At 42.5% G+C, this 72,089-nt stretch overlaps 1 protein-coding gene across 2 annotated transcripts; it reads left to right on the forward strand.

The window, feature by feature from the left end:
* The first annotated feature begins 234 nt into the window (after window positions 1–234).
* DLL1 (delta like canonical Notch ligand 1) lies at window positions 235–20,454 on the forward strand. 2 transcript variants are annotated; one of them, XR_003941417.1, is made up of 12 exons: window positions 235–1,000; window positions 1,479–1,799; window positions 2,830–2,890; window positions 3,081–3,338; window positions 4,566–4,626; window positions 5,819–5,949; window positions 6,068–6,237; window positions 7,304–7,520; window positions 8,679–9,477; window positions 9,896–10,010; window positions 10,672–10,871; window positions 20,375–20,454. XR_003941417.1 is itself a non-coding variant. In XM_030195957.1 (11 exons), the coding sequence occupies exons 1-11, from the start codon at window positions 947–949 to the stop codon at window positions 10,675–10,677; spliced, it is 2,193 nt and encodes a 730-aa protein (XP_030051817.1). In that variant the 5' UTR covers window positions 235–946; the 3' UTR covers window positions 10,678–11,301. The 2 variants fall into 2 exon arrangements, 1 of the variants encoding a protein (XP_030051817.1); XM_030195957.1 differs by lacking the exon at window positions 20,375–20,454 and having other exon boundaries at window positions 10,672–11,301.
* The last annotated feature ends 51,635 nt before the right edge of the window (window positions 20,455–72,089 follow it).

A 72,089-nucleotide genomic window follows, 5' to 3' on the forward strand; every position in this document is an offset into this window, starting at 1 on the left:
GAGAGGGAGGGGGCTTGGAGGAAGAGGAGGAGGAGGAGGAGGAGGATTGCACATTTTACAGCTCACTGACCATTTGGCGATTCATTGAGAGGAGGGTTTTGAAAAGTGGCTCTTTGTGACAGCTCCGGCCAGATTGGGGGGCTGTACATTTGCATCTCATTAGCCATGCAGGCTGCAGGCTGGATATAAGGACTGCAGGCGACCAAAGAGAGAAAGTACTCGCTGCTTCACGCCCGGAGAGAGCAGAGATCAAAAACGCAAGACGGAGGAAGAGAGAGAAAAAAAGATCACGGACAATTTCCGAGGGGTTTTTTGATTCCTTTATTTTTCTTCCTTGGATTCCTAATAAACGCAATTTCCCTTGGCAAGAGAGAGAAAGAGAGAGACAGGGACATATCCATCGTGATAGTCTTCTGGTCTTACTGATGCTCGTTTTCATCTGCTCTGCCCTGGTTGGCACCTATCAGTCAGCAAGAAAAATAAGTTCGGGTCGAGCTGCATAACTTATTTTTATTTTTTATAAGTCTGGGATTACGGCAGCGACGAGGGAATTTCGACATCGTTTTTTTTCTTGAGATCGTGGAAAAAAAGCACAGCAACTGTCTTTATGGGGAGCTAAGCTGAATATAACGCGTATTTCTGATGGGGCAGAAGTTTAGATAAAGACAACGTTTGAAAAAGAAGCTGTTTGGCAGCAGGAAAATAGTTGCTGGTTAGAATCTCTCTGCCTAAAACAATCTCCTCCTTTTTTTTTTGCCATCCGCAAGAGCTGTCATTCACTGAAAGGGCGTCTCTAAACCTAAAACACGATTTTACCAGTCGAGTTCAGACAAGTGGCTTCTACCAGGTTCTCATAGAGACTGTTTAATTTATTATTATTTTTTAATTTCTATTCTTTTTTTGCAAGATATTCATCTTGTTAAGAAAATCTGCACCAAAAACAAAAATGCGACGTCAGTCCGTGTTTATTCTTGCCATCTTCTCTGCCCTGCTTTGCCAGGTAGGATTGCTGAGTTTAATTTTATATACTTTCTAACTATAGGTCTCCAGATATATTAAGATCAGTCGCTGAAATTAAACAAACAAACCAAAAAAGTATGTTAAGCCTATTCCTGATTTAAGCAACAGGAAAGAAATCTGTCGAATTTTCACTAATTTCCCCAACTATTAACGCAAAGTCATTGCTGACCCTTGTTAAGTACTGCTGCAGTGCACGTCTATTTACTCGTTCTAATTCATTAACTTTGGATTTACGCCCCCAGACTATTCAAAGTGCGCTCTCCACAAGTGCTGCACAAAATTCAGCAACAGTTCCCAATGTACGTCCACTGTATATCTATGCATTATAGTCCTGAAAGCTTGCCCGAGACTAATTAGCTGCTAGTAAAGATATAGAAGAAGCAGGCGTGCTGTCGCTGACTGTCTTTCTTTTGTTACTTTCTCTCCTGACTCATGTTATGGCTGTTTTCTTTTGCCAGGTTTCCTGCTCGGGGATGTTCGAGCTCAAGCTGCAAGAGTTTGTCAATAGGAAAGGGCTGATCGGCAATTTGAACTGTTGCAGGGGTGCCGGTGGAAGCGCCCCTGGCGGCGCGTCGGGGTTACAGCAGTGCGAGTGTAAAACCTTTTTCCGAGTCTGCTTGAAGCACTACCTAGCCAGCGTCTCCCCGGATCCCCCTTGTACCTACGGCAGCGTCATCACCCCCGTGCTGGGCTCCAACTCCTTCCCGGTGCCCGAGAGCAGCAGCACGGACCCGGCGTTCACCAATCCCATCCGCTTCCCTTTCGCCTTCACATGGCCTGTAAGTCTTTCTGTCCACTGTACTCATTGCCGAACAGGCAAATAACCCGATCAAAAATGTTATTAAAAAAAATAATGATCGTAGTCATTCTGGTGATAGTCATGAGCTGCGAGTGGTTAGAACAAAATCTGTAAGCAGTGATGCCCTCTTGCTCCCTTCAACCTCCTCCCAACAAAATCTGTTGACTGGCTCAGTTTTAGCATTCTGGCAGTCTCTAGGGGAGTTGAAAGCTGCGAGTCACCACTACAGCTTACAAATTCTGAGAGAAAAGAATGTTTTAGGAAGCGGTCCAGGTACGTTTTCCAGTAAACATGTGCGTTTTCCCTTTCCCTAATCTAGAAATAAAACTGTATATATATATAGTATGCTACAAACTTGGGGAAACCTCTAGGTACCTGGCACTACTGCTTCTGTTGTTTGAATTCTCACTAGTGTTTTTGTTGCAGCCACTAAATATTCTGGGGCTCTAGGACATACCTCAGCTGCAGCTTATTTTTATTAGGTGATCTTGCAGAGTGCTGTGGAAAGACAGGGGGAAGCTGGTGACTGGAAAGGGTTTATCTTTAAAGGGTGCTTCCTTGTCTGATCTCCCCCTCCTCCCAAGCAAATGTTAGTATTTATGTGGGAAAAGAGGGTTGGCCTCCTTCCCTCCTGTGTCTTTAGAGCTGGTTGTGTAATTGTCAGCCCAGCGTGAAATTCCCAAAGGCTTCATTTTACAACCCTCCCAATGTGTGAAACTGGGGAAATTAAGCGTGAAGATTAATGACAACTGCCCTCACATCCCATGCCTTTCTCTCTCTCTCTCTCTTTCTTTTAAAGAATGAAATGTATATCAAAGCAATATCCCCGCATTAACACACAGAAAACATTATTTTACAAGAACTAGTGCCCTCTCCTTTTTCCTTTAGGGAAAGTGGAATCGTACCCTAATCAGACTGATAATTCAGGCTGTGTAGATAAAGTAGTTAGGGATATCAGCTCAGTTTTCATAATTCATAGATTCAGTTTCTTTCTCTTTTCCCCCCCCCAGGGTACATTCTCCCTAATCATTGAAGCTTTGCATGCAGACTCCCTCGAGGATCTAACCACAGGTAGGTAATTGCACATATTGATGGCTTAGAAAATGTAAAATGATTCCCTATAAGTCATGCACATGTTCAGTAACAGTCGATGCAGCTGCAAAGGGTTTATGCAGACCTAATGCAGGCTGGTCCTCTTCGAGATTGCCGCTGGGAAGATCATTCTTACATTGGCAACTGTATCCTCCTTTCCTGGCTCTAGATAACCCGGAGCGCCTGATCAGCCGACTGGCGACCCAGCGGCACCTCACCGTGGGTGAGGAGTGGTCCCAGGATGTGCACAGCAGCGGCAACACGGAGCTGAAGTATTCCTATCGCTACGTCTGCGACGAGCACTACTACGGCGAGGGTTGCTCGGTTTTCTGTCGCCCCAGGGATGATGCCTTTGGCCACTTCACTTGTGGTGAACGCGGGGAGAAGGTCTGCAATCCTGGCTGGAAGGGCCAGTACTGCACGGAACGTGAGTATCATGCCGAGCCCCCAGTCCCATCTTACACGCAAACACTCTCTCACACACACTATACTCCACGTAGGTAATTTGCTGACATGAGTAATTCCCCCCACCCCCCCATCAACAGAGAGATGCTGCTACGTAAATACAGACAAAACTGTAGTAGTTGGTGTCTTGGGCATCATTGGGCAGGCCCCCTCCCATTGCCAGTTATGTTTGGGGATTTCTTATGTTGCAAACATAACACAGTCTTTGAGTTTCCTTTGGAAGCTTTATTTCAGCTCTAGATTGTTTAAGATGAGTGTTTCCAGGCAGACTGCCCTCATAGGTATGAGGTTGCACTTTTTCCCACTAGCCACAATTCCTGTATCTCAGATGCTTTAAAATAATTATAACATGTTGGTTAAAGTGAAGGAGGATAGCGTTCCAATGCAGTTTGTCTCCCACCTCCTCCCCATTCACTTTTGCAGAATGTTTTTTTCTTTTTTTGTGTGCGCTGATCAGCTTAGTATTGTTGAAGTAAGAGACCTGAAATGCCTGTTTAACTAGTTGATCTTTAGCAAGTGAAGTAATGAAAAGGGACAAAGCACTACTTCCCTAATTTTTTTGCAACACCCAAGCTTCTTTTTTTCATCCTTAAAACTTTCTCCTGCTTGTTCAAATGATTTAAAAGGGGAGGGGGAAGGAAAGTTTGCAAAGAAATCACGCGTGCCATGGATTAGATCTTGGCTGGGATAGGCTATTGGGGCAGCAGCTCTGCACCTGATTGGCTGCAAGGGGTGGGATATTGTTGTAGTGGGGCATTGTTGCAGTGGGGCAGCTGCTGGGAGAGAATAGACAATGGAGCAGCTGTCCTGCCCTGGCACCCTGTACACCAGCTGTCCACTCTTATCTCCACACACTGTCTGGGATATTCAGGGGTGGAGCTGGAAAAAAAAAGGACTTCTGACCCTCACTGGAGAAAAAAAAGAGTGTGTGGAGGAAAAGAGAGGCTGGATTGTCAGCCTTTTGTATGTGTCCAACTGTATTAAGAGGAATGGTCACCCCCTAGTGATCAGTAAAGCATCAGTTACTAGGGGAAAAGAATACTTCCCTAAGTTGTAAGGAATTCATTCAAATGTTTAAAGCGATACACATTTGCCTTAACTCACAGGCAGGACAGTTACAAGCTTGCATACTGTGTTTTTTTTGGCACGATGTTTACGGGTAGTCTCTTTCTCTTCGATTTTCTTGCAGCAATTTGTCTACCTGGTTGTGATGAACAGCATGGATTCTGTGAAAGACCCGGAGAGTGCAAGTAAGCTTTCAATAATGTTTATTTTGCTTTAGAACTTACTCCCTAAAATTCTATAAATGGTGCTTAAAATTGAGTGCACAATTAATGCTGATAATTGGATGCTAATATTCAATTATCAGCACTAATTGGCATTAATTAAAATTTAGATGCACATTTTTAGTTGTGGCAATCTGTGCATAAGTTTGAAGTGTGGCTCCAAAAAGGGGATGCAGCCATGGGAGGGTCATGTATGTTGTTATAGAATAAGGGGGATCGGCATCTAATTTAGATGCCAGGATTTACACCAGGGTTTATTTAGTGTAAATCCTTGCATTTAAAGTTATGCACCGATCCTGATTCTAAGTGTATTCTATAAATGACACCTAACTTTCAACACCATTTATAGAGTAGTGCTTAGCATAGGTTTAAAAAAGGTTTGGGCAAGTGCCTGGAAGAAAAGTTCATAGTCCGCTTTTGAAATGCACAATGGGAGAACCCGCTGCTTCCCCTGGGATTGGTAGTGGAATGTTGAGTTTGAGTTTCTGCCACTCCTGGAATCAGGATACTGGGCTAGATGGACCATTGGTCTGCCCATTATGGCTATTCTTATGTTCTAAAATTTTATTAAAAAAAAAAAAAAATTTTCTGGACAGCTTATTCAAATGCTATCATTATACTGGACAATACCTGGAAATATTTCTAGTTCTAAATCATAGTTGAGAAATCAGGTAGCAGTGTCATTAAATGCTAGGTTAAAAAACTAAGGGGGTGTTTTACTAAGGCGCACTCACGTTTTTAGCATGCGCTGAAATTGGGCGCGCGCTAAATGTTAGAGACACCCATAGGAATGCATTGGCGTCTCTAACATTTAGCGTGTGCTAAAAACGTGAGCGCGCCTTAGTAAAAGGGGGTCTAAAAGTACGGTACTGTACTAGAAAATTTACTGTTAAAGCAATATATTCTGTAGCTACTCAGAACAATACATCTAGCAAACTATATGTTTTAAAAAAAATAAGCATAAATGGATGCTACAAGTAAGAATCTAAATTTTCCACATGTTGGAAAGCTTTTGTGGGAACCCTAAAGCCAGAGGAAGAGAAAAGAAAGGGGTGGGGGAAGGAGGTGAGGAAGGGTGTCCAGTTTGTTTGCCCAGTTCAAGGTAGAATTTCAAAGTGCTGACACTGTAATGGTGACAACCCTTTTTGTTATTTAGATGCAGGGTTGGTTGGCAAGGACGCTATTGTGATGAATGCATCCGCTATCCAGGCTGCCTACATGGGACCTGTCAACAACCATGGCAGTGCAACTGCCAGGAAGGCTGGGGTGGCCTTTTTTGTAACCAGGGTAAGAGTTTGTCTAGTATCTGTCCGTTATATTCACTGCAGCTTCTGTCTGTGGATAGTTTAGCTAAACAGATCAGTGGAAGTGTAACGGTTTGTAATCTTGTTCTCTCTCTGTTCAGACCTGAACTATTGCACCCACCACAAGCCTTGTGAAAATGGAGCGACTTGCACCAACACAGGTCAAGGAAGCTACACTTGTGCTTGTCGTCCTGGGTTCACCGGCTCCAACTGTGAGATAGAAATTAATGAATGTGATGCCGGCCCCTGCAAGAATGGAGGAAGCTGTGCTGTAAGTTGCATAGATGTCTGCAAGTATTAACAGTGTGTGCAGAAACTTATGTATTGAAGGATGACGTCAAATTTTGGATCCCTTTTACTAAGCCACTCTTTACTGCAATGGAACCCCCCCCCCCCCCCCCACTATTTTTAAATTGAGGTCCTTAATGGCCGTGTGTTAATTTTCCAATTGGCGCGCGCCCATTTACTGCCTGAGCCCTTACTGCCACCTATTTAGTAGGCACTTAGGGCTCATGCGCTACTCCCGTGGTAATCAGGCGGCGAGCGGCAATGGCCGTGCACTGCCTGATTACCACCGGGAACACCTACTCCCTGTCCCCCATGCTAGAAGATAAAAATTATTTTCTAGCGCGGGAAATGGCGTGCACCAAAAACAGAGCTACTGCAGGGCGCCCATGCCCGACAGTAGTGCTTTTTTCCCACGCGGTAGCCCTACTGCCCTTTCGTGAGAGGCCCCCCTTTGTTTTGTTTTATTTCTGTGTATCTATTTGTTCGGATATAGTTCACACTTTTTTCAGTATCAACGCAAGGTCCGTTACATTCAGGTACACTAGTTATTTCTCTGTGGAGAGTGAAGTGACTTGCCCGAGATCACAAAGAGCAGCAGCGGAAATTGAACCCTGGCTTCCCTGGTGGTCAGCTGGGTGCTCTAACTACTGAAATTCTGGACTGACCATTGGGACAATAGGGCAGTGCCCAAGGACCAACAGCAGCAGGGGGCCCACTCTCCCCTAGCCTCTATTTAGTTTAATCACTTTTGATAGGTGTTTAGGAACCCATGCCCCATATTGCCCAGGGGCCTATACCATCGTGAGTCCGCCCTTATCTGAAGGGCTGATAGGTTTGCTGTAAACTGCCTGTCGCTGCAGCGGTCCAGACTTCTCCATAAGAAGGGCAGAATCCATCAGTTTTGTATTAAACCGTGTTACCTGGATGTTTTAAACTTTGATCCTGGCTTTGAGACATGCAGTTTTAGAGGACCAGGCAGCCGCTCAATTTTCGTGTTTGGTCTTGTATGGTTTTTCAGTTTTATAAGATGTATTGTGGTCTGTTAACAGGATCTTGAAAATAGTTATTCCTGTACCTGCCCACCTGGCTTCTATGGCAAGAATTGTGAGCTGAGTGCCATGACTTGTGCTGATGGCCCCTGCTTCAATGGAGGTCGATGTACGGACAACCCAGATGGAGGATACAGCTGCCGTTGCCCAGTGGGCTACTCTGGCTTTAACTGTGAAAAGAAAATTGACTACTGCAGCTCCAGTCCATGTGCTAATGGTAAGAGGAGCACATAATGTTGATACAGTGAACATGGAACCTATTCAACTCTGCATTCTCTATTGGTATAATATAATCAAGGAAAAAAATACTTAAGAATGCACCCAGGGCAAAACATTTTGGCTCGTTTTTAGTTTTTTCAATATTTTTCTTCATATTTGGACTTTTTATTGGCTGATTTCACTAATTAATTTTAATAAACTTTTTTTTAACATGCACTAATTGACTTAGGGCTCCTTTTACTAAGCTGCAGTAAAAGGTGTGCTTTCGATGTGCACCGAGGCCCCCTTTTACCGTAGTGGGTAAAAGGTTGTCATTTTTTTTCCTAAGAAACGGTCATGCGGTAAGTGAACCACTTGCCCTGTGGCCATTTCAGGGGGGTGGGGAAGCGCTTACTACCACCCATTAAGTTGGCGATAAGGGCTCCCGTACTAACCCAGCGGTAACCGGGTAGTGTGCAGCATTGCCCGGTTACTGCCAGGTAAACACCGGTACTACAAAAACACATTTTTTTGTAGCGCCGGAAATGGCACATGCTGGGGGTGGGAATACCACTGGGTTGTTGTGGTAGTTCCGAATTAGCGAGCAGTAAGCCCGCATTGCGCTTAACGCCGCTTAGTAAAAGACCCTCTTAATGCATATTAAAATTGTAGGTTAATGCACATTAAATCGATGTAGCATACGCTAACTTTTTTTAAAGCATTCTGATAAACCCAATGCATACTAATACATGACATCTCTGATACAAGTGAAACCCCAATATAACGCTATGATTGAGACCCATAAAATATTATCGTGTTAAATGCGGGTTGCGTTATAGCGAGGTCAATAGAGCATGAACACAATTGAATCAAAAATTAATTTGTTGCAAGAGGAGCAGCAGTATGTTAAAAAAAAAGGGGAGCCAAGACATGATCGCATCATATGTGGATTCATGTTTTTGCGGGGCGCGTTATATCAGGGTTCCACTGTACTTCTTTTCACATATTGTCATTGAGCACTAGTGCTAATAACAAGTAACCCTTGTTCAGTGCAACTCGGCATTATTAAAGTTAATATATATTTCTAACAGTTTTTGTTGTGGAAGTGTGAATCTGTTAGCCTGTAATCCACATGAGTATCTGGTTCTATCGATGAGTTATTTTTGATGTATTTCAGGAGCCCAGTGTGTTGACCTTGGAAATGCTTACATCTGCCAGTGTCAGGATGGCTTCACTGGAAGACACTGTGATGACAATGTGGATGATTGTGCTACCTTGCCTTGCCAGAATGGTGGAACCTGCCAAGATGGGATTAACGATTATTCCTGCACCTGCCCTCCAGGATACAATGGAAAGAACTGCAGCACCCCGGTCAGCAAATGTGAGCACAACCCGTGTCACAACGGAGCCACCTGCCATGAGAGAAACAACCGATATGTATGTGAGTGCGCTCGGGGCTACGGTGGACTTAATTGCCAGTTTCTGCTTCCTGAGCAGCCTCAGGAGCCAGCCATCATTGTTGACTTCACTGAGAAGTACACTGAAGGTGAGAACGGACAGTTCCCTTGGATAGCAGTTTGTGCTGGGGTTGTCCTTGTCCTGATGCTACTGCTTGGTTGTGCTGCGGCCGTTGCCTACATCAGACTCAAAATGCAAAAGCAGCGCCACCAGCCTGAAGCTTGCAGGGGGAAAAGGGAGACCATGAACAATCTGGCTAATTGCCAGCGTGAGAAGGACATTTCCATCAGCATCATTGGGGCCACCCAGATCAAGAACACGAACAAGAAGGTAGACTTTCATAGCGACAACACGTCAGACAAAAATGACTACAAAGTCCGATACCCATCAGTGGATTACAATTTGGTGCACGAACTAAAGCACGAGGACTCTGTCAAAGAGGAACACAGCAAATGTGAAGTCAAACTTGAAACGTGTGACTCAACAGCAGAGGCAAAGAATACAGTACATTTAAAAAGGTGCATTTCTGATGATATTTAGTCTGTTGTGCTTTTTTTTTTTCAAAGGTTATTTTTCTGAGGGGTCCTTTTACCAAGCTGCTGTAAAAAGAGCCCTGCGGTAGGGTAAAAGAAAACCTAAAAAAAGACATGTTTCCATGTGTGTGTGTTGGGGGGGAGAGAGCTCTTACCGCCACCCATTGTGATGGCAGTAAGGGCTCCCACGGGGTTAGCACCACGCTAGAAATTATGGAATGCTTTTCTGTAGTGCCGTAAATGGCATGCGCTCGAGGTGAAACTACCGCTGGCGGCCACATCGGGCCGGCGGTAGTTCCGGGTTGCCATGCAACAACCCTTTAGTAAAAGGGCCCCCTGAGCGTGTTAATCTGTACAATAGCAGAACAGCGGCCTGATGTTATGTTGCCCTTGCTCCCAACAGTGAGACTTTGGAAAGAAAGCGGCCAGAATCTGTGTACTCCACTTCAAAAGACACAAAATATCAGTCGGTGTATGTCATATCAGAAGAGAAAGATGAGTGCATCATAGCAACCGAGGTTAGTATTTATGATTCCTGCGTATTTTACAGACGATTTTATTAAGGAAAAAGTATATATATACAATCCTTTTCCAAGGTGACCTATTTTCTTCTTAGAAGGTACTTCATGAAATAGAGCAGCGTTTCCAAACCATGTCATGGAGGCACAACTAACTGGTATGGTTTTTGGGATATCTTCAATGAATATGCCCGAGATAAATTTGCATACATTAGAGATTCACTGTGCAATCCCAATGGTAGGTGTGCCTCTGAGATAGGTCTGGGAAACACTGAATTAGAGAACCTGTTGACCTTTTTAAACATACAGAATAGGCCTTGGGAAAATTTCCTTCATTTTATATCTCTATAGGATGTACTGTTCTTTTAAAAGCAACTCAGCTGGTTGAGTTTTTTTTTCTGAGTAGGGAAAGGGGTTCTCGACTCAGTTCTCAGGACACACCTAGCCAGTAGAGTTTTCAGGATATCCACAATGAATATGCATGAGATTTGCATACAATGGAGGCGGTGCATGTAAATGTAGTTGTATATTCATTGAGGTAATCTGGAAAACCTACTGGCTGACTATGTCCTGAGGACTGGGTTGATCATCACTGGAGTAGGAGAGTGCAGGTTGAAAACCTAACATTTTTGACTATTTGCTATTCGTTTTGCTTTTCCAGGTGTAAAATGGAAGCGATATGATAAAAGAATTGTCAGGACACATAAATTCAAAGGTGTCATGCCCCACTGAATGCTGCTGATAAAGGAGAGAGACATCCCTTCACTGACTGCTGCTGAGAGACTAAATTCAGGCCTGAGCTGGTTCTCTACTGAAGTTAGTCATGTGACTGCAAAACAAGATGGATACCCTTAAGCCAAGGTCTGTGTCCAGGGATAACTGTTGCACTGCCTTTCTGATTTTTTCCATTGCACTATGGACAGTTGCTATTTTTTAATATATATATATATATAAATATAAATATATATATTTAATGATTGGACATTTAAGTACTACACAAGAAGCATGTATTGCCTGAAGTGTAGATGTTGGATTTTTATGAGCCACTCTTTTCTTGAGCTAGTGACACAGACACTGCCTTTATTGTCATTTTGATACTAAAATTATGTTTTTGCTAGGTCAAAATGTGTGTTATTTTTTGGAATTTGTAAAAATATTTTTCATGATATTTGTAAAGCTTGAGTATTTTGTGATGTTCATTTTTATAATTTAAATTCTTGGTAAATATGTACAAAGGCACTTCAGGTCTATGTGACTATATTTTTGTGTATATAGATGTATTTATGGAATACTGTGCAAATGTTATTTGAAGTTTTTTTTTTTTACTGTTTGCTAATGAAGGAATTCATTTTTTTAAAATATTTTTTCAAAATAAATGTTATTAATGATACCTTTGGTTCTGCTGTTTAGTAATAATCAAAATGTTACATATAGTAGATTGTGTAGCAATGGGATGGATTTTGTAAATGTCAGCTCTTTTGGTGGATGAAGCTCTGTTACAATCCGAGAGGATCTTTAGTAGTAGGAAAATACTCGCAGATCAAACAGAGTCTGCGGATCTGCAGGAAGAATAAGTGGGCAAGATGCATCTCTTTGTTATCTGTCATCATATTCTCTATGGGGCCCTTTTACTAAGCCGCGTAAGTGTCTATGCATGCCGAACGCACACCAAAATGGAGTTACTGCCCGACTACAGCGTGGCTCTTGTGGTAATTTCATTTTTGGTATGCATCTGATACGCGTGTCTGAAAAAAGGTTTTTATTTTCGGGTGCGCGTAATGGACGCCCGCCAAGTGGCATTTGTCGCACATAGGTCATTACCGCCCGGATTCTGTACCGCTAGGTCAATGGCTGGCGGTAAGGTCTCAGACCCAAAATGCGGCGAGCGCCCAAAACCCGCGCCTTCACTACCCCAAGTAATTTTCAGCGCACCTTTGTAAAAGGACCCCTATATTTACACTTATGGTTATAGATGAAAACAGTATGAACAAAGCATCCTTGAATTTTGAATGTTTTCTTGATTTCTTGTCCTATTTCGTATGTATGGAGAACAGAAGAGAAGCAGACCTTATGAAAAACACTCTGCCCAATATCTAGTGCTATTTAAGTGGTCAGAACGGATGGTGAATGGTTAAATAGAGCTTGACCGGCTATCCCCTGATATTCAGTGGGGGATAACTGGCTATCCTCAGCTGAACATCCACGGTTAGCGGCTGGTGGATAACCGGTTAAATCACACAATATAACTAGCTATTCACCGATTTTTAAACCGTGTTTTATGGTCATATTTGGCTGCATCAAACCCTGGTATATCTTCGGCCGGTTTAAAGATAACTGGCTATGATATAGCCGTTTATCTTCAAACCGGCCCCCAAAAAACCCTGGATATTCAATGCTGGTCACCGGAAACGGCCCGGCATTGAATATCTGGGTTCAGCACAGACCGCGGGAGACAGCCCGGCTATTTCCCGTGGTCTGAATACTGGGGCCACTTTTAACTCCCAGGTGTAAACACGGTTGCTCAACATGACCATGTGTCACCAAACAGCTGTCTCAGGGGTGGATGAATACCAGCTGGTGTGAAATCTCAAGCCTCACTGAACTGATAAAAACAGTGGGCATGATATTCAGGGGACTGTGGGTAGCGTGTTTGTTGTCTGCCACTGGTGTTAAACATGAATATTCAATGCCAGGCCATATCCAGTGACTGGCATTGAATATCCAGATTTATTTTGGCTGCTAAAAAGTTAACTGACTATTCCAATATTCAGTGCTAACTGGTTAACTTTTTAGTGGTTGAAGATAGACCTGCTATTTAAGTGGCCTATTTGACTGCTCAACATAGCTGGTTAGATGCTGAATATCTGCATCTAACTAGCCAGTTAGCTGCTAACTGGGATATTCAGTGGGAGATAACCAGTTGTCTCTACTACTAGTTCTCATTTCTATAGTGCTGCTAGACATATGCAGCGTTATACACATTATATGCAAGTACTTTCTTTGTCCCTAGAGGGCTCACAATCTAAGTTTTTGTACCTAGGGCAATGGAGGATTATGTGACTTGCCCAGGGTCACAAGGAGCTGCAGTAGGAAATGAACGCAGGTCACCAGGATCAAAGCCTACTGCACTAACCATTAGGCTACTCCTCCACGCACACTGAATATCCATGGTTAGGCGCTTAAGCCCTATTTAACCGGCCAGGAGCCGTTCCTGGCCAGTAAAATAGTTTTTAATATTGGGAATAGTGATCTTGTTTAGGTCTGTCTTGAAGTTAAAATTTTTCATATGGTCTGCTTCTCTTCTGTTCTCCATATTGGATTTTGTGGATCACTTGCCTTGTTTCTTTCTCAGCTCTGTTTCATATATAGGCTTCCAAGCCAGAACTCCAGTTTTACACTGCTGGAATTCAGATTTGAATACTGCAAGCCTTGACTTGACTTGATGAAAGAAGCAATTTGCTGCTTCTCATTTTTCAATAAGTATTAATCATTCCCAGCTCAAACAGAGACCCTAAACAAACTGTGGCCACAGCCCAACAATGCTATCAATTCTGAGACTGTATGTCAGTCCTGTGTTTCACCGTCTTTCTACCTCTGCTACTCAGACTATTAAAAATTTTGTGTTTTGCTATTCTTTTGCAGTTAGCTGTGTTTTTTTTTTTTTAAAACTCTGCATATCATTTCTCTCTATGTCACAAACAACGTAGGAGAATCATTTTATGAAAGAGGATGCTAGAGCAATGAAATTGAGATCATTTTTTTTCTCAGGTGCTAGTGACATCAATAAGAATATGCAGAACTTTGTAAAAGGCTGACATCAATATCAATTGATAGGAATGAAGTCAAAGTCAACAGTTTCCCTCAAAGTATAATATATTCTGATTTCCACTGAAATATGAGTCAATTTTGGTAGGCTTTCGTGTTATCTAATGCTTCAGCTACATGTTATTTTAAAAGACAAAACATTAATAGGAAAAAAAGTGATATTACAACCGTCTAACCCCTCCCCCCCCATTTACTAAGCTGCGCTACTGGCTGCTGTGCAATTGAATACGCTGAGCTTTTTTCCTGCATTGGCAGTGGATTACAATTGTAGTAGAAGCCTTGCTTTCATTCTCTTTGAGCTTAATATTCGTATATCTATATATCACAAGACTCCTGAAGAAGGTGTCTGTAGCGCCGAAACACGGCTGTGTTGAGTCGAGTGTATATTTAAATAACGAGATTGTTCCTATCTATGTCGCCTACTGGTGTTGCTCAAGAGCCTACTCCTCCTACTCCCCCTTTCCTCAGTGCGCTAATGCCAACACATCCCATTCACTTTGAATGGGCTGTGTCGGCATTGCTGCATGGCAGCCGCTAGCGTGGCTTAGTAAATGGGTGGGGGTGGGGGTAACTTAATAATCCTTACTGAAGCTTAAGGTATTCAAGGTTTTCAGATCCATAGCCATAGCTGCCACCTCAAGCAATACATAAACCTCATAAATTAATGTTATGATGTGAGAACTCAAGATCCTATGGAATTATGTAGTTTGCATAGGGCCATTAAAGTACATTATAACTTAAACATGTATGTAAATATAGATTGCATATAACTAGTGGTGGAAATTGTGGAATATTTAGGAACAAGTTAAGACTTGTAGGATATAGGTATTTTTCATTTAAAAAAATTTTTCAGGTTATTTTATTCTTCATTTTATCTACCTTTTGGTATTTTGCTGCCTTCTTTTTAACATTTTTTTGCTTTTCTTTACCTTCTTTTTCCTTTATTTTTCCCTAATTGCGCTTTCTCCTTTTCCAAAGACTCTCCCTCTCTGCAGCTTCTTCCCTTCAGTCTCTCTTCTGCCAATGGAAGCCATTCCAACTCTTTGCCTCCTTCCCCCTCTCCCCAGCCAGGGCTTATCAACAGCTTTCTTCTCCCACCACCATTTCCCCCAGCCCAGACCTCACCAGGATCAAGCATAACAATTTTCTCTCTCCTTGGCCCAGACACTATCAGTAGCTACCAGTCTGGGCCCTGCTGGTATCTGTTCTGTTAGGCGCTAGACCCTGAAGTTTAGGTGTCTGAAGCAATCTGGTGCCAAAAACCTTTTGAACCCCTCAAACCAGTGCTACATCTGTTTACAATTTTTCTTTCAGAATCAAGTTCAGGAGACTATTGGTATGATAAGTGTATATTTGTTGTCAAAGCAATATATAGAGTGATTAAAATTAGAAGAAAAAATAAAACTTGAGGGGTCCTTTTACGAAGCTGCAACAAAAGGGGGCCTGCGCTGGCATCGTTGTGTGTTTTTGATGTGCTCCGAGGCCCCTTGGGTAAAAGGCAGGTTTCACTTTTCTTAAAGAAATGGCTGTGCGGCAAGTGAACCACTTGTGCCGTGGTCATTTTAGGGGGAACTTACCACTAGCCATTGAGATGGCAGTAAGGACTCCCACGCTCAGTAATCGGGCAGTGATTACCGCAGGGTACACACCAGCACTACAAAAGTTGAAATACATGAGCTGCGCCAGAAATGGCGCACACTGGGGGAGGGAACTACCACTGGGCTGCAGCGGTACCCTGGCGTTACTTCCCTTTTAGCGAGTGGTAAGCCCGTGTTGGGCTTACTGCCACTTCATAAAAGGACCCCTATTTGAGGCCAGTATCTAAATTTATATGGGCCCAGTATTCATAAAGCTGTCGGCGTGGGCCCTAAAGTGACTGACTGGTTAGAAACTGGTTGAGTAGAAGGCGACAAAGGGTAGTGGTAAATGGAGTTCATTCTGAGGAACAGGATGTTACCAGTGGTGTGTTGCAAGGATTGGTTCATCTGGTTCTTTTTAACATGTTTGTAAGCAGTATTGTGGAAGGGCTGTCTGGTAAGGTTTGCCTCTTCGTTGATGTTATTAAAATCCGCAATGAGGTAGACACCCCTCATGGTATGTCTAACATGAGAAGGAATCTGACAAAGCTGGAAAATGATCTAGAATTTGGCAGCTAAGATTTAATGCTAGAAAATGCAGAGTTATGCATTTGCCCCTGGATTCTATATAGTGGAGGAGTGGCCTAGTGGTTAGAGCACTTGACATTCAGAGGTGGCTGGTTCAAATCCCACTGCTGCTTCTAGTGACCTTGGGCAAGTCACTTAACCCTCCATTGGCTTAGGTACAAACAGAGTGTGAGCCCGACAGGGAAATACCCAGTGTACCTGAATGTAACTCACCTTGAGTTACTATGAATAAGGTGTGAGCAAAATCCAAATAAATATGATGCTCAGATTTGGGTTCCTAAATTTAGGTGCCATTCTTAGATGCTTGTGTATCTCAATTGATGTTAATTGGCATCAATTAGGAATTGCATGCACATCTGGCTGCATGCTATTCTATAACACACGGTGCCCAAATCCTATTACATGCAACTCAAAAGGAGGCGGCATTCGAAAAAGTTGTGCGCATTGTTACAGACTGTTGGGTTTCTGTGCAGCAAACAAAAAAGGGGAGGTCCTCACAGTGTCCAGAAGAAGTCAATCAAGTACAAAACAGGTGAAAGTGAGGAAAGTTCCAATGAACCAAGGCAAACAAGGAGTAAGAGAATCCAAGCATATATTAATCAAAATCAGCTGACCAAAAAAGACCCTACATGGGCTGTGTTTCGGCTAAAAAAGTTCCTTCCTCAGGGGTCATAGCAGTTCAGTTTAACTAGTGTCAGAGAGTCAGCTAAATGTCTGGCAAATATTTATTCCTATATTCATAATACTAATAATGGATGAAAATGCAATTCTAAAGTACATAATAAGAACCCAGGAATTGTCCTTATCTTTGTTGTCTCTGGTCATGCTATGTTTTATGGTGTCCTCCAGGACGTATTTATTCACATTTCTTATACTCTGTTATTCCAATAGCTGAAGGATTATACATAGTTTTTATTGCTCATCCTTTTGTGGGCACTCTTATTTTCTCTGTTAGTTTTGTGAAATAGGCTACAATCAGTCCTTTTTAAAGAGGGCAACTCTTCCTTTTGGGATTCTTCAGGTGTGTCCTCCAGTTTTCTTATTTTGAAGCAAATGCCCTCTTTTTCATGGAAGAGAAATCCCTGACCAACATGCTTACCCAATCATTGAGAGAAGCCATCCCTTGCCTGCTAGTCTGACCATGTGGGGTCCTAACCAGAGAGAGAGAGAGATTGAGAGAAAGAGAGGCACAGGGCTCCAGAGACAGCGGTCTTGGTCTGTATCTGATCTTTTTTCTGTTTCCCTCTGACACTCCCCACAGAGTTGTCTTTTTTTTGTGGCCATGGGAGGGGCACAGGCTGGTCAGGGGCATTTACTAAAGATGTGTACAGTATTATAGAATTCGGGGGATCCGTGTCTAACTTACATGCTGGGATTTACACCAGGTTTCACTTGGTGCAAATCCTCACTCCCAAATTTGCTCTCCTTTCGGAATCTGCAACTCATGATGCAGGCCAGATACTGACAGTTCAATGCATTCCTCTTTCAGTACCTGATACCACGCAGCAAAGGCTAAGTGCAATATGCACCAGTCTACTTGATGTCCTCAGCATAGGCTGGATACTGTATCAATGCACGATAACTCACTTGACTGTTGTCAGGTACAGCACAAAAGTCAGGTACCAATTAGCAATGGTCTGGTATCAGTGAGCTGACTATGGAATTCTGCGTGTTGTGCAGGATGCATCCCCCATTACATTCATGGCTGAGGGCCATACATGGAGTTGGCAATCAGGACACCTATGCACATCCTGATAGAACAGTAAGAATATCTTCCATATACGATTGCAAGCAGTGCCGTACTGAGGGCGGCTGACATCCGGGGCGGGTTGCCGCTGAGCGCACCCCCCCCCCCCGGGTGCAGCACGGCGCACCCCCTCTCAGCGCGCGCATGCACCCTCCCCCCCGGAGCGCATTCTTACATGCATTGAGGAGCGAGCGGGAGGGCCGATCCGCCCCCGAGTGCACGTCGCTGGGAGCTGCGTCAGCTCCGCTAGTTCCCTGCTCTGTCTGCCCCGGAACAGGAAGTAACTGATTGCAAGCCTAAGTATCTATCTATCTATGGCACTACACAGAAGGAATTTCTTTGCCTGTCCATGCCGTATCATCCTTTCCACTCAGACACCTGGGGGAATAGTATATTTCATTTCATTCCTAGCTGTTAGCAAAGAGGTTATACAACAGTGCTAGGCCACAAAAGTGAATATTATTGATTTTTTATTTTTTTTGAAGTTTTTAAACCCTCAAACGCCTACAAATGTAAAAAATTTAAAATGAAAGAAGGAAAAGGCATCATAAAAATGTGACATACATCTTGATTGATTTTATAAATCACTGTATCAGTGGTCAATCACGCTCACAAAAAAGTAATCACAGGTCAAAAAAACCTCTATTTTGTAAAAAAGTGGCCAGAACCAAAATCTTCAAAAATTACAATCCAAATTGTCCCCATGCTAGTTAAACAAGTGACAATAATGACACTTTTTTTTTTACTGTGAACACAACAGTGTGATGTCCCACAATCTGTAATGAGGTTGTTGAATTCAGCAGCATAATATCTTGTAGTCTTGAGCAACTAGACAGTGTGATCCCGACAGGAACCCGTTTTGCTTCAGGCTTCTTCTGGAGACCTCACTGCATCATATGTCTGCAACAAAAAACAAAATCAGTATTTCAAAAAGACAGTGCGAGAATTCAAAACCACAAAAGTCTGTCTCATAAACATCCTTAGCTCAGCATTCTTTAACTGCTCAACATTCAGCAAAGATGGTGCCAGCTCTCAAAAATGGTGCCTTCAAAGAAGGGAGCCAATTTATTTTTAGTTACATTTGTACCCTGTGCTTTCCCACTCATGGCAGGCTCAATGTGGCAGGCAATGGAGGGTTAAGTGGCTTGCCCAGAGTCACAAGGAGCTGCCTGTGCCAGGAATTGAACTCAGTTCCTCAGGACTAAAGTCCACCACCCTAACCACTAGGCCACTCCTCCAATCACAACCAGGCTACATCATATGACAGACTGGCTTAAAAAAAAATTAAAGAAACGTTGCCCATTGATTCTGATTTCAATTCAAAGGGCTCATATGATTTTAATCTAAAAATCCAGCATTGTTCTCGTTGTAACAGTCATCCCGTCAATATTACCCCCTTAGGCTCTTGAAAACACTTGAAGTCAATTACCCAACACTGAAATGATCCAAAAACATAATGAAATTCTTTACAATGAGAGACCAAAGGAGCCCCAAATTTATTTAGTAACACAGGATCTATGTTCATTCGAATAGGTGGAAAATGTACGCATAGGGACATTTCAGTATATAAACTCTGTACATTCCAATGTCATTTCACAATTTATACAGCTCCCACATTTCAAATGTCCAAAAGGAATATCTAATGGATCTACTGGTTTTAAAATAGATAATTCTGCAGGGCTAAGCATTTCCTTTAAAATTTGACATCTTGACTAAGCAATCCTAAGTTGAGGATTTTGAAATAAAGGATGAGACTGTGTAGTGTCCCAATTCTTTCAGATTATATTGGCCACCTCTTCCCCTCCTGTCTTATAATGTAAAACAAAAGTCTCACATGGATCATCCTGTGAAGGCTGAGTTTTGTCAGATAACAACAATTCACGATTGAATCTCACTCTAGTTTAAGATTTCTGCAAGATTTGTTTAGGATAGCCATGTTTAATCACATGAGCACGCAGTATTGGAACACACTGCCGCGCAACTTAAGAACAATCAACGAGCAAGCTTCCTTCCGCAGATTACTGAAGGCCCATCTTTTCGAAAAGATTTATGGAAAGAACCAAAACACATAAAGTCCACACTTACTGTTCACTAATGCATCATACATTCACCTCTGAACTCTCATTCCCATACTATCACATCATTCATACCTTTACTCACAGAAAGATATATACCATATGTCTTCGTGCCTTTTTATCGCCCTCTAAGCTCCCATTGTTTCCTTCCAAAGTTTCAATGTTTGTGTTCCATTGTTCCATTCCTTAACGACACCTCAATTGTTTCGCATAACTCTGCACAATGTAATCCATAACCAATCTGTAACAAATTGTATTTCCAACATTTAACTCATATTGTAAGCCACACTGAACCCGCAAAAAGGTGGGAAAATGTGGGATACAAATGCAATAAATAATAATAATAATCAAATCACCAGCCAAAATTTTAGCTTGTTGTTTATAATCACATGTATTACTACAAATACTTCAAAATCTCAAAAATAGAGAATATGGCAAACCGTTTTTCAGATATCTAGGATGACAACTGAGGTATTGTAATCATGTGTTTCTATCAGTAGATTTTTTTAAAATAAACTTTAGTATGAAACAATCTATTTATTATACTCACAGTCACAGCCAGAAAATGAATGCAAGAGTCTGACACCTCATATGTAAACTGTATGGAGGTACTACAGGTATTTAACCAGCTGACAAAACTCTGTAATTGTTGTAAATCACCTGTCCATAACATATAAATGTCATCTATATAACGTTTCCAAATAATGATGTTGTCACTAAATGAATCATACAATCACTGTTGTTCAAAATAAGTTGGCTATGCATTACACACAACTTGGATGTTCATGAAATGAAAGGCCTTTCTATTTCTACAGGTGGCCTCCCTTCTTCTTGGGGGGGGGGGGCTGATGCTGGGGTCTCTCTTTCTCTGTCTCCTGCTCCTGATGGGACCTGAGTGATCATGTCCCGACAGGAGCAGGAGAGAGAAAACTGCAGTGCCGCAGCCGGGCTCTCCTTGGAGGCTGGGGAGGACCCAGAGGAGCACCTCCAGGGCTGCTCTTCTGTTCAGCTGAGCGGCTGCTTCTCCTATCAGGCGCACATGCTCGGTTTTGAAACCGAGCATGCTCTGAGAGAAAAAGCAGCCGCAGGGGAAGGCGATCGACTGAAGAGCAGCGCTGGGGGGGGGGGGGGCAGCAGTGACGATTGTGGGGGCCACAATCCGGGGAGTGGGGGTGGCGGCGGCGGCCCTGCTCCGGGCCCGGTTCAGTCTCTTGGCACCCCGAAGGAAGGCATCTAGGAACTGGTATATACAGTGTGATACAGCTAATTGAATGAGCCCGCTATGACTGCCACACAGACTGAAAGGTTCCAGTAGCGAGAAAGGCAAGGGAGGCTGTTACCTTGAGGTGGAAACACAGGATTGCTCCTGCATCTCCTGGCCTGAAGGAGGGGTTCTAGCTACTGACAGAGCAGATGTATGGCAGACCTATCAAAACGGAGTCTAGTTATGCACTCCTCATCAGGATCCTTGGCCTAAATACTTTTTGAGTAGAAGGCGACAAAGGGTAGTGGTAAATGGAGTTCATTCTGAGGAACAGGATGTTACCAGTGGTGTGTTGCAAGGATTGGTTCATCTGGTTCTTTTTAACATGTTTGTAAGCAGTATTGTGGAAGGGCTGTCTGGTAAGGTTTGCCTCTTCGTTGATGTTATTAAAATCCGCAATGAGGTAGACACCCCTCATGGTTTGTCTAACATGAGAAGGAATCTGACAAAGCTGGAAAAATGATCTAGAATTTGGCAGCTAAGATTTAATGCTAGAAAATGCAGAGTTATGCATTTGCCCCTGGATTCTATATAGTGGAGGAGTGGCCTAGTGGTTAGAGCACTGGTCTTGACACAGACTGAAAGGTTCCAGTAGCGAGAAAGGCAAGGGAGGCTGTTACCTTGAGGTGGAAACACAGGATTGCTCCTGCATCTCCTGGCCTGAAGGAGGGGTTCTAGCTACTGACAGAGCAGATGTATGGCAGACCTATCAAAACGGAGTCTAGTTATGCACTCCTCATCAGGATCCTTGGCCTAAATACTTTTTGATAGGGTGCCCTCTCCTCTCAACTGCTACATTCATCAATGCATGTATGACATACTTATTAAGCTCACTCATGCCTATTGTGCAGCTGACCCACCACCACAGATGCATAACACTGACACCACTGTGCGCCCTGCCACCTATTGCTGGACTACTCACCGCGCACCTGCACAGCACACAACACAGACTCACAGAGGTCCAGCATACTCCACACAACCAGTCAGCACCTGGACGCTTGCACACTGACAAATAGTGGCTGCACAAATACACAGGCACTGCACACAGGGACAATGGGGAAACAGGGTACAGGCAGGTTAAGAGCTACAATGGGAGGTGGGCAGTGTTAGGCAAAATGAGGGGAAGGTACAGGCTGAACACAACAATGGAGGATGGGTCCTACTATACAGCAAGGGATGGGTGTGGATAGGGGGATGCAGGTGTGGACAACTGGTTCCGAGACAGACAAATATGACAGGCAATACTTGATATGTGGTGTTTGAATGGTTCACACCAGAGCACAGAATCCTTCTCCAATCTCCTTTACTCAGCAGCACCACAGATGAGTCAAAAAAGACAAGTTGTGGCTTCATTTGGTTGTTTTTATATTGGGTCTAGATATGGACTCTCACATTTCTGGCCCTGTATGTCAGCCTGCTATATGTTATTGCATTCAGACATCTAGATTGTGACACCATTTTCGACAGGCCCCTGGCTCATCCCTTCTGGGAACATCCACATTGGGACACCTGGACAGTTCCTGTGTAGCTGTAGCAAAATTGGTATTTGGATATTCCCAACACATGCATGCCCATTTGCTTTGAAAATAAGCATCATGGCGTAATTAGAAAAGGTACAGAGAAGTACAACCAAAATGAGGAAAGGTTAAATAAGTTAGAACTCTTCAACTTGGAGAAGAAATGGATGAGGGGGCATATGACAAAATCCTGAAAGCTAACTGATTGTTTACACCTTCAAAGAATACAAAGACTAGGGGAAACACTATGAAGCTGCATAGTTAATAGTTTTTTTTTTTTAAAAAGGAGAAAATATTTTTTTTCACTTAATGCATATTTAGCTCTGGAACTCCTTGTCAAAGGATGTGATAAAAGCAGTTAGGGTAGCTGGGTTTAAAAAAAGGTTTGGACAAATTCCTGGAGGCAAAGTCCATAAGCCTTTATTAAAGCAGACCCAAGGAAAGCCACTGCTTATCCCTGAGGGTAGGTAGCATGAAATCTCACTACTTTTTGGGATTCTGCCAGGTATTTGTGACCTGACTTGGCCACTGTTGAAAGCAGGATACTGGGATAGGTAGACCCTATGTTTGACCCTGTATAACAATTCTTAAATGTTTAAGACTTTTGGTGTATGTTCTTTCCCTTTTCTCAATTGCAGAGAGTTTTACTGTCAGTTCATGGAAGTGTATCTAGAAAAGCTTTTAAATCTTTTGGTGTTTTATAAACGTGATTCCTGTTATTAAAAGTGAGTCTTACTCTTTCCGGAAATTGTAATACAATTCATATCGTCCCTTTATACAGTGCTGTGCAATATGATGCCATTGCTCTTCTGTTTTGGGACAACTGACTCGAATAGTCTTGTAAAAATCAACAATTTCTTTCCTTTAATGTTCTGATTATGCTTACATAATGTCAAGAATTTGGCTTTGTCAGCAAAATTCAAGAGCCAGGTGATTACAGTGCACAGTCAGGCTTCTCCTTCCTGTCCTAGTGAAACTCAGCCAAGTCACTAGACTTGTCTGAGTTTGACTATGACCCCTGAGGCAGGTGGTTTTCACTGCCAAAATACGGTCAGTGTTGGGTCCTTGATTGATGCTTTGAACAGACCTTTGAATAAAGTATGATTAAATAACATCTCCTGGGGTGGCTCATCCTTTGGCCAGCCTCTACTCCTTCCTGTTTAAAAAAGTTCTAACACGTGTAGATTTTATTTTATTACAATGAATGCATACAACAAACCAAAATACACCCCCAGTTACTGCTTAAGTCACAGGTTTACGGTTCCATTTGTAGAAATAAGAGTATGTCAAAAGCCAGAAAGATATCTGAGAAAGTACATTTTCACTGATACACATGTCAGGTGTTTTGAGACAGTTTTGTTAGGCAAACTCTCTACCACCTGTTGAAGCAGGTGAACTCGGCACAGTTTTAGTCCTTAATCATTCACCTACCCGAGCTCAAATAATGAAATCAAATGGCATATTGTACGGCACACAATAGCTCCTCTTTAAATCACACCCAAGAGCAAATGTGTTCCTATCTGGTACTTGTTGGGGCATGTTCCCAGCAGGATTAAAAAAAAAGCTTTGGAAGGGAAAAAAAAAAGAATCTAGTATTCATTTTAAGAATTCATAATTTCTCCTTACTTGGTGACCTATTATAAACAGCACTGTGCTCTTTCAATAACTGGTAACATCTGGTACCAGGAAATGTGCGTGCATGACCACAGTATGCATTCAGATGAAGACAATCTCTCAAAGAGGCCCACTAATGATTTGATATGTAGAAATCAAGGATGAAAATGATAAACCACTTCTAGACAGTAAGGAATAGAGATGAAAAACTAATGATCAATATAGAAGGTGTTTCAGGTCAGTTTGTAGACCTTGAATTCAGACCAGAACTTACAAAATGTCCTGCGGTAATAACATTGGGGAATTGCAGCTTCTGAAAAAAAGAAAAAAAAAATCTAAAGATACTGCATAACGAGTAAAGATATGCAAGCTTTTAACTATTTGCCTAGTTTGAATTTGACAGTTTGTTGGTATTCTCAAAATTACTAGGGATAATCTGTTGACATTTTGCCTGAAGATCTTGGGCAAATGGATATTTACCTGTGGAAATATGAGATGGTTTTGCCAATCCACATCACATTTTATTAGGATTTGCACTGGATTTTGGTGGATCCACTATCAATTTTGCAGGTGTCACCCTCAGCTAGTGCAGAGTGGTTTACACTTTATCCATCTCCTGAAATGGACAGCTCAGTATATAGGAAAGGCCAGCCTGAGGTGATGAGTTTGAGAGGAGACCTGCATTTCATTAGCAGGTTAGTTGGCTCAGCTCAGCTACCTGTAACTTCTGTTTTACACAGGGCCACAAACTTACTTTGGTAGTGCCACCTCCCTCCCAGCGGGTTTGACATCTCTCGCTTCCTTGGACTGGCATTTATCCCCATCCCAGCGGGTCTGGCACGCTTTTGTCATCTCTCTCACTCTCCCATGGTCCTGATAAGTTTACATTGGTTACTGGCAGCAGGAGCAGCAGTATGACCGACTGCCTTCGACTAGCCCTGGGCCTTCCCTCTGCCACATCCTGCCTCTTCTAATGCAATTTCCTGTGGGCAGGATGTGGCAGAAGGAAGACTCAGGGGCTGGCCAAAGGCAACCAGTCATGCTACCACTGCTGCCAGTGACTGGTGTAAAAATCACAGGACCATGGGGGAGTGAGAGAAGTGAGGGAGCAATGCTGGACCCTTGGAGCTGGGGAGGGGGGAGAGAAAAGGCTTAACCTGTAGGTGAAGTCAGAGGCTAGATATTTTGGCACCCTTAATCGCCGGTACCCTGGGCCAGAGCCTTACTTGGTTCAATAGTTAAGCTGGCCTTGGCTTTACCACACTTGGGATGGGGAACTCTCCTGGTCAGAGAAAATCCAGCCTCACTTCTGGATTCTGGATCCCCCTTCGGGGGATAAAATAATTCAGATGCCAAAGAGCTGTGTATCAGAGGATCTGATCTTTCTCCTCACATTCTGAGGAGGCCCTAAAATGAGATCTACATTGCTCCTGAAAGTTCTTTTAGGCGGTGTGCTTGTGTTTACAGCATTGCAATTAATATTAATGAACTTATTAAGGGTTTATTTACTAAACTTCTGGGTTTCAATGCACTGTAGTTTTCTCAGTTTCCATTAAACTGCAAGTTCCTACGACCACGGACATTACCAGTGGCAGGAACATCCACACAATCTTGGTCACAGGAAGTGTACCGAGAGGAATCATAGAAACCATATTTCACATTCCTATCCTGAACCAAACATTTACTTGGATATTTAAGAAAGAAAGATACCCCAATATGCTGAAACTTACACTTCATAATAAGGAATTGCTTCCTCTTTCTTGGGGTAGCTGAGCTCTTATTATTTCAGGAAACACAAATACTAGAACATCATAAAACAAAACTTGCCTGTATTAAAAGTATAGTCTCAACACCTTATCTCTATCAGACCAATGTGCAAATTTCACCACCATAGTAGAAAGAGAGCATTCTAACCTCAGAGAGGATGTCTGATTGACCACTTCTAAACTATCAAAAGGCATTAAAGACCCTCCCCAATATGATCCATTTTCCCAGTGTCTTTCATAGCTATTGGAACATAAAAATTATGAATCGTGAGAGGCAAAGAATTAGAATCAATATGCAAATTCTCCACCAAATATGAACTCAACATTTTTCTCAGTAACTTATATAGCACTTTTAGAGAGTTAATAAAGTGAAGATTCCTACTCCTAGTCAAGTTTTCCATTGCTTCCAACTTCCTATGCAAACCCAAATTGTCCGTAATCTGTGAAACCTCAATATCTTCCAGTTTTTTAAAACTTTTTCTTTCATTAAGCCTAGCTTCTTGCAACAGCCATTTTTAACTGGAGCCGTGAGGGGCAGGAGTGAGTGGGGTTTGCGCCTGCCTCAACCACCACTAGACCACCAGAACTCTTCAGATAGACCAGGGGAGGGCTGCTATGACTTGAGGGGAGAGCCAGAAGGAGGCTGGCATTTACTGGGGTAGGAGGGAGAGCTAGGAAGAGGGTTGCGGGAGGGGGTTGGGCGGGATGGGGATCACCACTTTTCTTAGACTGCATTTATGTGAGTCCTGGCTGATATTAGCTGGGACCTACATAAGTATCTTATGCAGGTCCCAGCTGAATATTGGGCAGAGACCTACATAAGTTTGGACAGCCAGGAGAAGTCTGGTGAGACCCAGATAATCAATGTCTGTGCCCTGTTATGGCCTGGCATTGAATATCCAGAGCTAACTGAGCTGGCAATAGTCAGCATTTAAAAAAAACACTGACCGCTGCTATCTGAGTATTGATTGGACTTATTTTATTACATACAAACATACATTGCAATTGTGCCCTTGTCCACCCAAACTACATCCCTGGGAATGCTTATATTCAGTGTGTGTATAAGCATATAGAATCATGTCTGTGCATGCGTTCAGCTGTGCAGTTTTCTAAAAAGCATCTTAAACAAGTAAAACATGCTTTACACCTAGAAATTGATTTATAAAATTATCCACTGAATGCCAAAACCCAATGTATTGTGCATGGGAAAAGATAAACAGGAGAGAGTAGAGGCTGATCAAAGGATGAATCCAACTCAAGAGATGTAATCAAAGACTACTTTATTAAGGCAGATATCGAAGGACCTGACACGGTCTATGTTTCGGCGTATCACAACGCCTACATCAGGGGTCAAATCAATAGTTCGTCCAAGAGAATTCACTAGCAAACCCTGCAGTGTTTGCTAGTGAATGGTCAGTCGAATTGCAGTTCTTTGGTTTGACAGTTGCAGCATTTCTCCAGAATTCTCTTGGACGAACTATTGATTTGACCCTGATGTAGGCGTTGTGATGCGCCGAAACACGGACCGTGTCGAGTCCTTCAATATCTGCATTAATAAAGTAGTCTTTGATTACATCTCCTGAGTTGGATTCGTCCTTTGATCAGCCTCTACTGTCTCCTGTTTGGCTTTCCTGACATAGAGGTTTATTTCCTGTTTGTGATTTGGCTGCATCGGAAAAGGGCACACTAAAATCAATATGCTTGATTTTAGTGTGCTTTTTACTATATAAGTCCTAATAAGGCCAATGGATGAAATAGTGAAGGGGTTTGCAATAGTGATAATGCATGCCAAAAAAACCCACTAAATAGCACATGTTACTTTATTTGCAAAAAAATGGTGTACAGTACACTATTTGGTGATTCTGTATGATGTGTTTTTATTTTGTGAACTCCTTTACAAAACATCTGTTAACATGCTAATGAGCTGAGAAATCATGCAAATTAACTGATTAGCAATGCAGCTCAAGGTGGCAAAGCACTGTGATAACTTTGAAATGGTAGACTGTATAAAGAGAGGAATAACCAGCAGAAAACAAGAAGGTGATAAAACCCTGTACAGGTTCTTGATGAGGCTTTAGTTGGAACACTATGTTCAGCTTTGGAGGCCATTATCTCAGTAAGGATATTATTTATTTATTTATTTGGATTTAGCTCACACATTTTTTTTCCAGTTGAGCTCATAAGCTTTGATAATCAGACTGCTGAGGTTTGATTGGACCATTAAATCCAATGCAGAAAGCCCTGAAGTAGAGAACATTTTCATTTGAAACATGAACTCATGTTGGCTGACTGAGGACAGTGTGATATGCTGAAGATAAGTGACATTTGGATGTCATGTTTATTATATTTGAGAATTTTTGTTATATAGTATGAAACAAAGAATTTCACTGAAAAAGGATTTTAGAGATAGTTGAAGTAGTTTTCAAACTAGGACTGATGATTATATCTTTTTGAATTGCCTTCTTAGAGTGTATTTGGATATGAAGGTCTATTTATATATATTAAACTTTTTCTTTTGATGTGTACTGCTATTTTGAAATTTTATTGGAGCCTTTTTCTAAGTGCAATCTTTGATTTACATTGTATGAAAGTTTGGAATTTGATTTTATAAAGACAACGTGAGGTAACTATGGCCCTTATTTGAGAAGCTTCCAGAAGTCTAAATGATAGCATTTAAACACCTGGAGAGGTCCAGACATTTAAACGTCATTCAGACCTCGGGAAGATCAATGTGTTCACTCAATGGCAAGGGATGCCCAACTTTGGGCGAACTATATAGAATCCAGGGGATAATGATCTGTGGGGCCCTTTTACAGAGTGGCAGTAAGCCAAAGCGCGCTTACCGCTCACTATTCTGGGACTACCACCAGCCCAACGTGGCCGCTGGCGGTAGTTCTGAGTCAAGCGTGCACCATTCCCGGGGGAAAAAACCCCACAGATATGGTTTGCACAGCGGTATCCCGGCGGTAAAAAGGCATCGCCTTGCGCTGCCCGGTTTCCACCAGGTTACAGTGGGAGCCCCTACCGCTGCCTCAATGGGCAAGGGCTCCCTGCCGAATGGCCATGCGGTAAGAGTTTTCTTAGCGCATGGTCATTTTGTTTTGGGGGCTTTTTACCCGCTGCAATAAAAAGGACCCTGGTGTGCAGGAAAAATGGTCCCTGCCGCTACTGCAGGGCCCTTTTCCCCACATTTTGAATAAAGGACCCCTGGATGTCTAGAATTATATGTTCAACCAATGGGAATTTGTTTTTATAAGAGCTTATTTGACCAGTGTTGCCACTTACTGCATAAGTGCTTTTGAGTATTTATCTTAGAAATGTTTAGTGCTTCAAGTAGATAATTTCTTTCCTTTTCTTAATACATCTAATATTCAATCTTGTCTTATGTCAGAAGTGTGACAGTTTTACTAGGTGCTTTCAGTTTACTTCAGGAAGTCTTACCTGTCTTTGACAGTTATAAGCACACAAGACTGGACAGGTTTTATCCACTGCACTTTGAAGTCATGCTGATGTTTTCCTTTTGATACTGTAATAAATGATACACAATACGTGGCTTTGTTAAAGGTGCCAGTTACAGGTTCTGTGAAAGGCAAACTGTACTTTAGACATTAATGCTGCCAATAATTGGCTCACAGCATAGGTGCTAGCTCTGTGGGTGCTTGAGCACCCCCAATATTGGGCAAAATGCCTTTACTTTGTCCAAGCAGGGGTAATCTGAAATAGGTTTAGGACCTCTAATTGTTCTTTAAAATTGGCTTCTAGGCTTTACAGTTGCAATATGCATAAAACTGCATCCTTCCCCGAATGGTATTGTGACCCTAGTCCAGTGCTTTTCAACCCAGTTCTTGAGGCACACCTAGTCCCATCAGGTTTTCAGGATATTTACAATGGATATGCATGACATAGATTTAAAAAAAGGAGGCAGTGCAAGTAAATCTATCTCGTGCATGTTCATTGTGGATATCCTGAAAACCTGATGGGACTAGGTGTGCCTTAAGGACTGGGTTGAGAAAGCACTGGCCTAATCCCATGGTCCTGTTCTTATCTCCTACCTGACCTTAACCTCTATCTGTGTTTAATAATGCATTCTGAATGTTCATTCAGTGGCGTTTTAAAAAGGGGTAGGTGCTTTTAAGACTTGATGTGGCCTGCAATGCTCTTTCTCAGCCTTGCAAGTTGCAGCTGTGCACCAGCAACATATCTAGGATTTTTTCACAGGGGATGCATCTCCTGCCCCCCCCCCCCCCCCCCACATCTGTACCGTCAAAATCAGTTTCACTCCATTTATGCCTAGGTAGCAGCAGTAGCTCTCATAGGCTTCCTGTACCTGCATTGGGACTTTTTCTTACCTCAATTGTCCTGCCCATCACAAAACAGGAAGTCATGTCAAAAGGGGAGGGACAGTTCAGAGTAAAAGAAAGTCCTGGTGCAGGCAGCCTATGGATGCTGCCACTGCCTGGGTAAAGATTGAAGCAGAGGTGATTTGATGGTGTGTGGTGGTGGTGGTGGTGGTGGTGGTGGGGTGAATTGCAAGGAAGGGAAGTGAGAGATGTCAAACAGATTATCTGCATTCTCTGTCCTGCCCTCTGTTGCAGAGGGCAGGAGGGAGAATGTAGATAAACTGTCTGACAGGGGGTGTGTATGTAATACATGTACCTTGAATAGATATGCCACTGCTGTGCACTATTCCTCAAGTGCCCTTGTGTACCACATTTCGGGTCCTGTTTACAATGGCACACTAGCATTTTTAGCGTGTGCTAAAAATTATTGCATACTAACTGTGTAGATACCTTTAGGAATATTATGGGCAACTACATGGTTAGCCCACACTAATTTTTAGTGTGTGCTAAAAACGCTAGTGAGCCTTTGTAAGCAGGGCCCTTCATGTCTTGTGGGACACAAGAAAACTGGAGAAACACCATGGAAAGTACTATCTGAGAATCTTGAATACCCTCCCAGTGCTGGCCCTTAGAGAAAGGAGTAGCCAGCAGTGGCATTTGCCAAATGGGGTCTGCTGCTCAGCTCATGTATTATTGCCCTTGATGGTACTGTTGGGAAATTCTCTCCTTCTACTCTCTCCCCAGCAGATAATTCAGCCTACTGGTGAGGCAAGATTTCCCTTCACTAAATCTATGTTGGCTTTGTCTTATTAATCCATGCTTATGTATACGTTCTGTAAATTTGTTCTTTATAATATTCTCTCCCATTTTGCCTGGCGCTGACATCAGGCTCACTGTTCTATAATTTCCAGGATCATCTCTGGAACCCTTTTAAAAAATTGGCACTACATTGGCCACCTTCCAATCTTATGGTACCATGCTTGATTTTAAAAATAAATTACATATTACTAACAATAGTTCTGCAAGTTCATTTTTCAATTCTGTCAGTACTCTGGGATGTATACCATTCGGTCCAGGTGATTTGTTCTCTTCAGTTTGTCAAATTGCTCCTTTCATCTTCCAGGTTTAGAGGGATTTGATTCAGCTTCACTGACTCATCATCATTGAATACCATTTTTGGCACCGGTATCTCTCCCACATCTTCCTTGGTGAAGACCAAAGCAAAGAATTAATTTAATATCTCCACTATGGCCTTGTCTTCCCTGAGTGCCCTTTTACCCCTCTGTCATCCAGCGTTCCAACTGATTCTTTTGCCAGCTTCTTGCTTTTAATATACCTTAAAAAGTTTTTAGCAGGTGTTTTTGCCTCCAACGCAATCTTTTTTTCAAAGTCCCTCTTTGCCTTCCTTATCAACGCTTTGCATTTGACTTGCCATTCCTTATGCGGTTTCATATTATTTTCAGTTGAATCCCTCTTCCATTTTCTGAAGGATTTTCTTTTTTTGCTCTAATAGCTTCCTTCAGCTCACTTTGTAACCATGCCGGCTATTGTTTGGCCTTCCTTCCTCCTTCTTTAATACACGGAATATATCTGGCCTGGGCTTCCAGGATGGTATTTTTGAACTGCAAAGTAATTGGCTAAATTGGTGATAACAATCAATAATTGGAATTAATTGGTTTGACCAGAGTACCAGAGTTTATCCCTGTAACAAACATCAGGTCTGGTGTGCGATCTGCCTGATGAATAGGAGCATAGACCAATTAAATCAATCCTATTGCCTCCAATATAGACAATAAACAAGCTGCTTTTTCATAAGACACATTGTCCATATGCACATTAAAATCACTTAAACCATTAAGTCAATTTATGCCTTCCCCCTTCCAATCCTCACTAGTCAGAGGAGGGGCAGGGGGGGAAGGGGAAAAATCCCATTTTTAATGCTCCACTTATCTAGAAGATCAACAGGCTGTTGTACAAATGAAAGATAGTCGCAGACTCCTCCTCACTTTCCTTCCCTGGGACTATGAGTATAATAATATTCTTCAGGGCATAACATCACCTTACTACAACCTCCATACCCTGTCAAACAAGTTTCAGTAAGAAAGAGGCAGTCCAGAGCTCTCTCCTCTAACAGACTCTCTAAAATGTGCTACTGACCTAGCACTTATTGGTATAGAACTAAAATCTTATATTCCTTCTGAACGTTCTATTTTACATAATTCTAATGTATTTCTTGTATATTGAATCTTGAAAAAAAAAATCTTAAAGTTCCTGGACAAAGTAACCATTGCTTTTTTTTTACTAATCTGGGTACTGACACTGAATATATGGGGCTTCCATGGTTACCGTAAGTTATCCGGGTGCCGCCCGATATTTAGACTGGTGCCCAAGTAACAAAGCAGATAAGTTAGTATAGCACAGGAGGACTCGGAGGCTGTAATAAATTGTCCAGGTCGATGCCTATATAAGTTCAGGACACAGGACAGGCAGCTGCTTGGTTCTAGATGGAGTGCAGGATGTGGGAGGTCTTTCTTTTCATTATATCAAACTATCAAGGAAAAAGCTGAATCAAAATCCAAAAATGAAAACAAAACTCAGTTAGAAGAAAACATGCTATGGCTTATTCACATACAATGACTGCTAAAAAGCCTGCCTGCTTTTTTCTCAGTTCCTTAAGCAGCATGATAGCGAAACAGGGCTGTCGTCAGGCTATCAGGCTTATTTTCGAAAGAGAAGGGCGCCCATCTTTCGACACAAATTGGAAGATGGGCGTCCTTCTCACAGGGTCGCCCAAATCGGCATAATCGAAAGTCGATTTTGGGCATCCTCAACTGCTTTCCGTCGCGGGGACGACCAAAGTTCATGGGGGCGTGTCGGAAACATAGCGAAGGTGGGACTGGGGCGTGCTTAACACATGGGCGTCCTCGGCTGATAATGGAAAAATGAAGGGCGTCCTTGACGAACACTTGGGCGACTATACTTGGTCCTTTTTTATTTGTACGACCAAGCCACAAAAATGTGCCCTAAATGACCAGATGACCACCAGAGGGAATTGGGGGTGACTTCCCCTAATTCCCCCAGTGGTCACTAACCCCCTCCCACCCTAAAAAACATTTTAAAATATTTTTCAGCCTCTGTGCCAGCCTCAAATATCATACCCAGCTGCATGACAGCAGTATGCAGGTCCCTGGAGCAGTTTTAGTGGGTACTGCAGTGCACTTCATGCAGGCAGACCCAGGCCCATCCCCCCTACCTGTTACACTTGTGGAGGAAACATCGAGCCCTCCAAAACTCAGCAGAAACCCACTGTACCCACATCTAGGTGCCCCCTTCATCCCTAAGGGCTATGGTAGTGGTGTACAGTTGTGGGGAGTGGGTTTTGGTGGGGTTGGGGGGCTCAGCACACAAGGTAAGGGAGTTGTGCACCTGGGAGCTTTTTCTGAAGTCCACTGCAGTGCCCCCTAGGGTGCCCAGTTGGTGTCATGGCATGTGAGGGGGACCAGTGCACTACGAATGCTGGCTCCTCCCATGACCAAATGGCTTGGATTTGGTCATTTCTGAGATGGCGTCCTCGGTTTCCATTATTGCTGAAAACCGGGGACGATCATCTCTAAGGACAGCCATCTCTAAGGTCGACCTAAATGTTGAGATTTGGGCGTCCCCGAACGTATTATCGAAATGAAAGATGGACGCCCATCTTGTTTCGATAATACGGGTTTCCCTGCCCCTTCGCGGGACGTCCTGTGAGGACGTCCTAAGGAAAACTTGGGCGCCCCGTTTGATTATGCCCCTCCACGTGTGAATATATGTGACACGGCTTGATCTTAATCCCCTACGCGATCCCTTCGGTCAGCTAACCATGGTTTACCTGTAGTTCTGTCTTTTCGTCAGGTTTTTCCAGATGTCTTCAGGAGCCGCACCTACACTGTGGAATGACCTTCTCCAAAGCTTACATCTTGAGAGGTCGTTCAACAGTTTCAAATCGCAGTTGAAGGCCTATTATTTCTCCTTGGCCTTTCTGCCTCCTGAACACCTCTATTTGCTCTCCATTTCCCTTGAGCTTTAATTTCAGTCATGTTAACATGACAGCTTCTACCTTCCTTTTGTTTTTCTTCTTCTCCTCATCGTTCCTTTTGTTGACGTGTAATCTTTTTGTGTGTCATATTATGACTGTGTGTTTATTTTATTTTCCCCCCTCCATTTACTTTACTCATTGTAAACCATTTAGACTTCTCCTAAGGATCTGGGTTTTCTAACCCATTATAAACCATAAGCTGTATTTCTCTGTTTATTTCTCTGTTTATCACCCTCCTCTCACCTACCAACACCCATTCTGTTAGAATATCAATGAAGTGCTTTGATGTCCCCATGCATACCCCCACCCTCCCACTCTGTCAGACTGTCAAAGTAATGTTTTGATGTTTCTCTTATATATACTATCTGCTACCACATTTGCTTATTTCCGATCTGACGAACCTTCAAAAGCTAATCAAGAAATGTATTAAGTTATGTCCAATAAAAAAGGTATCATCTTATTTTCTTTTCCATGTTTTATTTTGTTTGATTTCTATTGATGACTTCTCCTTGAAAATTTGTGGTATATCACATAAATTGAACTTGGAATTTGGACATTAATGATATTGTCTGGATAAGATAAGTGTAAAAATTTACTGTGCTTTTGTAAGATGAAAATGTAAGAGCTAATGTAGCGCTAATTAGCCAATTAAGGGGTCCTTTCACTAAGGTGCGCTGAAAAATGAGTTGCGGTAGTGTAGGCATGGGTTTTGGTCACGCGCCAATCCATTTTCAGCGCGCCCATAAAAAAAGGCCTTTTAAAATGTGTCGGCATTAGTGTACCGCCAGCTATTAGCAAAGCGTAGTAAATAGGGGGGGGGGGGGTAGTTTGCAAATTCTTCAGTGTTATGGCTTCCAGCATCATAAATAAACTAACATATCATGAAGAAACCTCAAAGCTCTGGGATTTCACAAGGATATAATCTATAATGTTGATCCCTATTGGAGTCCCATTATATCATCGGTTTCAATTTCAACCACTATTGAGAAAAAAGAGCAAGGAAGAAAAACTCCTAAAAATATAGGAGAAAACCCCTATTGCAACCCTCCCCCAAATCCTCTGATATTCAAATAAATATGCTGGAAGACATAGCACAAAAAACCAAAAAAATATATTTTTTTATTTATGCACATTTTTATACAGAATTTCACAAGTATCCACTTGTTACAGCAATACAGAAAGGAAACAGAAAAGAAGTTCAATGTTATCATGAGCCTGTGCACAAAAATTAAAGCCATTTTGCTTGCAGTCGGTAACATCCTGTGATTCCGGTGATCAAATTTCTCCATCTTTACTGTAGAACCATATCCACCAGTAATCCCAGACCTGCACTGAATAATATTAATCCAATAAGGAATCTTTACTCAAGGTGTACCCAAAGCTTTGGTCAAGAATCCCTGACAAGGGTCACTTGTTTCACATTAATAGCATCAGGAGGTAGAACTTCACTCACTGATGCAATATTGAAAAGGTGCTCAACAGGGTCAATTTTCTTATATACAAGACTGAAAGCTATTGAAACAGTGTACAGTCAGGTACTTTGGGTTTTTTTGTGGAGGTTATTGGGCAGGATGAGGATGGAGGAATTTTGTTACTTGATTAGATTTGGTATTTTAAGGATAGCCTCCACTCTAAGAGCAGCAGGGCTTTTTTTGAGGGGGTACTTGGGGGTACTGAGTACTGGCACCTTTTCCGTTTTCTGCTAAAAGCAGGGCTTTTTTTGAGGGGGTACTGAGTACCGGAATCTTTTCCATTGCTACAATTGACCCATGGACCCCAAGTTTTAATGAAAAAGCTCAGGCTCTACACACCAATTCTGCCTTGTCATAGATTCTGTGATTGGTTGCAGGGGGGCTGGCTATTGTGGGATGGGTCCCTCAGTGATCATCCCACCCCTGAAGGGTGGCCTGGTATTTGAGTACCGGCACCTTTTTCACTAGAAAAATGCACTGAAGAGCAGAAATGTGTCTTTCCCTTGCAAAGATTCAATAACCCAGGTAATGCACTCTAGGTAGACACAACTGCAGTTTTTTCCCTAGATATCTTATGATCTTTAGTAGTTAAACAGCATCGATGTAAAGAAATATTGATCCTTCATTATGAAAATGTTCTTACCATAAACCAAATGTGAAATATCTGGCTGGAAATAGCTTCACACTTGATTTTCTGAAGATTGTGTGAATTGCTAAAGGCCCCATAACAATGGTGAGGCACTTTCTGTTTCACAATCTCAGAAGCTCTCACCTGTTATTTCCAACTTTTAGTTTTAGGATAGTTTAATTTATATTTGGAGAACCCTTTGCAACCTCAAGACAGATATTTTACTTCTTTTTTGACTAATCTTGGGTGCCATCAGTTTGTTCCTTTTCCTACCTATATAGCAGGAACTATCTTCTCTCCTTGGTTCCTTCACTTTTACCAATGTATCTTGGTCTGATCACTATTTGACATTTTCAGTTAATTTCCAGATTATTTCCAGAATAATCCTGTTACTATGCTACTCATTCTCCCATTTAAGAAATTTAGTCATATGGACCCTATCACTGTTTCCCCTTTATGTACCCTGTTTTCAGAAAATTTTGTCTCAATGTCTCTTGTAGACCATCTACTGCATGGGACTCAGTTTTGCACTCAGCTTTGTATTCTCTTACGTCCTTTGGCCCTTCCTGGTGTAAATCCCTTTATTATCACCCTTGGTATCATGGTGGTCTTCTTAGATGTGAGGTTCAGAGGGCTGAATTGCTCTGGAGAAAAAATAAGTCCTCAGAGTTATTGCTCGTTTATTGATTTTATCATGCCCAGGTGACCTTGGCTAAAAATTCTTACTACACTGCCGCTATTAATAACTCTAATAATCATCATCATGTGAAGTGTTTTGCAATGGTGTCCTTACTCCACTCTACTCTTCAATCTGCCTTTGACAAAACTGCCATCCTTATAATTTATACAACTCACGTTAGCTGCTCATTCCCATGGTACAGTCCTCACTTCTGTCTTATGCAGAGAACGTAGATGACACCTTTCCTGCTCTACTGAACATTTACAGGCCTTCAAGGAGCTCTCTTATTTTTACTGACTTTCTATAACTATGACTAAACGAGATTTTTACTGCTTAGATTCAGAAAGATCTAACTTCTTCCAGGATTTTAAGTACCTCAAGCAACAGCATACCACTTAATCCACTTATCTAGTACCAGCAGATCTCTCAGCAGATGTCCTTGCCTCTGGATTTGTTCAAAAAGTTAACCTCCTTCCGATGTCCCTACAGATCTCCATTGCTACTATTGTTTCTTCTTCTACCACGCTGTCAGATTCAATACTTCTCACACTTCTTCTCCTGGCCTTATGTCCCCTACCATACCCACTAGCACCACTCTATATCCAGACCCATTGGCCATTACTACAAATACCTCTTCCTCTCCTATGTCCTTTAGTAACTTACACACTTTCACACTTCCATCTCTCTTAGATATTTCTAAAATCATGTGTACTCTGTGCTATTCTACTTCTTTCAATGATCATCTCCCTACTACATTCTTTAAACAATTCTCTGATCTCTTTCTCCCCTACTTACATACTATCATTCACTGTAGCCTCCGGACTGGTGTATGCCCTGCTGATAGAAACAAGCTATTTTTTCTTTGTAACTGATAGATCCTAAGTCTAATGCCTCAGCCCCATTTAATTATTGCCTGATCTCCAATCTGCCTTTTTTGTCAAAATTAAGCCTGGATGTTGCAGATTGGCTTCCTAATAACAGTCTCAAGATTAACCCATCCAAAACCACTGCTGTACTTGTTTCTACCAATAGCTCTCTCACTCTTCCCAATCTGCCTACTATCTGTGGCACTCCTTTTCCCCTCTGCAAATCAAAATCAATAACACCCTTAGTTTTATACTCACATTTATGACCTCATCTGTTCATCCTCTTCTAGATACGACAGTGCAGTGACAACTAGCCCACTCCATTCTTCTTTCCAGATTAGACTACTGTAATTCTCTCCTCTCAGACTTGAAACCTTCACAGCTGTGTTCTCCTCCCAGCACCCCTTCATAGCGCAGCATATATGACTTTTTCTTCATTTGAGAATACCATAACATTAGTAAAATAATAAATCTTACAAAAATGGTTAACATACATTATTCTTCATTTTTTATATCTCTATAGAGAAGTGGTCATATCTCAAATAATTTTGATAGATGAAGTCTCATCAAGTTTCAGGTTTTATTAGTATTTGATGTGGAGGGGCATTTTCGAAAGGAACGTCCAATTTCCAATTTGGATGTCCTTGCAAAATGGTGAAATCCAGGGGCGGGGAAACCCGTATTTTCGAAACAAGATGGACGTCCATCTTTTGTTTTGAAAATGCCATCAGGGACATTCAAGTCCTTAAATTTGGACGTCCCTAGACATGGACGTTTCTGACTTTCGGCGATTTTTGAAACCAAAGACGTCCAAGTCAAAAACTTCCTAATGCAAGCCATTTAGGCATGGGAGGAGCCAGCATTTGTAGTGCCCTGGTCCCCCTGACATGCCAGAACACCAACTGGGCACCCTAGGGGGCACTGCAGTGGACTTTATAAAATGCTCCCAGGAACATAGCTCCCTTACCTTGTGTGCTAAGCCCCCCCCCCTCAAAACCCACTACCCACAACTGTACACCACTACCATAGCCCTTACAGGTGAAGGGGGGCACCTAGATGTGGGTACAGTGTGTTTGTGGTGGGTTTTGGAGAGCTCACTGTTTCCTCCACAAACATAACAGGTAGGGGGGTATGGGCCTGAGTCCGCCTGTCTGAAATGCACTGCAGTACCCACTAAAACTGCTCCCGGGACCTGCATGCGCTGTCATGGACTTGAGTACGACATCTGAGGCTGGCATACAGGCTGGCAGAAAATATTTTGAAAGATGTTTTTTGAGGGTGGGAGGGGGTTAGTGACCACTGGGGGAGAAACGGGAGGTCATCCTCGATTCTCTCCGGTGGTCATCTGGTCATTTCGGGCACCTTTTTGTGCCTTAGTCATAAGAAAAACAGGTCCGGGTGAAAACATCCAAGTGTCAGGGACATCCTTGTTTTTTTTGATTATGGGTCAAGGATGTCCAAGTGTTAAGCACACCCAAGTCCCGCCTTCGCTACGCCTCCGACACGCCCCCCATGAACTTTGGCTGTCCTTGCAACGGAGTGCAGTTGGAGATGTCCTAAATCGGGTTTCGATTATACCGATTTGGACGTCCCTGGGAGAAGGACATCCATCTTCCGATTTATGTCAAAAGATGGACGTCCTTCTCTTTCGAAAATGAGCCCAATAGTGCCCTAGAGAAACCTGTCAGGGCAGTTCACAATAAATACAAGAAATATGAATAACTAGAAAGGAACTGTAATAAGGATGGGAGAGGGAGAGAAGGGAGTAAAAAAAAAAAAAAAAGAGAGAGAAGATTAAAGAAAAGAGAGGAACTAGCTTAGTTCAATACTACCCCACTCAATATCCTTTCCCCCTAAGTCAAGGAGGGAAGGGAAAGGGAGATATACAGCCCTTCTGTGGTTACAATCAAAGTGGTTTGTATATTATATACAGGTACTTATTTGTACCCGGGGCAATGGAAGGTTAAATGAGCAATATATGGCAAGTCATTAGCCATAAACACATCCTCTACAGACATCAAAATGGCTGTGGCGACAGCATTTCTATGTATTCAATGCAATGGTTCCAAAATGACTATTTGTACATATACACCACTGTACACAGAAATGCTGGGGCATTTTCACATGGAAAAGACAAAAAAGGCTTTGAAAATGACCTCCTTAATCACTCTTATAGACACAGAAATATTTTATTTATAAAACCACAATTCAGATTTATTTTTTAAAGGCCCTGGCTGTCTATTTTTCTAAAACTCCACATGCAGAATTTTTTGTATTCAAAGTCCCTAGCTGCCAAAGAATAGCTGGGAAATCAAGCAGGGGAGTCCTTCATATTTTCTAAAACCATCTTTGCTAGGCCATTATTATACACTATAACATCGTAAAATTTTAATGATGCAGCAGTTGACAGATTTTGAGCAAGTGTCCAAAGTGACAGGTACAGGACTTGTTTAGCAAGTGATTGGCTAAGCCTCCCAAATTCATTTGAAGCCAGATATGAACCCTGGCCTCTGGAGGTGATGAGTGCATTAACCCACTTCATCTGTGTTCCAAGCTTTTTAAAGTACTTCCAGGGGCCTTTCATTTAAAATCATTTCCCTCAGTGGAGCTCAGCATGAGGTTGGCTGCAGGGAGTTTTTGTGTTGTTGCCTGTCAGCTTACATCTCAAACACAGTGAAATTCAACTAATTGTTAGGTTCACATTGCTCCAGTTGCAGAACACGTGCTGCAGGGCACACTTTGGGCTGGTAAAATGGCCCTATGTTAAAAACTGTTGTATTATGCACAGTCTGCTTCTGTCTTGCAAATTACACTAGAAAAATAGCAATTTTCATTCCATTTCTAATGAATTGTGGTGTAGATATGATTATTTAAGACTTTTAGGACAAACATGTGGAGCACTGATTTGATTTCCCATGAGCTGAATATTCAATATATTAAAAAATGAGGGATCAGCAGAATAGAAAGATTAGATAAACATAAATCTCAAAATACACTATGGGGCTCATTTTCGAAAGAGAAAAATGTCTAAAAAGTGGCATAAAGCGTCCAAATCGGTATTTTCAAAACCTATTTTTCAGACGTTTTTCTATGCTCTTCGTCTATAGTGTGTCCAAATTTCAAGGGGGCGTGTCAAGAGTGAGATTTGGGTTTTACTAAGACAAGACATTTTTCACAGTCAGAAAAGGAGTAGACGATGGAACAAACAACAATTAGTCTTAGGGATGAAGTCTTCAAATTTTTAATGAAAGCACCGCCACACTAGTGCTTTCATTAACGATTTGAAGACTTCATCCCCAAGGCTGATCATCATTTGTTCCATTCTCTACTCCTTTTCTGACTGTGTTTACATATGTAGAGGCTTAGCTCCTGTTCTGCTTCTATTGCCCCTGCTTAGATGCTTTTCAGCCATATTGGAACCAAAACTAAAACTAAGACATTTTGACCACAAAAGGTTCCCTAAATGACCAGATGACCACTGGAGGGAATCAGAGACGACTCCTCAAAAATGTGAATGAAAATATGACTTTACCAGCCTCTATGACAACCTCAGATGTTATAGCCAGGTCTATTAGAGCAGCATACAGGTCCCTGGAGTAGTGTTGTGGTCGGAGCAGTGCACTATGGAGTGAGGGACTTGGGTCCCTCTCCCCTTCTACCTGTCACACTTGTGGTGGGAACTATGACCACTCCCAAAGTCACCAAAATCCTACTGTACCCACATATAGGTGCTCCCTTTTTATAGCAGATCACCTATGTGTGAAAGCCTTCTTTCAATTAGTCACCTTATTTTCTAACTCCTCTTACTCTCTTACTTATCTATGGGGCCCTTTTACTAAGGCGCACCAAAAAAGGCCTTCGCTGGTGTAGGTGCTTGTACTGGACGCACGCAGGTCCATTTTTCAGCACAGCTGCACAAAAGGCCTTTTTCTTTTGCCGAAAATGGATGTGCGGCAAAATAAAAATCAGCGTGTACCCATTTTGGGCCTGAGACCTTACAATTCCTCATTCTTATGATTTTTCTGACAATCAAACTTTATGCCATACATAGCCTTGTCAAAGTCTTGAGCTCCATACATTTTCTGGCCTGAGGCACACTAACCACAGTTGGTAGAATGGGGCAGCCACCCATTGACTAAGCAGTAAGGTCTCACGCGTTAACCGGGCAGTAATCATCAGTGCGCGTACACTGGTGATTACCGCCTGGTTAGCGCCACGCAGTAGAAAATAGAAATTATTTTGACATGCGGTCAGCCTGGATATTCAATGCCGGGCTGTTTCTGGTGACCAGCGTTGAATATCCGGTTTATTTTTAGCTGGTTAAAGTTAACTGGCTAAGTCAATATTCAGAGAGCCAGTTATCTTTAAACAGACTTACAATGGCTGGATATGAATTGAACATTCAGAGATGTGCGATTTAGCTGGTTATCTCCTAGGTGCTAACCGGGAATATTCAGCGGGGGATAACCGGCTATCCCCTGCTGACTATCACCGGATAGCTGGTTAAGTGTCATTTAGCCGGCCAGGTGCCATTCCTGGCTGGTTAAATGGTTTTGAATATCGGGGGGACTACAACTACTGCTAGGCATTTTGTGAATACCCTGGGTGCTGACACAGAGTCAAATGGCAGTACAAGGTACTGGCAATAGTGTTTCCCTACTTGGGGTCATGTTCCATGTTTTTAGAAGAATTCTGAATAAATTTTGTTTTGAACATCAGCTGTGAGAAGTATGGGTATACGCATTTGTCTATTTATTTAGAAATAAATGGTTTAAAAATATAAAATTATTATTCTTTGTTGACAAATTAAAATTGGCTGTCATGTTCAATATATATGTATTTATATGTATTATGTGTGGTCATGTGATTTTTTAAAATGTGAAATGTTATGAATGAGTATTTATTTTTATAGATATCCCTGAGACAGGTTGTTGTTAAAACATGATTGGGTCTGGGCTTTGATTTTTATCACTAAATCCATGGGAAAGCCATAGAGCTCTTTCTGGATTCTATTGGCTGTGTTTTTCTCTACCCAACATCAACTGCTGTTCCTACCCTACCATAGATATCTCCATAGATATCTTGTACTTTGACAAAGATCCTCGCTTTCCATTTCCTTTTTTTTTTCTTTTCTTATATTTTTCTGAAAGGAAACACAGCAATATCATCCAAGGGGAAACCAAAACCTAATTCCTATCTGGAAAGAAAATTTACATCTTACAGTCCACAAATCAAGAGTGAGAAGCCATATAGAAAGACCATAGGAAGATCCCCACTTCCTTTCTGAGCTGCCACCAGCTCTTCTGAACTGTTACAAGAATTACACTTTCATACCCTTGCAACTGTGCGTGACTGCCCACCTAGAGGGGCATAATTGAACGAAAACGTCTATCTCCATGGGCGTTTATCTCCGAGAACGGGTCCGTGAAGGGGCGGACCGAACCGTATTTTCGGAAAAAATAGACGTCCATGTTTTATTCGACAATTTGTGAGCTGGGCGTTTTTGTTTTTCAGCGATAACGGAAAATGAAAGCGCCCAGCTCAAAAACGAATAAATCCAAGGCATTTGTTCGTGGGAGGGGCCAGGATTCGTAGTGCACTGGTCCCCCTCACATGCCAGGACATCAACCGGGCCCCCTAGGGGGCACTTTTACAAAACCAAAAAAACAGGTAAAAGAGCTCCCAGGTGCATAGCACCCTTCCCTTGTGTGTTGAGCCCCCCAAATCCCCCTCAAAACCCACTGCCCACAAGTCTACACCATTACTATAGCCCTAAGGGGTGAAGGGGGGCACCTACAAGTGGGTACAGTGGGTTTGGGGGGGGTTGGACGACTAATAAGCATTAAGCAGCACAATTGTAACAGGTAGGGGGGATGGGCCTGGGTCCACCTGCCTGAAGTCCACTGCACCCCCTAACAACTCCTCCAGTGAGCTGCATACTGCTGCCAGGGAGCTGGGTATGACATTTGAGGGTGAAAATAAAAAGTTGTGAAACATCATTTTTTTTGTGGTGGGAGGGGGTTAGTGACCACTGGGGGAGTCAGGGGAGGTCATCCCAGATTCCCTCCAGTGGTCATCTGGTCATTTAGGGCACTTTTTGGGGCCTTATTCGTGAAAAAACAGGGTCCAGGAAAAGTGTCCTAAATTCTAGCTACAAACGCATACTTTTTTCCCATTATCGGTGAAATGCGCCCATCTTTGTTCGGCAGATAACCACGCCCCAGTTCCGCCTTCGCCACACCTCTGACACGCCCCCATCAACTTTGTCCGCATCCGCGACGGAGTGCAGTTGAAAACGTCCAAAAATCGGCTTTCGATTATACCGCTTTATTCGTTTTTGTGAGATAAATGTCCATCTCCCGATTTGGGTCGCAATATAGGCGTTTTTCTTTTTCAATTATAAGCAGGCTAGTGTACTAAATATAAGGGTGATAAGGGACTCCACAGGCCTTGGTCAACCCCGGTGCTGTCAGTGTCTCCTCTGAATTGATCTACTCATACAAAAATTGCATCTGACAGGCCATGGTGTATACCTGCAAGTTGGGTAAACCCAGCTCCCCCTGCTTCATGCTTAACATCAGTTTTGGTCAACTGATCCACACCAGCTTCCCTCTCCATATAAATTTTGACATGACCATTTGTATCCCCATCCCCTTAACATGTATTTTGTTTTAGGGCAGAGGAGTATCCTGATGGTTAGAACAGTAGGCTGGAAACTGGAGGACCCAAATTCAATTCCCATGGCAGATCCTTGCTGCCTTAAGAAGCCACTTAATTCTTCATTGCCTTGGCATGGCCAGGGGTGGTTCAGGCAACCTCATTCTGTTAAGGGACTGCCATTTGAAACTTGTGGCAGCCTCATAAACCATTCATAGCTTGCTTCTTGTGGGCAGTAGCAGGGGCGTAGCCAGACACCCAATTTTGGGTGGGCCTGGGCCCAAGATGGGTGGGCAGAAGAACCTCACCCCGTCCCATAAGTGATTTGGTCTCGCCTTCTCTCGCCTGCATGCCATATGGTCTCTCAAACATCCCCCCTCTCCCGTATACCTTTTAAATAGCAGATTTTCACCAGCAGCGAGAAGCAACTAATATACACTGCTCTTGTTGGCCCCACACATTTCCCTCTGATGCAGCTTCCTGTTTCCGCCTAGGCAGAAATACATCAGAGGGAAGGCTGTGGGGCCTGTGCGAGCAGTATGTATGCCACTGCTCACTGCAGGCAAAGATCTGCTACTTACAAGGTATACAGGAGGGACATTTATTGAGAGTTTTCGGCTGGTGGGGCTTGGGGATCCCTGCCAGCGACATCATAGGTATGCTGCTACTGGGAGGGCCTGAACCCAAAGTGGGTGGGCCTGGGCCCACCCAAGCCCACCCTTGGCTACGCCACTGGGCAGTAGGGATTATAGCGAGAGAGAGAACATCGTTTTAAAGTAGCTAATAGGGTAGCACTTTAATTTGTAAAAGATTTTTGGCAATATGGCCATCTTTAACAAGACTGCCTGCCTCAGGGAATCAGGCAGCTTCCTCTTTATATCTCCTTCTATTTGCTGCACAACACTTTTAAAATTCAACTCATACATATTTTCTTGATGCCTTGGAATTAATACTCCTAGGTATTTGATCTGGTTCACAGCCTCTTTGAACAGAAAGGTCCTAAGCCAGTTCTTCCTCAACCTTCCCCAAGGGGCAATGCTTCAGATATATCTAGATAAATGTAAGACAGAAAAGATGCTGTCCTAACTTTATTTATTTCCAAGATTTGTTTTTTTAAAAACATATTGCTGTTCAATTCTATATCAGAGTGGTTTACAATCCCAGAAAATAGTCAATTGAATTTACATAGGAGAGGATGGGGAATATTGTAGAAGAACAAAGCATCACCAGGAAACCAAAATACAGCATAGAAACATTAGAATAACTAGGCAAAAAACATTTTAGGCAAAAGATAAGAATGAATCAGCCCATGAAAGGTAAAAATCATGCAAAATCAAATGCATTAATAAAAAGGTATGTTTTACTGGCTGCAGTTATTTGAGTAACCAGTTTGAATATCACTGGTATCAATTCTCACAAAATAGCCACGCTGATCACCTACAAAGTGAGAAATATACACTCATCCCAAATCTTCATGCAACTTTACTAGTGGTCAATGCATAACATTTCTTCTTTTCTTTTTCCTCTTTCTATTTCTGGTATCCCATAAAATATGGAGGAAAAAAGCCTCAGCAGTAAAAGGTTTCAAGCTGCTTCGATGATAAGCACTCAAGCTTTATGACGTCACTTGATCATTGTAATCTCTGCAGCACCTTTCAACTTAGCCCAATCATTGGCCAAAAACCTCCTTTTCCACCATTCAATATTTGTCAATGTCTCCAGTAACATTGCCAATATATGATATTACCTTTAAAAACAAACACGCATCAAGCGACCACTAGTAAAATTACATGAAGATTTGGGATGAGTGTATATTTCTCACTTTGTAGGTGGTTGGTATATTACAATCTCTGTGAGAATAAACATGGATCTTCATATTCAACACTGTTACACCACAAACTATTTTGGTATAATTTCATTCTTTCCTTACTCTTGTATTATGATTTATTTAGTGGTTGCAATCAAGAGTATTCGTATATTTTAGTTTTCTTTTTAATAAAGATTGCTATTCTGATTCCATTTCTATAAACCTTGAGTTTGAAAATTGACTGGGTTTGTGTGGACTGGAAGGAGGCACAAATTGGCAGTTAGCTGCTCCATAGAAAATGTACCCTACAGCATGTGAGAAAGAAAGAGGGGGTCTAATTAGTACAGTGCATTAAATATTAACAAAAGTGTTGACACATGTTAAACGTCTGTGTTAATTAACACAAACTAACACTGTCACCTAACGTGACTTAAATGGTGTTGATGAACTTGCATTAACGTTAACCAAAAAAGGAATACGATAAAGAAGTAATGAGATGCAAAATAGACAAATTGCCTAATTCCCTATAAGCGCAAGGAAACCAAATGCAAGATAAATCTCATACTTTTTAATGCAGAGGCTTTAACATCAAATGTTGAACTCTACTTCCGGAGTTGCAGTTAATAACACAAAACTTTAATGCAGAAAAACCTATAAAAGTGAACCTATCCATGTCACACGGTAGTTGACAAAATATTTGTTTTTGAGGTATGGCAGCTATTTTTAAATTCTAGGAAAATTGAGGCCTCAGTGCTTCATAACCATTAGTTCTTATAGGTACATGAGCGAGAAAGCCCACATGCTTACTGTTACAGGAGGGCAGCTGAAGATGCCATGGATGTGAATTTGGTAGCCACACTCGACTGCAATTTTGTGGAAGCTTTCCTTTTGGAAAGCAGAAATTGTATGTTACAAGTTGAGCTGGAAGGACACCCATACCACACATTAGTGGACTCCAGCAGTGTCAAGACCCTTGTTTGGCGAGAGATACTCAACCCCTGCAATTGAATTACAAGTGGACTGTGACCCTGGCATACGTACATAATGACAAATTAACGAGGCTAGAATTAGAGCTTAAGAAGATATCATGAGTGAAATGGTTATAAAATACAAAACTCAAACTAAAGAGACCAATGACTGCTGTGCTTGATTCTTGATGATTTATAAATTTCTTATTAGTTTCGAATTGCACAACTGAAGTCTGTTTAAGCTACCAGAAAATTCTTCTGGGACAATACATTTGTACTCTGGTATAGATTTGAGTGATACATACCAGCTTATTTTCGAAAGAGAAGGCCAGCCATCTTCCGACACAAATCGGGAGATGGCCGGCCATCTCTCAAGGCCGGCGAAATCGGCATAATTGAAAGCCAATTTTGGCCGGCCTCAACTGCAGTCTGTCACGGAGCCGGTCAAACTTCAAGGGGGCATGTCGAAAGGGTAGCGAAGGCGGGACAGGGGAGTGCCGGGGCATGCTTAAGAGATGGGCGCCCTCGGCCGATAATGGAAAAAAGAAGGGCGTCCCTGGCGAGAATTTGATTCTCTTTATTTGGTCCCTTTTTTCAGGTCCAAGTCCCAAAAAAGTGCCTGAACTGACCAGATGACCATCGGGGATCACCTTCCCTGACTTCCGCAGTGGTCACTAACCCCCTCCCACCCTCAAAAAAACAACTTTAAAAACTTTTTTTTGCCAGCCTCTATGCCAGCCTCAAATGTCATACTCATGTCCATCACAGCAGTATACAGGTCCCTGGAGCAGTTTTAGTGGGTGCACCGGACTTCAGGCAGGCGGACCCAAGCCCATCCCCCCCACCTGTTACACTTGTGGTGGAAAATGGGAGCCCTTCAAAACCCACGCAAAACCCACTGTACCCACATGTAGGTGCCCCTTTCACCCATAAGGGCTATGGTAATGGTGTAGAGTTGTGGGGATTGGGTTTTGGGGGGCTCAGCACCCAAGGTAAGGGAGCTATGCATCTGGGAGCTATTTTTATTTTTAATTTTTAGAAGTGCCCCCTAGGTGCCCGGTTGGTGTCCTGGCATGTCAGGGGGACCAGTGCACTACAAATGCTAGCCCTTCCCATGACCAAATGCCTTAGATTTAGCCAGGTTTGAGATGGCCGGCCTCGGTTTCCATTATCGGCGAAAACCGATGCTGGCCATCTCTGACATTTAGCTGACCCCAACCGTATTATCAAAATGAAAGATGGACGCCCATCTCGTTCGAAAATACGGTTGGCCCCACCCCTTCACGGCACCGTCCTCAGAGATGGGCGCCCTTAGAGATGGGCGTCCCTGGTCGAAAATGCTCCTCATAGCGTCACGATTGTGGTCGTGACCCCTCTCAGACTCACCTTATTTCCGGCGGTCAGTTTCTGAGCTGGCTTCTGTCTGTTCTTCCTGAGTTAGTTCTGTCTCTGTGTGCTGGCTGCTTCCAGCATGGCTCTGATTACTCCACTATACTGCACCTGTGTTTGTTAAGCCTCTCTGTGCTTCAGTATGCTTTCTGCCTGTGTCTTGGTTTGTGTTCCTCTTGCCCTCTAGTGGCCAGAACCGGTGGCTGCCATAGACTTTCCAGACTTACTTTCTGGTCCGGTCCAGATATTCCAGCCCTCCAGACTTGGTTTGAAGTTTGGCAGCTAGCCTCACCCGTAGCTGCCTCATGATTCCTGCAGCTGAGTTTCAGCTGCTGATGGGTTTATTACCACCTGGAACCTTCTGCGTTTACCTTTGCATCATCTAAGGTCTTTGGTTTGTTGGTGCTTTGTTGCACTTTTGCCTAGTCTGGTTTCTTGTTTAGTTCCTTGTCTGTTTCTAGTTATCTGTGTGTAGTTTAGCTTAGGTTTATTTGCTTACTTCCCTAGTCTTGTTTCTGGTCTGTATTCCTTGTCTAGTTTCTGTTTGTCTGTGTCTCTTGCTTAGTGGCTGCTCTGCAGCTTTCAGTCCTGTCTCTTGTCTGTCAGTATTTGTACCCTGTTTTAGTGGCTGCTCTGCAGCTTCCAGTCCTGTCTCTTGTCTGTCAGTATTTGTACCCTGCTTCAGTGGCTGCGTGGCAGCTTTCAGTTCCTGTCCTTCAGCTTGTCCATTTCCTGCTTTGTGTAGTATTGTTTGTCTGTGAGTCCTAGCCCAGTTTCCTGCCTTGCTGCCCATGTATATTCCTTTCCCCTCTGACCCTCAGTCCCTGTTCAGCCTAGCTGGTATCCAGTGCCTGCCCTGTCCGGTAAGTCCTGCCGGCCGCCTGCAACCAGGGGCTCAACTCCTGGGGTAGGGCGGTCAAGCGCAGGTGAAGTCTAGCTGTTTCTGTCAGAGTTCTGCCCTGTCTCTGGTGTGGGGTGGTTTTGCCTGCCACTGCTGCTCCACGGCAGTGGCCCAAGGGCTCACGAATCTAGTTTCTGCCTTGAAAGCCTGACACATAATGACCAAAGGCAGTATCTGACAGCTCAAATATCCCTTAAAACACTTATAGGGCAAGCTCAGCAGGACTTGGCTACCTTACACAGTAGTTTTGGGCTAGAATTTCCCAAATTTTGGTGCCGTCTTGGCCCAGCTGATTTCTGGCCCACAGAAGGAGAAAGAGTCTTTCACTGAGATCTTTCTGCTGGAGGACCCTGACTTGTATACCGAAAGCCTGAAATTGCTTAAACCCCACTGCCAGCAGTGGTTAGAGAACCTGCATTACTCTCTGAATCTAGGAGCTGCAGTAGAAGTAGATCAGGAGCCGGGAGAGGATGGCGGTCAGGACATCCCAGACCTTTTAGACAGCCTACCTACCTAAATGGAGTAGCGAAACAGCTACAGGAAATTTTAAAAGGGCCTGGTTAAGACTTTGTTTTCCGAATTAAAGAGACTTTACCTTTGTTCCTGGGCCTGTGAAGTAACAGCCTTAGACTGAAGTTTAATAAAGCACTTATTTCATGTTTACAACCTTGTCTGGCTGTGTTATTTTGAAGGCCTGCACTCAACCCTAACTCACAGTATCACATGCCCTTAATTTGTTAAAAAAAAAAATTCCTTGAAAACAAACGTAGTTCTTTATTAAAGCAAAGAATGCCAAAGTCACAATGAAGTCTATGGGAATTCTAGGATGAGTGGTCCTAGTGGGTCCACTTCCTCTTCGTGGGTGGAGCCAGCAAACCTGCGGGGCTCCCAGGGTTCCAGGACAGAATGCTACTGATACGGGGACTCAGGGCCAAAGTATTTTATTATCAAGGCAATTTCATACCAAAAATCATAATATATTCTTCAAAACAAAAGGTACAGCCTTCTTAATATAGTCTTCAAAAGAAAAAGGTACAGCCCTCATAGGATAATCTCCAAAAGAAAAAGATACAGTCCAGGTCCCCAAAATACCCCAGCCAACACTCAGGTCTTCTATTAGGGCATTAGCTTTCCCTTCCTCCTCCTTCAGAAGGGTTTAGTAAGAGTTCAGCACACTTCCAGTATAGCACAACAGTTCAGAACAAATCTTCATGGACAGTCTTTGCACATCAAACCAATACCACAAATAACCTGCCTTTTCACAGCACAGAGGGAACCCTGTAAGGAGCAGGGTTGGCAGTTTCTCCCACCTCTCAGCACCACGCCCGGTGTGGCCTCCTCCACTGCCTTCAAGTGCTGGGCAGGGCAACCTTTGAATTCTCCCACTCCATGGTAGCTGGCTCCTCTCCCTTAGGCAGCTCTAGAGGCAGGCTACTTCCTTCCTCCACATACTCCATGGAATCTCTCTCTCCATTCCTCTCCCCTCTCTCCTGGTGACTGAGTGCCTCCAGGAAATTTGCCTTCCTCTTCTCACAGCTGGGGGGAATTATATACTGGTGGCGAAGCCAGGGAAACAAAATTACAGAACACATCCAAGGACGTGGATTACTGAGACCAAGTCAGCACGGCTTTAGTGTGGGGAAATCTTGCCTGACCAATTTACTTCAATTCTTTGAAGGAGTAAACAAACATGTGGACAAAGGGGAACCGGTTGATATTGTGTATCTGGATTTTCAAAAGGCGTTTGATAAGGTACCTCATCAAAGACTACAGAGGAAATTGGAGGGTCATGGGATAGGAGGAAATGTTCAATTGTGGATTAAAAACTGGTTGAAGGATAGGAAACAGAGAGTGGGGTTAAATGGGCAGTATTCACAATGAAGAAGGGTAGTTAGTGGGGTTCCTCAGGGGTCTGTGCTAGGACCGCTGCTTTTTAATATATTTATAAATGATTTAGAGATGGCAGTAACCAGCGAGGTAATTAAATTTGCTGATGACACAAAGTTATTCAAAGTCGTTAACTCACGAGAGGATTGTGAAAAATTACAGAAGGACCTTACGAGACTGGGAGACTGGGCGGCTAAATGGCAGATGACGTTTAATGTGAACAAGTGCAAGGTGATGCATTTGGGAAAAAAGAACCTGAATTATAGTTACGTCATGCAAGGTTCCATGTTAGGACTTACAGACCAAGAAAGGGATCTGGGTGTCATCGTCGATAATACACTGAAACCTTCTGCTCAGTGTGCTGCTGCGGCTAAGAAAGTGAATAGAATGTTGGGTATTATTAGGAAAGGTATGGAGAACAGATGTGAGGATATTATAATGCCGTTGTATCGCTCCATGGTGCGACCGCACCTTGAGTATTGTGTTCGATTCTGGTCGCCACATCTCAAGAAAGATATAGTAGAACTGGAAAAGGTGCAGCGAAGGGCGACAAAAATGATAGCGGGGATGGGACGACTTCCCTATGAAGAAAGACTAAGGAGGCTAGGGCTTTTCAGCTTAGAGAAGAGATGACTGAGGGGAGACATGATAGAGGTATATAAAATAATGAGTGGAGTGGAACAGGTGGATGTGAAGCATCTGTTCACACTTTCCAAAAATACAAGGACTAGGGGGCATGCAATGAAACTACAGTGTAGTAAATTTAAAACAAATAGGAGAAATGTTTTCTTCACCCAAAGCGTAATTAAACTCTGGAATTCGTTGCCTGAGAACGTAGTGAAGGCAGTTAGCTTGGCAGAGTTTAAAAGGGGGTTGGATGGTTTCCTAAAGGACAAGTCCATAGACCGCTACTAAATAGACTTGGGAAAAATCCACAATTTCAGGAATAACTTGTATAAAATGTTTGTACGTTTGGGTAGCTTGCCAGGTGCCCTTGACCTGGATTGGCCGCTGTTGGGGACAGGATGCTGGGCTCGATGGACCTTTGGTCTTTTCCCAGTATGGCATTACATATGTACTTATGAGCTTCATCCTTCCCTCTCCCTCTAGTGGGGAAGGGAGTAACAGGCTCCCCCTGCCTCGAGCCATTGCTCCCCCTGCTGGGACTGGGAATCCATTCCATTTTTTTAGAACTACTCTCTTCTCTCATTCTTGCAAGAACTTGTGGGACCTGTAGTTCTGGGCTCAACTGCTTCACTGGGGAATCTCTGGGGCTTGCCTTGTCATAGTGTATAGAAACATAGAAAAATGACGGCAGATAAAGGCCATATGACCCATCCAGTCTGCCCATCCTCTGTAACCCCTAATTCTTCCTGTTCCTAAGCGATCCCACGTGCTTATCCCATGCCTTTTTAAATTCTGGAACAGTCCCTGACTCCACCACCTCCACTGGGAGGCCATTCCACGCCTCCACCACCCGTTCTGTGAAATAATACATCCTTAGGTTACTCCTAAGCCTATTCCCTCTTATCTTTGTCATATACCCCCTCATTCCAGAGCTCTCCTTCATTTGAAAAAGGCTCTTTTCCTGTACATAAATGCCCTTGAGATATTTAAATGTCTCTATCATGTCTCCTCTACTCCCCCTCTCTTCCAGCGTATACATGTTGAGGTTCATAAGCTTGTCCTATAATTTTTGCATTCAAGACCGCTTACTAATTTCGTAGCTGCCCTCTGGACCAACTCATCCTGTTTATATCTTTCCGTAGGTGTGGTCTCCAGAACTGCACGCAGTACTCCAAATAGGGCCTCACTAGAGACTTATACAACAGCACTATCACCTCCTTTTTCCTGCTGGTCATGCCTCTATGCACCCAAGCATCCTTCTGGCTTTGGCCCTCGCTTTTTCTACCTGTTGAATCTGTGTTGAAAGTAACACATCTAATTTGAACTACCACCTTCATAATCATTTAACAGTTATATAAATGCTCTAAAAGAAAAACCCAGTCAACATTTAAGGAAAGAGGCTTCAAAATGGAGCTATTACCCAATATAATGTGCCTACCTGGAGGATTCTCCATGGATCATGTATGGCAGGTGGAGATTGTATTATTCCTAAACCACCAATCAAGCAAGGTAGAATTGATTACCAGCATCAACCAATATTAATATTCAAGAACAGAAATAAAACATAAAATAAAATACTTAAAAAATAAATATAGAGCCTGATATTCAGCCCACAGTGGTCAGCGTTGTTTTAAATGATGACCACTGCAGGCAGAATTAGCCCCGGATATGCAATGCCAGGACACATCTGAGAACTAGCACTGAAAATTTGTGGCTAATTTGTTATGTGCTAGCTACTGGAGCTTATGTGGGTTGTGGCCAATATTCAGCCAGGACCCACTTAAGTACTTCTTGCAACTCCCAATCCTTCCCAATTCTGATTCTCCTAGAACATCCTGAAGCCCCCCCTGATCCTGTCTCCCTCCCTCCCTCCCATCCTCAATTAAACAAATCATTCCCCCCTCCTACAGGATTCCCTCTCCCTTCCGCCCCCTGGAAGAACATGAAGACCACCCTGCAAGATACTTTTCCCACCCTCCCACCCCCCAGAACATGAATACCCCTCTGAAGATCATCCTCCCTCCCTCCCTCCCTCCCACCCCTAGAACACAAAGACCCTTCTGCAGATCCCTCTCTCTCCCAATCCCCACCCAGTTAATGTTAGGCTTACCTGCCCGATTCCTGCCCATTTGGTCCTGCCTGGTGCGACTGACTCCTTAAAATGGCCGCCATGACGGTGACCTCTAGAGGCAGCCTCACAGTACTTCAAAATAATCTGCTGCCTGCTACTCTTTGTTAATGACCTTCTAAAAATTTTTGAAACCATCTGAAAACTGAACCACAGATGCCTAAGGGACATGGGGGCTCCAATAAAATTTGATGGCTTACAGTTCGAACCAGTAGTGTAGCTAGACAGCCGATTTAGGGCGGGCCCAGAGATCAAAGTGGATGGGCCAAATTTTCATGTCCGCACCCCCCCAACTAATTTCCATCTCCCTTCCCAGCGCCCACCCCCCCAGTAAATGAAATACCTGTGCTGCCAGCCGAAGACCTCTTTCTCGCCCAGCACTGTCTCTATGCTGCTGCTGCCAACTGCCAGCCGCCAGCCTCGACGTATGCTCAGTTTTAGTACTGGCGGCCACCCAAGAAGTAAGCTTATTTGGTAGGAAGGAGATCTTCGGCTGGCAGGGTTTGGGGGATCCCTGCCATTGACACTAAAGGACATTAAATTTTGGGTGGGCATGAGCTCAAATTGGGTGGGGCCCCGGTACACCCAGGCCTACCCTGGTTCAAACATTGATAAGATGCCCAGCAACAGAAGTACTGCAGAATCTTTCAGTGATTGACTTATGCAGACTTGTGCAGATCTCTGTACTAAATTTCCGAAAACTACTGAAAACCTATCTCTTCGACAAGATATATCACAAAGATCAACATGTATAACTGTACTATCTTTAAAACTTCCAGAATTGTCTTTCAATGTCTGCTACTTTAACACTATTATGTATTTCACCACCATGTAACACTTAACCCTCTGTGAACCAAATGTATATTCTCTTCTACTGCCAGTATCCATGATGAATTGTAAGCCACATTGAGCCTGCAAAGAGGTGGGATAATGTGGGACACAAATGCAATAAATAAATGAAAGAAATAAATAAAAGCCTTTTCTAAGCACTGATTGACAGTCATCTAGGATATTCAAGAACTCTTGCAGCTGGGTGGTGATGACAGCCTCACCAATTTTGATAAAAAGCAAAGATTGGAAACAAGTCTTTGAAGTCTATAATTACAACATAAATGTGCATCTAAATCCGTTTATTTTTTAAAGATAGGCACCAAATTGCATGTTTAAGAGCAATTAATCAACAGCACAAGCCATCCAATAATTTATTTGGCATATCAAGTAATAAATTTAGGGGGCAAGGGTCTAAAACAGAACCTCTGCTACTGAATTTAAAGCCTGTTGTCTAGCTTCAGTTAATGTGGTGAGGTAGGGGAAATATACAGTGACTGAAAAAAAAAAAGGAACCCGCTCATTTTACCTCATAACATGAGTTATCGTGCATCTATTTAAGTCGAATTTTCAGTTAATGTGCAGAAATGTGTTGAAAATAAGGCAACAGCAATACACATTACCATACCCTAATGCTGTTGTCACATACCTTGTAAAGTACAAGACTCAAAAATTGGAATGAAACTTAAGCTGTCCTGTGTACTTTTAGCAAAACTTCTGTGACCTTTTTAGATTAGTAACAAAAACACAAAGCTATTCCTGCAAAGTAAATGATATGGTTCATTTCAGTCACAGAATTTGTTCAAATTGCCCTCCCTGAGCAACCATACAACTCGTATTACAATGTCAATCGCACAAGTTCTTCTCATGGACTCGCTACCCTTCTGATGTACCAGTTTCATCAATTGTTTTCAGAAGCTTATTTAAGCCCTCACACCCCTCAAAGTCCAATTCTTTGTCAGAAATTCAGCAGTCATTTTGCAGCATAATGTTTCGTTTGTCACAAAAACTTGCTGACAACTCTATCTTCAGTAAACACCATTTTCACAGTTAGTGCAAATGATGACATCACATAAGTACATAAGTATGGCCACACTGTGACAGACCAAAGGTCCATCAAGCCCAGCACTCTGTTTCCAACAGTGGCTAATCCAGGTCACAAATACCTGGCAAGATCCTGAAAAAGTTCGATACATTTTATGCTGCTTATCCCAGAAATAAGCAGTGGATTTTCCTCAAGTCAATTTAATAATGGTCTATGGACTTTTCCTTTAGGAAGACGTCCAGACCTTTTTTAAACCCAGCTAAGCTAACCGCCTTTATCACATTCTCTGGCAACGAACTCCAGTGTTTAATTACACGTTGAGTGAAGAAAGTTTTCTCCGATTCGTATTAAATTTGCTACTTTGTAGCTTCATCGCATGCCCCCCAGTCCTGATGCCACTTTTACATGGTAGGAAAAGTACTACTACTACTATTTAGCATTTCTATAGCGCTACAAGGTAAGCAGTATGTTCAGGCGATTAGTTATGTAAAGTGTTTCTTGATGTTTATTTTGGTAAAAAAATTACACAAATTTGCTTAAATCATGCTAGTAACAAAAAGTTAGAGGACAAAATCTAGGGGCTCCTTTTTTCCCAATGAACATGTAGAACATGTAATTCTGCCTTCTTTAGGCTCTGCTAGTTCAACATCTGATTTATTCTGCAGTTTTATTTCAATACAATTGCATACAACATATGCATCTGCTAATGTTGATGAAACTTAGATTGAAGATGTTGCTATTCCACTTGACAAACCATTTTTGACATTTCCCCCCTGTTATTTCATGTTCAAACCCCTCTTTCCATCCCCAATCTATAATGATGTAACTGGCTGATGGTAGATAGTTCTCATTGGGCCAAGGACTACAGGTGAACCGTTAGGGGGAGATTCTATATATGATGCCTAAAAAATCAGCATGGAAATCAATGCCGACTAAGCGTATTCTATAAGCGGTGCCTAGATTTAGGCGTGATGTATAGAATACGCTTAGTTGATATCTCAGCGCCTAAAACTACATGCCTCCATTTACACCAGTGAAAATGTGGTGTAAATCCTGGCATGTAGATTTAGGCGCACTGGCGTAAATTTTAGAACACCCACAAAACGCCCATAACCATGCCCCTTTTTGCTTGTGCGTGTTAGAAATTAGGCACACTGCATTACAGAAAGTGCTTAGTGAGTTGTGCACTTAAATTCTAATTATTGTCAATTAGTGCTCATTATTGCTTGTTAAGAGCTGTTATCAACGCTTGTTAAGCTAATTAAGTTACGCACACTGTTATAAAATCTGTTTGGATTTTGGCGCGGATCTTTAGGTGTATATAGAATCCAGGGGTTAGCAGCAGGGGATGCCTATGTTGTATAGGACTAGATTCTATATATCACATTTAAATAATATGACTGAATTTTTGCACACAACTTAAAGTTGCGCTATATAGAATCCGGGAGATATTGTCTTGTATCATCATATAATCTCACGATCACTGCTGCATCTTATTAAGATAAGTAGTTGGCTGCCTATCTATATGGAGGTGCTGGGATAAGACTGCTCTAATTTTCTAGAGAAGTTTTGAAAAGTTTCTTCTCATTTGAATTTGAGGGTGACTCTCTTGTACTATTTTTGAAACCCACTACTGGTGCATTTAATTAGAGGCGTAATAAACTCATGGAAAAAACCCCATACATAAAATTGGAGTAAATTAAAGGAGATTAGTGATGTAGAGAGCAATATAGGGGTTCTTTTACTAAGGTGTACTGAAAAATGGCTTGTGGTAGTGCAGGCGCAGGTTTTGGGTGCCTGCCAATCCATTTTTCAGCGCGCCTGTAAAAAAGGCCTTTTAAAACCTTTTGCCGAAAATGGACACGTGGCAAAAACAAAATTGCCGCGTGTCCCTTTTGGGTCTTTTGTTTTTGCTATATTTAGAACCCCTACTCCGCACCATAAGTACATAAGCACCGCCATACTGGGAAAAGACCAAGGGACCATCAAGCCCAGCATCCTGTCTCCGACAGTGGCCAATCCAGGCTTCAAGAACCCGGCAACCCCCCCCCCCCCAAAAAAAAACCAACTTAATTCTTAATAATGTTCAATGGACTTTTCCCTCAGGAATCTGTCCAAACTCCCTTTAAATTCCGTAAGGCCAGCTGCTGTCACTACATTTTCCGGCAACGAGTTCCAGAGTCTAACTACACGCTGAGTAAAGAAAAACTTTCTCCTATTTGTTTTAAATCTACCATATTCTAGCTTCATCTTGTGTCCCCTGGTTTTGCTGTTGTTTGAAAGTGTAAACAAACGCTTCACATCTGTCCGCTCTACTCCGCTCATTATCTTGTAGACCTATCATATCTCCCCTCAGCCACCTTTTCTCCAAGCTAAGAGATCCGGCAACCATGGGAGTTCTGCTACCCCATCTCTCTATTAAGGTGTTGGCCTTCGCTGATGACATATTGATTACCATTATGAACCCCCAGAGCTCGTTGGCCGCTGTGCTGGATGTTATCGCAGAATATGGATATTATTCGGACTTCAAACTTAACTTACAGAAATCGGAGGCCTTACCGATCCCTATTTCAGTGAGGGAGGAATGGGAGGGATTCTTTCCATTAAAACGGGCAACTGGCCATATCAATTATATAGGCATTAGGGTCCCAGCAGATTTGAAACAACTCTATGCTATTAATCTGGCTCCTCTGTGGGCATCTACTCAAAATTCTCTGAGGATGTGGCAACCTCTTCCTGTATCTCTGTAGGGAAGGATAGCATTATATAATATGATAATAGTCCCTAAGTGGCTCTATGTTATTCAAGTATTGCCCCTCTTTTTTCTGCAACGCGATGAACGGCTGTTGCATCGATTGCTGGTGAAGTGTTTTGGAACGGACGGCGAGCCCGGGTCCCTTTTTTGCAGACCTATCTTCCTATGGCCAAGGGTGGCCTCGGAGCACTCAGTATTAAAGTATTCTCAGTGTCTGGCTGTATGAGACATCTGAGTGACTGGTTTAGGGGTACGACTTTCTTTTCCTTCTCGGCTACAGAGGGTATGGTGCTGAGCCCGTACCACTTTAGTTATTGGCTACATGCGGCCCCTGGTTGAGCGGCTGCGACACTGAGTTTTGCCCCCCTCTTTCTTCCCCTGTGGAGGGCATGGCGTTGGGTCTGTAGGCTTTACAATCTTGACCCTCATGTATCCCCATTGTTGCCAATTTGGGGGAATGTAGACTTCCCTGTGGGTAGGTCCTCGGCAGTTTTCTGCAGGTGGAGGGAGGAGGGGACAAGTTTTAAATAAAGATTGCACATGTAAAACTTTCCAGGACTTATGTACTAGCAAGCACTTGACCCCTCGGGCCTTTCTCCTCTATCTGCAACTATGCCATTATATTGCCTCGTTAACACAGGCCTCCTTGTCTATGACAAAATGGGAACAACTAGTTGAGATATATGACCTAGAAGCACAATTGGCAGTTCCCCTGAAATATTTTCATAATCAATTAAGAGAGACATTACCTGTGGTGTGCTATGGGGACCTGGCGCAGAGTTGGTCTGGAGAGTTGGGATACCAGATACAAAATAAAACATTGCAAGCCAGCTTACGTACCTGCTATGGGGCTTTTGGGAGTGCTGATATTCGGGAGTTGCAGTATAAGTTTACTATGCGCTTGTATATTTCGCTGCATAGGGTCTTTAGGGCTATCCTACGCCCCTGTGATGATTGCCCAAAATGCGGGGGAACTGGAGCCCATTTGGGCCACATGTTCTGGCTATGTCCTCCGGTTCTGGCATTCTGGATGACCCTTTGTGCCCATGTGTCTGGGATTTGGAGGATTAGGTGGCAACCCTCCCTTGCACTGCTGTTTGATGTGTATCATACAGGGGGATCCCGCAGAGCGGGTCTAACAACTTTCCTAAGGCGGGCGGTTCTGATGGGGAAAAAACTATATTGAGTGTCTGGCTGCTTCCCGATCGCCTCTCGGTTCCGCAGTGGCGGTCCCTTATGATCTCCTTTAGTGCAGTGGAACGTAGGGATGTTCGGGATCTGGCCTCCCAGCGCAGGGACCGTCTCTTGCAATGCTGGTCTCCCTTATGGGACACGCTAATGCCGACTGCTCGGAGTACAATTTTGAATGGTTGATGCCCTCTAGGGGAAGGAGAGGGGGATGGGGGCAGTGGGATAGGAACTTGAGGGGGCGGAGGGGGTCGATTTACTTTAGTTTTTTTTTTTGGGGGGGGGGGGGGTTTAAGCAAGTATAATATGGGTGTTATGCCAAAATGATAAATCTCAAATTTGTTGACTACCTGTTATTGTTGTAACCACATACATTTGCTTAAATAAAGTTTTTTAAAAAACGGACCATTTTTCATGCTGTCAGATAACACTGGAAAACATGAACAACTTTTCCCTATTTTAGAACTTTGCTATGAATTGGTAAAGCAAGTTAATTTTTTACCCCCACTTTCCTGTACAAAATTATTTTGCATCATGTTTCTGTACTTGATTTTCTGGAATACTTAGCATTACCTTTAGTGATGGATTTTCTTTTGCTCAAAGCAGTGCAACTATTGAAGATCTGAAAACTCATTTCATGCAGTGAATACAGAGCTTTTTATAAAATAAAGTGCTAATCATGTTCTCAGAAGTAGAAGTCAGCAGCCTTACAAGCCCATTTGTTCTGGAATTTTGTTTCTCTGAATGCTGTTTATTTAAGTAGCTGCTCACTCCTTTCCTGTCCTTTGCTGACCCCAGGAAGTACATTTATAGATATATGTATAGATAGATAGCTAGTAGATAGATATGTTTCCATTCTGGGACTTCTGTTATCTACTGGATCTAGCTGTGCATGAACTTCCGTGGAATAGCCTAGCAGATGGAGAGAGAGAGAAGATTACTAAAGAAACAAAGTCAACTTAGCCTTCTTCAAAAGTAATAGAAAAAAATATTGCTTTTTTAACCAATTCAACTCCACCCTTCTAAAACTGAACAAGTGGCTTTGAAAACAAAACCAAAAAACCTATCCAAAACTTTTCTCCATTTGATCTTTCTAAAATGTGGTAGACATGAACAATCAAATTAGACACTGAGCAAGAAATGGAAGAGAAACTACATGTCTAGAATCAGTGCAACTAAGAATTAAGTGGATACAGGCATTGGTTTTACATATTATGTTAAAAGTCGTAATGTTAATGGGATTTGGACATACAGATTGTATAAATGTTCATATGTGGCTACAAAATGGAAAAGACAGAACTGCAAACATCTGTGTAGCCTTGTTCCTCTGGTGGGGCAAAGGAAAAAGGAAGGAAAACACTAAATTAAAGAATTCTGGTGGGTGGTGAAGTCCATTACTAGATGACACATTAATCCCCCCTCCAACCCCCCCCCCCCTCACTCAATAGCCCCAAAAGAAAACTAAGTCCACAACAGGAATACTTTAAAAAAATCACTTTTATTAAAAAGCAAAATGGGAAAACAGAAAGACAATAGTTCCATATCTCAACTTCTTGGGACTGATCAGGTTCTTAGCCCTGTGATCCTCTACTGGTTGGATTCCTTCTCTTTTTCTGATTTTCACTGGTCCCAGGCTGGACACCACCTAGTTCTTCCTCTTCTGCAAAAAGACTACCATAGGAACAGTCCTCCAAAAATTCATAGTGCTTCTCTAAATCTTAGACCAGGTTCATGGAGTGTACATGCCATTAGACCTTCCAGAAGAAAAATTGCCAAATTATTTCTGAATAAATATTTCACAAGGGTGAAAATTACTTTACTCTCAACTGGAGAATGAAGAATTCTTCCAAATATTGGTCTCGATGCTAGGGATGCCAGGGTTCCAGTCCTTTACTAAGGGGGTCTTTTACTAAGCGGCAGTAAGCCCAATGCGGGCTTACTGCTCACTAAACTGGAAGTACTGCTGGGCTATCGCAGCAGCCCGGCAGTAATTCGTATCACTAGCGCCCACCACTTCCAGCTGGGTACATATGGTAGTCTCATCTTTGTTAAATGTTTCAGACATATCCATTGACTTGCTCCCATGATGTTACTAAATTCTATTATTCTGTCTCAGTGTATTTTTAAATGTAAGCCACGTGGAACCCAAGTTTGCTTGGGATAATGTGGGATTTAAAAGTCAATTTAAAAAAAGAAATCCTTTATCCTCCACCTTTTAAGGCACTGCCTATCCATTTGGAGAGAGAAGGGGTAGACTACAGCCCAGCATACACAGGAAAAAGGACCAGCCAATAGGAAAAGTCCCATAAGGCATAGGGAACTGGGATATGTGCTCAGGAAAAGCCAATTAGAGAACACTGCAGGAAGACTGAGATTTCTAGTCCAAAGGCGCTTCCTGCCTTTCTTAAGGGCGTAAGCACTGTATAATCCTACATGTAATGCAATCTGATATAAACAATGTCCAACATCTCTCTACTATAATAAAAGGCATCGTCAACGTTCTGAAGCTGACTCCGTGGCTTCAAGTGAAGGGTTCGTTAGGATTGTTAGGTTCGTCGCTCTGTCACCATCTCTGTCGGCCCCACCCTTGTCCCTCTGATAGGTCCGCCGCCCTCGACGTCATCACGTTTTGACGTCGAGGGCAGCGGACCTATCAGAGGCACGAGGGTGGGGCCAACAGAGGTGGTGACAGAGCGACGAACATGAAAAAAAAAAAAACCCCCTTCACTTCAGCCAATTAAAAAAGGTATCATCTTATTTTCTTTTCCATGTTTTATTTTGTTTGATTTCTATTGATTGCCTATCCCCTTACAACTGTTCTGTAGGAAACAGTGATCCCAGTCAGTTCTTGGTTTGCAGGAGAAATCTGAGGTATGCAGAACTCTGGGAACCCATAAAAAATATAGGAGAAGTCTCATTTCTGGGATATTTGTCTATTCCAAGGGGACCCGTGACTCACAGCGCAATGCAGTCTGATCATTCATAAAAGAACAATGAACAGATCAAACACATTCAGAAGGATCAAGTTGAAAGTTATTTTCCCACAGCCCTTCTGAAATAATTTTTCTTGTTATCAAAGCAGCTTATATGATGATGATGCATTTTACTGTGATCCTCCAGGGGGCTGCTGCTTTTCTTAGATGTGTAGCGGCCTGCAGACGCAGCTCAGAGTCTGTCATTCTGATTGGTTCTCAGCCATAAACTCCTACCTTTGCTTTGCAAAAAGAAGAGTAAATTAAACAGTGACAATCAAAGGGAATTTATTTATTTATTTATTTATTGCATTTGTATCCCACATTTTCCCACCTTTTTGCGGGCTCAGTGTGGCTTACAATACATTATGAATGATGGAAATACATTTTGTTACAATTCGGTTATGGATTACATTGTGACGAGTTATACGAGACAAAATCAAAGTAACGTTAAGGAATATATCGATGGAAAAGAACGTTGAGACATTGGAAGGAAACAACGAGGAGCTAAGGGGCAATATATCATGACAAAAAACAAATGGTATACATTTTGTGAGTAGAGGTATATGTGTGGTGAGGTTTCAGGATAGGAAATTCATAGTGGATGTGTTGATGTATGACTGAACATTGAGTGTGGATCTATGTGTTTTGGTTCTTTCCGTAAGTTTTCTCAAAGAGATGTGTTTTCAATAATTTGCGGAAGTTGGTTTGTTCGCAGATCGTTTTAAGGCCACGTGGCAGCGCGTTCCAGTCCTGCGTGCTCATGTAAGAAAAGGTTGACGCGTGCAGCGCTTTGTATTTCAGGCCCTTGCAGTTAGGGAAGTGGAGGTTGAGAAAAGTCCTGGATGATTTTTTAGCGTTTCTGGGCGGTAAGTCGATTAACTCAGACATGTAGGCTGGGGCTTCTCCGTGAATAATTTTGTGGACTAGTGTGCATACTTTAAACGCAATGCGTTCCTTGAGTGGGAGCCAGTGTAGCTTTTCTCGTAATGGTTTAGCACTTTCATATTTTGGTTTTCCGAATATGAGTCTGGCTGCTGTGTTCTGGGCTGTTTGAAGTTTCCTCAGTATTTGCTCTTTGCAGCCTGCGTACAGTGAGTTGCAGTAATCCAGATGGCTGAGTACGAGGGATTGTACTAGGCTGCGGAAGACGGATCTTGGGAAGAATGGTCTTATTCTTTTCAGTTTCCACATGCAGTAGAACATTTTTTTTGTTGTGTTGTTTGCATGGGTTTCGAGTGTTAGGTGGCGGTCGATGGTAACTCCAAGGATTTTTAGTGTTTCTGAGATTGGAAGGTTTAGTTTTGGTGTATTTATAGTGGTGAATTCCTTCGTGTTGTATTGGGAAGTAAGTATCAGGCACTGTGTTTTTTCGGCATTTAATTTCAGACGGAATGCGTCTGCCCAGGTGTTCATGATGTGTAGACTTTGGTTGATTTCATTAGAGATTTCTTTGATGTCTTGTTTGAAAGGGATGTATATTGTTACATCATCAGCGTATATATATGGGTTAAGGTTATGGTTTGATAGGAGTTTTGCTAAGGGGATCATCATTAGGTTGAAGATGGTTGGTGAGAGAGGTGATCCTTGTGGTACTCCACATTCAGGCGTCCATGCGGCAGACGTGGCTGACTTTGATGTGACTTGGTATGAACGCATGGTTAGGAACCCTTTGAACCAGTTTAGGACGTTTCCTCCAATGCCAAAATAATCAAGTGTGTGTAGTAGGATTCCGTGGTCAACCATGTCAAAGGCACTTGACATGTCAAATTGTAGGAGGAGTATGTTGTTGCCGGTTGCAATCATTTGTTTAAATTTGGTCATGAGGGTAATTAATACTGTTTCTGTACTATGATTAGATCGGAATCCTGATTGGGCATCATGTAGTATTGAGTGTTTATTTAGATAGTTGGTGAGTTGTTTAGTTACAATTCCTTCGGTTATTTTGGTTGTTAGTGGTATGGATGCTACTGGTCTGTAGTTATTTATTTCTCTTGCGCTTTTCTTTGTGTCTTTGGGTATTGGGGTGAGTAAAATTTTTCCTTTTTCTTTTGGGAAAAGTCCATTTTGTAGCATGAAGTTTATGTGGTTCGTTAGGTCTGATATGAATTGTTGAGGAGCTGATTTCATGAGGTTGTTTGGGCATATGTCTAGTTTGCAATTGGATTTAGCATATCTTTTAAGTGTATCGGAGATGAGGTCTTCTGATAATAATTCGAATTCGGTCCAGGTTCTGTCTGCTGGGTATATGCCGTCTTCTGGGTCTAGACAGTCTAGGAGTGAGGCGTATTTGATTTGGCTGGAAGGTATTTTAAGTCGTAACTGTATAATTTTCTCCTTGAAGTATTTCGCAAGGCTGTCAACGTCTGGTATATCTTTGCTGTTGTTTGTAACTGGTGTGGTGTCTAACAGTTTGTTCACAAGGTGGAAGAGTTTATGTGTGTCTTTGTAGTTTGGTCCTATTATTGTCTTGTAGTGTAGTCTCTTAGTCTGTTTTATGGTATATTTGTATTTCCTCCGAAGTAGTTTCCAGGCATTTAGTGTTTGTTCATCTCTTTTTTTATTCCATGCACGTTCTAATTTTCTGACTTGTGTTTTAAGCTTTTTCAGCTCTTCGGTGAACCATGGGTTTGATTTTTTTCTGTGTGATGTTCTGGTTTGGATCGGGGCAATTTTGTCTAATGTTGTTGTACATAGATCGTCCCATTCTTGTAGGAATTGGATGGTGTCAGCAGTGGTTGACCATTCGTTCTGGTAGATCTCTTGCCAAAATGTTGTGGGGTCTATTTTTCCTCTCGTGGTGTATGTAGTTCGCTGGTGGTTATTGATTATGTTCATGTGTGTTTTTTGCCAATAGAGGGAGACATTTGCTTTATGGTGATCTGACCATAATGTAGGTGTCCATCTTGTGTTGGTGAGTGTGATAACTGAGTCCAGGTCCAATTTGTGTGTTATGATGTCCAATGTATGTCCTTTTTTGTGTGTTGGTTGCGTGTTGGGTACATGTAGATCCCAGAGTTGTAGGAATTCTTTGAATTCTCGTGTGCCTGTTGAGGTGTCATCTTCAAGGTGTAGGTTAATGTCTCCTATTAAAAGGATATTTGTGGCAGATAAACACGTGTTCGAGATGAAGTCCATGAGTTGTGTTTGGGAGTCTTTCCATTTTCCTGGTGGTCTGTAGAATAAGATTGTATCGAGGTGTCCAACTAGGTTTGAGTGATTAATTCTTGACGATGTGATTTCAAGTTGTGGTGAGGAAGATTCACCCGTGGTTGTGATGGTGAATTCGGGCTTGTAAATTATGGCTATTCCGCCCCCTCTTTTTCCACTTCTTGTCCAGTGTGTGATTTTGTAGTTTGGTGGGCATGCTTCTAAGATGGCGGGGTCTGTGGGGCTATGGAACCAGGTTTCTGTAATAAATAGAAGGTCTAACTTATCTGTGGTAATCCAGTCGCGTATGTCTACTGAGTTACTTACTGCTGATCGTGCATTGATGTATCCTAGTTGGATTGATCGATGTAGGTCTGTGGGGGGGGGTTTGATGTGTTTATTTTTATTAATTGTCTGTTTCTTCGGTTGTTAAATTTGTTATTGTTGTTGTTATCCTCTCTTTGTTGGTGGTATTCATGTTCGAAGGATTTTCCTTTAGGTTGGTTGTTGTATCTCTGGTTTGGTGAGTTGTTGGTAGGTGGTGCGTAGGGTTGGTTTGTTGTGGGTAAGTTATTATGGATGTTCTTTAAGGTGGGCATTGTGTGTATGTGAGTGCTGTGTGATTTGTATGTACTGGGGTTATTGTTACCTGGGTTGTGTGTTGTGTTGGCGTATAAGAGTATGGTGAGACAATGAATGGTTAGGAGTATTTTACTGATATTCATATCTGTGTTTAGGCACTGTGGCAAATATTCAGCTGGTTAGCAGTCAAGTAATGAAAGCATAGTATAGACTTTTAAATCCTAGTTGAAAGCAGTGCATAGAATTAAAGCCTTCTATTTAAAACAAGCAATGCAAAGTATAGACTTTTAAATCGAGATAAAAGCAATTAAAGCCTTCTATTTTAGGCAGCAATGCAGAGTTTAGACTTTTGGATCTAGCTGGAATCAGTTAAAGCCTTCTATGTAAAGCAAGCGAAGCAGTGAATGGACTCCCAAATCGGGCTGAGAGCAATTAGGCTCTCTATTTTAAGCAAACAAAGCAGAGCATACATTTTTTTCAAATTGACCTGGGAGCAGTTAGATTAAATTAAATTAAATTAAGTCTTCCTGTTAAAGTAAGCAATGCAGAGTATAAACTCCCAGATCTAGCTGAAAGTAATTAGGCCTTTTGTACAAGCATGCAGTGCAAGCAGAGCATTAGTTATTAAATCGAGTTAAAGCAATATATGCAGCCATAGCAAGGCAAGGTTGAGCAAGCAGGCAGTTATTTAAGCTACTGTTGCGGGTCATGGTTCTGTTGCGCCCTATCCCATCCACGCGGTCGCCACCGGGTCCGATCCGACCTCACTGCCTTTCTTTACCTGTTCGGCGAGAGATGTGGAGTTCACCGTAGGAACGAGCAGGTTTTCTGCTGCAGTCTATAATCATGATGGCAATAATGCTTCTGAATTAGAATGATGAAACCTGAGGCAAAATCAGTTTTTGAAGAACAACATATCTAGTACTGATGCAGGTCTCAGCGTTTTCGATGATGTTTTCTTAGAATCTGTTGATGAGTGCAATATAAATCTTTTCCTTCTTCCCCTCAAAAAATAAATAATTAATGACTACGGTGCCCATCTTTCTGTGGTCATTGTGTATAGACTGGTCATGTCTGGATTTTCACTAATTGACAAACCTTTGTACCCAGAATTTTTAATCATGTTCAACTCAATAAAAAATGAACGATGGAAACATTCTCAGATCACTTTTGGATGAAGTTCTTTGAATACAAATGATTCTAACTCAGGGAACTGATTTGAAGTAGTTTCTGGAAGAAAATACTTCACCATGGCTGGTATTCTGAACATAAATTATCCCACTGTATCCTTGGGCAAGTCACTTCACCCTCTATTATCCGCCGCTTTTGACACTGTTGATCACAGCTTACTCCTTGATACGTTGTCTTTACTTGGATTCCAGGGCTCTGTTCTTTCCTGGTTCTCCTCCTACCTCTCGCTTCGCATCTTTAGTGTACACTCTGGTGGATCCTCTTCCACTTCTATCCCACTACCAATCGGTGTACCTCAGGGTTCTGTTCTCGGTCATCTCCTGTTCTCCATCTACACTTCTTCCCTTGGCTCTCTTATATCATCCCATGGCTTTCAATACCATCTCTACCCTGATGACTCCCAGATTTAACTCTCTACCCCTGAAATCTCAACCAGCATCCAGACCAATGTATCAGCCTGCCTATCTGATATCGCTGCCTGGATGTCTCAACGTCATCTAAAACTTAACATGGTCAAAACCGAGCTTCTCATCTTTCCCCCTAAACCCTCCTCTCCTCTCCCCCCTTTCTCTATTTCTGTGGATGGCACTCTCATTCTTCCTGTCTCATCAGCTCGTAACCTTGGGGTCATCTTCGACTCCTCTCTCTCCTTCTCTGCTCACATTCAGCAGGTTGCCAAAACCTGTCGTTTCTTTCTCTATAACATCAGCAAAATCCGTCCCTTCCTCTCTGAGCACTCTAACATACTCTTATCACCTCTCGCCTAGATTATTGCAACCTGCTTCTAATCGGTCTCCCACTTAGCCATCTCTCTTCTCTTCAATCAGTCCAAAACTCTGCTGCGCGACTCATTTTCCACCAGAGTCGCTATGCTCACATTAGCCCTCTCCTCAAGTCACTTCATTGGCTCCCTATCTGTTTCTGCATTCAATTCAAACTTCTCTTACTGACCTATAAGTGCATTCACTCTGCCGCTCCCCAGTACCTCTCCACTCTTGTCTCTCCCTACGCCCCCCCTTGGGTACTCCGTTCTGTGGATAAATCTCTCTTGTCTGTCCCCTTCTCTTCCACTGCTAATTCCAGACTCCGTTCCTTTTATCTCGCTGCACCTCAAGCCTGGAATAGACTTCCCGAGCTTGTATGTCTAACCCCATCTTTGGCCGTTTACAAATCCAGGCTAAGAGCCCACTTCTTTAACGCTGCTTTTGACTCCTAACCACTACTCACTTGCCCTGTACAATTTTATCCCCACCTCTTTAATTCCCTTACCTCTTAGTTGTTCTGTCTGTTTGTCTGTCCTATTTAGATTGTGAGCTCTTTGAGCAGGGACTCTCTTTTCATGTATGGTGTACAGCGCTGCGTATGCCTTGTAGCGCTATAGAAGTGATAAGTAGTAGTAGTAGTATTGCCAGATGGTAAGTCTGTTTGGATAGGGAAATAACTTGTATATATGTTTGTAACCTATCTTGAGCTCATATTTGGAAAAACTGAATAGCAGAATCCAAATCCAAATTCTATTGCACCATGGTCCTTTTTCTTCCACTTATGATATGAGCTGCCTCAAGAAACTGACTACACAAGTACCATAAGCTGCCTCAAGAAGTCATGGCAGCCATTTTCTTGAGGCATCACAAGATGCAGGAGTGAATGGACTTTACTTCCACCTCCATCGCCCCACAGGACCACAAGAGAGTGGAGGTAGGTCTTGGATGGGGGTTGGGGAACATTTGGGGGTTGTCAATGTCATGGTCTTGAGGGAGGGGAAAGGAAGGAGGGGGATGTTTTTTTTTTTTTGGGGGGGGGGGGCAGGAGGGAGCTCCCAGGACTCTCAAATGATGTTTCATAGTTATGTAGGCCACAGCTGAATATCAGCTGGGACTCACATAAACTCTGGCAGCCAGCTCTGCTTAAATTAGCCTCAGATATTTAGTGCCAGCGTCCAGACATGGCCCAGCACTGAATATCTGGGGCTAATTCTGCCCACAGCATTTAAAAAAAATGCTGACTGCTGTGGCTGAATATTACCCCCCCCCCCCCCCCCGATATTCAAAGCTATTTAACCAGCCAGTTAAATAGCACTTAGCCAGCTAAGCACTAGCATTCAGCACGAGATAGACGGTTATCTCCGCTGAATATTACCACTTAGGTGGAGATCTGAAACCCTCTGCTCAGTGTGCTGTGGCAGCAAAGAAAGCAAATTGAATGTTAGGTATTATTAGGACAGGAACGGAAGATAAAAGTTATAATGCCTTTGTATCGCTCCATGGTGCGACCGCACCTTGAATATTGTGTGCAATTCTGGACACTGCATCTAAAAAAAAGATATAGTGGAATTAGAAAAGCTACAGAGAAGGGCGATGAAATGATAAAGGGGATGGAATGACTTCCCTATGGAAGGCTGAAATGGCTTGGGCTCTTCAACTTGGAGAAAAGACGGCTGAGGGGAGATATGATACAGGTCTATAAAATACTGAGTGGAGTGGAATAGGTAGACCTGAATTGCTTGTTTACTCTTTCCAAAAATACTAGGACTAGGGAGCACACAATGAAGCAACAAAGTAGTAAACTTAAAATGAATCAGAGAAAATATTTCTTCACTCAACCTGTAATTAAACGCTGGAATTTGTTGCCAGAGAATGTGGTAAAAGCAGTTAGCTTAGCGGGGTTTTAAAAAGGTTTGGCTAGCTTTCTAAAAGAAAAGTCCATAAGCCATTATTAAAATGGACTTGGGGAAAATCCATAGCTTATTTCTGGGATAAGCAGCATAAAATGTATTGTACTGTTTTGGGATCTTGCCAGGTACTTGTGACCTGGATTGGCCACTGTTGGAAACAGGATACTGGGCTTGAAGGACCTTTGGTCTGTCCCAGTATGGCAACACTTATGTATTCTATATATAGGGTCTAAAAAATCAGTGCTAAGCATATTCTATAATTGGCACCTAGATTTAGGTGCAGTATATAGAATACACATAGTAGATATATCAGTGCCTACAACTATGTGCATCCATTCATACCAATGAAAACCTGGCATAAATCCCTGTGTGTATATTTAGGCGCACTGGGCCATATATATATATTTGTTACATTTGTACCCCGCACTTTCCCACTCATGGCAGGCTCAATGCGGCTTACATATACAGGTACTTATTTGTACCTGGGGCAATGGAGGGTTAAGTGACTTGCCCAGAGTCACAAGGAGCTACCTGTGCCTGAAGTGGGAATCAAACTCAGTTCCCCAGTTCCCCAGGACCAGAGTCCACCACCCTAACCACTAGGCTACTCCTCCACTCCTATATAACTATACGGGTAAATTTTGGAATGCCCACAAAACGCCCATTCATAACCATGCCCCTTTTTACCTGCATGCATTAGAAATTAGGAAACTATTACAGAATATGCTTAGTGAGTTGTGTGTGTAAATTCTAATTAGTGCTCATTATTGCTGATATCAGTGCTGATTAGGTTGTTAAGCCAATTAAGTGCGGTATTATGGAATCTGCTTGGATTTTGCTGCAGATTTCTAGGCACTCTATATAGAATCTGAGGGTTAATGTATATGACTAATTGGCTATATCGCATGATATAACTTGCCAGCCATGAATATTCAGCTCTTTGACAGCTCAGTTTAGTGGGCAAATAGGACCTCATAAATAGGTGTCTTTAACATTGATTTTCCCAAGGTTCAACATTGTATTGACTTATTAGGAAAATGGATGCATGTCCATAGGTTAAAGCTTAATACAGAAATTTTTTTTTCTATATTTCAATACTAACCCAGACTATTACTATTAAGATGAATAGAAGTTTTCTTCGGTTGTTAAGATCTTGGGAGTTCAAATAGATAGTCCCATCTCTTTGGAAGCACAAGTCAATGCACTAGTTAAAAAAATATTACTTCTTAATGGGAAAACTGCGCATTATTTGAACATTTTTTGAAGTCAACCAATATGAGTACTTAGTGCATGTGTT

The sequence above is a fragment of the Microcaecilia unicolor genome, chromosome 3 (genome assembly GCF_901765095.1).
Source record: "Microcaecilia unicolor chromosome 3, aMicUni1.1, whole genome shotgun sequence".
Lineage (NCBI taxonomy): Eukaryota > Metazoa > Chordata > Amphibia > Gymnophiona > Siphonopidae > Microcaecilia > Microcaecilia unicolor.

What these genes read in the sequence shown, in the direction of transcription:
- DLL1 (XM_030195957.1), top strand. Translation starts at nt 947, where the DNA reads ATGCGACGTCAGTCCGTGTTTATTCTTGCCATCTTCTCTGCCCTGCTT. An exon ending in TCTCTGCCCTGCTTTGCCAG is followed by an intron (nt 1,001 to 1,478) that starts GTAGGATTGCTG and finishes TTCTTTTGCCAG; the next exon opens with GTTTCCTGCTCGGGGATGTT. An exon ending in AATACAGTACATTTAAAAAG is followed by an intron (nt 9,478 to 9,895) that starts GTGCATTTCTGA and finishes TGCTCCCAACAG; the next exon opens with TGAGACTTTGGAAAGAAAGC.